We start from the raw sequence: 60948 nt of genomic DNA on the forward strand, positions 1-60948 counted from the left end.
TCGAGGTTGACTTTGTTTTAAGTTTGTTGACCTTAGGGCTGCCGTGGCATGACTGCATGAGTGAGTTTGAACACGAGTCAGCTTGATGTCCTCTAGTCAGTCAACTTTTAGATGAACTGATACTTCCATCAGTTTTGTGTTGAAAGCATCGTGCTGGTGGCTTGACACAAATCATGGTCAGCTAACCCTTTTTGTCGATCCTTCAGGTTGGGATTTTCTCATCGGCTTGGAAACTCTTTCAGCTGGATCTTCTGCTGGAATCTTGTCTCAACTTGATATTCAATTGGGGTTAAGTAGCCTTCGACTTCTTCAATAAACTACAACAACTTAGAATACTTGATATTCTTTGGTCATCAACAGAGTTTTATTGTTGGGCTTTGGCATTAATCAAAACTCATAATTTTTTCAACAATTGTGCTGTTGTAACGTCTTTATTAATGTTAATTTTAATATGTCATTTATTATAATTTATAATTAAGAAAATATAAAATGAAGAATAATTGCAAATGAATGATTTGTGGGTGTTAATTGCAATAGTAGTAAATATTAAACTCATGAAAAAAAATCATTGTTAATATATATATATATATATATATATATATATAGGGGAGGGCTAGAGTGAAAACACTCCTTAGTGTATAAAATAGGAACAATATATGACCATTGATCTTGATGAATTAATGGCCCAGATCTGTTTTTATTGTGCATTCGGAATTCATAAATATTTTGCTTGCAATTCGGACATTTCCACTAGTAAAGGATAAAATAGACATTTAAATTGTAACTTCCCCCACCAAACGGTTCCGAAATTGGAGCCAATTAAATATGGAAAATAAGATTTTTCATATCTAATGAATGATTACATATCTATGCAATTACTTTGATTTTTCATTCACTTTCGTCCCCCACCAAAAACTCTCTCTCTCTCTCTCTCCTCGCCATTTTGAACGAAGCCCTAGCTGTGTCTGCTCTTCTCGTTTGTGAGATTTACGGTTGCCATCAACATCGATTCAATACTTCCATTCAAGACCAAGTGTGTGTAGGGCTTGTAGACCGTCTGAACATAAAGATGTGGGGTTTAATTTGGTTGATTACTCAAGCGAGATAAAACCCCCTAAATCGATAACTCTGTCGTCGATATTCGGCATGCGATTCAGAGCGACTATAAATTCCAAACTTGGGAACTTTGGGTATGGCTCGGACATCTAATCCGTTGGGTGAGTTGAAAATGAACGAGTGTTTTTTTAAATTTATGTGCGGTGTGCAGTTTACAATACCATGAACTTTGGATACAATTTCCAGTTCGTGTTGTTCTGAAGGAAAATCCAGACCTTTGATACAATTAATGTGTACAGCAGGCATGAATCACATAGTTCATTGCATGAATTAATTTATATAAAACTGAATCGGGTTACTAATAATTTTTGATTCGTACTGTACCAACGGGTGGTTCATGCAATTTAATTTCCAGTCCGCGTTGTTCTGAAGGAAAATTCAGACCTTGGATACAATTAATGTGTACAACAGGCATGGATCACATAGTTCATTGCATGAATTAATTTATATAAAACTGAATCAGGTTACTAATAATTTTCGATTCGTGATGTACTAGATTCATGCAGTTTAATTTTCAATTTGTTATGTATCAACACGTAATTCATACAATTTGTCTAGGACTAATAATTTCAAAAAATAATGTCGTAAAAAATAGTGTTTTTGTTCAGGAAAATTATTATATATACATATCCCATATTACATATTACTAATTGAAGGTTCTTTCTCCACAAGTAAGAAAATGTTCAACTAATTGTTTAAACGAATTCCAACAATTATTATTGAAGCAAGAATTTGTATTCAAGTAATAAGTATGTGTTGTTTGGCATACATCTGGAAAATAAATAGGTAGACATGGATAATTACTAGGTATTTTACGTGCATGTAATGATTTAATGTGTAAAAACATGTTTTAATTTTTATGAGAATGTAAAGATATGTTTTGATATGGGAAGAATTTAATGAATATATGGTAACCAAATTTGATGAATTTAAATGACAAAAAAATCCTCTAAGCTTATGGGCGTTTATTTTGAGGCTCATCTTTAGGATAAAATCAAGCCATAGGATCTAGAAAAATAAAGGGGTGAGATCCGTTCCTATTTTATACAAAAAAATCTATTTTTATTTTAGCCCACCCCTATCTCTCTCTCTCTCTCTCTCTCTCTCTCTATATATATATATATATATATATATATATATATATATATATATAGGGGAGGGCTAGAATAAAAACACTCTTAAGTGTATAAAATATAAATGATTTTCAGCCCTTAGATCATCAAGATCTACGGTTGATTCGTAACCCTGTTGGATGAATTTGTGGTCCTGAGTTCGAATCTCAAAGGTAACAAAAATTTATTTTTCGCAATTCGTAACCATGTTGAATGAATTCGTAACCCTGTTGGATAAAATTCGTACATTAAAAAACGTTTATATTTTATACACTTAAGAGTGTTTTTATTCTAGCCCACCCCTCCCCTATATATATATAATACGAATTGGATAAAATGCATGAATTCTATGTAGAATGCGTGTGAATTCGTTGTGTACATGTATGAATTGCGAAAAATAAATTTTTCGCTACCTATGAGATTCGAACTTAGGACTATAAATTCAACAAGCAAAGTGATGAATCAACCATAGATCTTGATGATATAATGGCTGAAAATGGTTCCTATTTTATATTTTAAAATATGTTTTTATTTTAGCCCCTTCCTATATAGGATTTGATCAAATAAAAGTATCTTTCTTAACGTAAAACTACAAAGTCATTGTTCTTATCCTATAAAATATTTGCACTTTCGTGATTGTGAGTTCAAATCTAAGGGGGCATAATTATGGGGCAATTTATTACCATAAAAGTGTAATTCATTTGTACATTAAGTGTAGTTAGTCTACACATTAGATACAAAATTCTTAATTTCTACGTTAAATGAATTTGTATTGAATCTCAACTATATATATGTGTGTTTGTGTGTTTATTGTGATGCTAATAAACTCAATAAAATCAAAAAGATTTTATTGAGTTCGGAAAGAGCGGTAGAGAAATAAGAAATATTTGGTGAGGAGCTTAGAACTGATAAGTGGGAAACATGAGAAATGAATTGTGTGCACAGTCTTCATCAACTTGCCAAGATGGCATCCCCTCGATTGAATTCCAAATTCAAGTTTGAAGGGAATTTCTTGTTATATTGACATCAAACGTGAAATGTTCAAGATAAATTATATAATAGGAAAATAGATTAATTATATGTGGTATTATTAAATTTTAGTCTTTTTATTTATCTTAATTTTCAGAAAATTATTATAGTTATCCATTCTTATCTATCTAAATAATGACATTCCACATTATTTTTTTATGAGATTTAACCAAATGAAGGAGTATTGAGAAAAAATCAAAGGGGAAATTTTAGATTGAGAGAATATTTTCCTATTATATATAATAGGTTATTAGGTTGAATTCACAGTCAAATAAAAATATAGTGAAGATATGCGCGTGTGTTGGCCTAGCGGTAAAGGTCTTAATACTTACAACCAAAACTCTTGAGTTAGAGTCCACTTATAATAAATATTTAAGTTTTGAGTAAATATCTTGAACTATAAGAATATTTTCTAAAAGCTCAAACTATATAGGTTGTATTAAATATGTTTCTTGTCCATTTTTCGGTCCTCAAAATCATGATGTGGTTCATCGGATGCCACCGTATAATTTATAGTTTATTTTTTCAAAGGGCAAAGTAGTAATCCCCTCCCCCCCAACATTCACAACCCTAAGGAAACGTTTAGCCATGTTCGCACCTTTGATCACTATTTTATTAGCAACTAAAATACCGCAACTAACACGGTGTAATCGTAGTATAAACAGCAATCGGATATCGTATCCACAGGGACTGTAAGACGAAATCACTCTATCTATCTCCTACACAGACTCTCACAATATGCAAGTAAAACGATTATGAAGGTGAATATTGAACTAAGATTAACTAAATAAAACTAAAGAGCATAAAAACTATGATAATTAACTCAAATATAAAGAAAGCTCTGACCCTAGGGATGTATTTTCACCAATCAACTACATGCATTCAACCTATTGATTCAATTACCAATTTTAATCCAACCCTGATGAAAGATCACTATATTATCCACAAGCGTCTCTAACGACCACCTATGAACGTAGATTAATTAATCCCTTTTCACATTCAAGACTCCAAGGAATAAATTAACTCCCAATAGCACATAAAGAATAGCTTCCTATAGCTTCACCTATCGCATTCAAGACTCAAGGCTAACACTATATCATGCATTCCTGAATCGGCTGAACAATTATCGCATTCAAGACTCAAACTGAACAGCTAAATATGTAAATCATTGATCAGATAATTCACAAGAGATTAAGCACCAGGAATCATGAATCATAAGTTGGAGGGCAAATTGATATCAATAAATCAAAAACACATAATCAATCAGCTATATACAAACCCTAGGTTCAGATTAAAAGACTAGCCAGACATAATAAAATCAAACATAAACATAATTAAATTGAACGCAATTGTAAAAACAAATTGTATAAAAACCGAATTAAAACGATTGTAGCGGCTTGAATCTTCAATCTTGATCCAAGCCTTGAAAACTGGAAAGCTAAAAAGTTCTAAAGCTATAAAACTGAAATATGAATGTCGGTAACTGAAAAACTAAAGCTGGGAACCCAAAATAGGTCAAAAGAAGACCTATTTAAAGTACCAGGGTAAAATACAGAGTTTGAGCTCGAAAAGGACTTGAAAAATGCCTAAAAAACGCAAAAATACGGAGGTGGCGCCGAAAACTCGGCGGGCTGCCCGGCGGTCGCCGGCCGGTCGCCGGCTCCTTCCCAAAAATCCTTCTTCGGGCGGCGGTCGCCGCCCGGTCGCCGCGGGGTCGCCGCCGTTTCGCTGCTGCGCGCGACTTTCTTGTTTTGGTCATAACTTTCTCGTCCGAACTCCGATTTATGATCCGTTTGCGCTCACGAACTCGTATCGAGACGATCTACAACTTCTATATCAGGTAAGTTTTCCAAATTCGAACTCAATAAACCTGAAATTTCCTTCAAAGATCGAGTAAGAAACATGTTTCAAAAGATAAAGCAAATTAAGCATAAAACAATCATCCAACACTTAGTTTCCTATAAAATTGACATCATATGAACACTAAAACCATGGAAACATGAGTGTTATCAACTCCCCCAAACTTAAGCCATTGTTCGTCCTCGAATAATGGGAAGAATAAAATCAATAACACGAATGGGTAAGAAATCTAGTTCATCGATGCCTCCGAATAATAAAGAATAATAGAATTCTCAAATCCTCAATAATTAAGCACAAAATTCACCAATAAACACAACCTATAGCAAAATCAACCTTGACATTCCAAACAATTGAATCTCACAAGGTATGTGTATCACTCAACTCTCAATTTGATGGAATAAGACGTGTATACTCTCATCGAAATTCAATACAATGCAGATCTCTTACCATAGGCTTGCCAATCGTCTACAATCTCCATCGCTAATAGTGTGCCAGGACTAAGATCAAAAATGTCTTTTTATTTGGGTTATAATGTAGGGACATTGGTTAAGGTATGGAAATATAGGCTAAGTGACTCAAATAGATCAAGAACACCAACTTTATAGCTTCACTAATCAAGCATGGAATAAATTCCATCTTCCACCCAACTATATCACCATAATCAACACAACTCAAGGGATTTAATCATCACAAAACAGAACTAAACACTCTTTTATGCTCTCCATTTATTTCCAACACACAAAGTCGATTTTCAAACAAATATCTCAATATACACTCGACTTTATACTTTTTTTCTCTTTCTTTTCTTTTCTTTTTTTCTTTTTTTCTTCTTTTTTTTTTTCTTTTCTTTCCACAACTTTTCTAGAGCTTATAAGAGTAAATAGTATCAAAATATCATCCCTTCTTTTTCACAACCTACTATGAATATTCACCACACGAAGATCCCCATATACTTCATCACCCCCTATCATCCGGCTAAAGAATAAAAGCTAAATAGGCTCAAAGTGGATAACAAAGGAATTTTTTTTTCAAGGATAGTGTTTGGGAAAAATTGTGGCTAACAAAAGATGGCCTAAAATCATCTCATAATCCTGGGCACAACAGCAACCTCGACACAGAAACCATGGCAAGTTCTAGAAGATCACTACATATGCATGACAAAACTCACAACAAAGAATAAACTGTGTATGATAAACAGTTATAGCTCAAATCCTCACAGGTTTATTCAACGTCCAAAAGTCAAGGTCAAAATCACTCTAGAATTATGCAAATTAGTTCCAATTATGCTTAAATCATCAAAGAAAATCAAATTCAATTTTTTTTTTCACAGAAAACATCATTGGCATCTCACCAGAAATCTAATGGAGCAATAATCATCTAAAAAACAATCACACACCACCAACCAAGCAGGATAAAACAATAAAGCTAACAAAAAGATAAAAGTGATACACATATCTACTCTCACCCCCCTCCCCCAAACTTATTACAGAACATAAGTTCGAAAATAAGTTTGGAGGGATGATGATATGTGTGTCACTACTCACAGAAAAAACATGCTCCATGGTGGTGGTATGAACCAAGCGCGAGTTCCCGCATCTTCCAAGCTCAACGCTGCACTAAAAACCCCAAAACAAAGAAAACAAAGAAAACAAAGAAACAAAAAGAAACTAAACGAAAGGAAAACAAAACAAAGAAAACGGTTGGGTTACCTCCCAACAAGTGCTTAATTTAACGTCTAGAGCTCGACGATACCTCAAAAACTCATGGAGGTCGGAAACAGCACTCTAACCATTGGAAAGCTTTTCTACTCTTGGGTGCTCTCTCCACCAAAACACTTCTCTTGGCTCGAACATCCTCCACAAGCATTGCCCCCTTCTCATTCTTGTTCCGAAAAATCCAGAATTTCACTTTCTTCTTCTTGGGGGTATGGGTTTTCAAAGACCCCCCATCATGCTCCAAAAACAAACACATCTCAAAAGTCAGAACTTCTTTTGGCTTTGGAGTTTTTTTCTTGGCTTCATACTTGGGCAGCTCATTCTTCTCAACCTCTTCATCCTCCAAATTTGCTAGAAAACTGTCAGCCAAATTAATCACTTCATTCTGGGGAACTTCCTTTGGTGGAGGTTTCTTGAAAATCACAGTTTCCCCATAGGCTCCCAATGTCATCGTCCCCCTTTGCATATCTAGCTTTGCTCCACATGTGGCAAGGAAAGGTCTTCCTAACAGCAAAGGCATCTTTGGATCCTCCGGAATATCCAACACTACAAAGTCGACTGGGAAGAAAAAATCACTCACTTTCACAAGCACATCTTCCGCTACTCCTAGAGGTTTAGAGCAAGACTTATCAATAAGCTGAATTGTCTTGTTAGTTGGCTTCAAATCCCCCAGTTGCAACTTCCTATACACTTTGAGAGGCATGACATTTATGCTTGCTCCGGTGTCACACATCACTTTCTCAAACAGTGACTTTCCAATCTTCACAAGAATATTGAAGCTGCCTGGATCTTCTCTCTTTGGAGCCAACTGATACTCCTTCACTGCGAGCACCTCCTCAAATTCATTGAATGCTCTCTTCTTTTCCATCACAGCCTTCACAATTTGCACCTCATTTGGCTTGTTTCTCAAGATCTCCACGGAAGGAATATTCACAGCCAACTTCTTAAATGTCTCCAAAAACTTCTCATCCATCTTCGGCTTTGCCAGGCTATTCGGGAAGGGTGCTACAAGCTTGTACTCTGGCCTGGGAAACGTAGGAGTAGGAATAGGCTTCTTAACAGCAGAGGTATTCGACGATACCTTAGAAGTAGGCGGCGAATCGCACACAATCGTCTCCAGGTCATCCTCCTCCATAATCTCTACATTTTTTTCCTTTCCATTCTTGCTGTCCCGCTGCTCTGTATGATCCCGCTGCTCTTCATCCTCAACTGAATTATCAACCACCCGTATGGAATGACATTGCTGATTTTGCTGAGGCTGTTGATGTTGGCTCTTCGGATTGAACTGAGTGTTGCTAGGAAACTTTCCTGGTGTGTGCTGCGCAGCTGCTTGGTTGGCCATCTGACCAACTTGAGTCTCCAACATCTGCACTTGTTTAGACAGTGATGAAACATGATTTCCTATTTGACTCACTTGGGTCTCCATGTTGGTCTTCCACGCACCTACATTCGTTTCCAAACCACCTATCTTTCCCAACACCTGCTTCATCATGTCTTCCATCGAATCTTTCTTTGGCTCATTGATAACTCCTCCGCTAGACACAGAAAATCCAGGTGGAGGCTGCAAAGCATTGCTCGGATTGCCGTAAGAAAGGTTAGGATGCGGGCGTGCTCCTGGCTGGAACTGCTGCTGACCCTGTTGAAATTGTTGATTTCTGCCATACATTCCTGGTTGTCCTTGCTGGAAATTCCCATAATTTCTGCCATTCACAAAATTGACATCTTCCATGCTTGACGGGTCTATCACAGCTTGCTCATGACGTCCAACATTCAACTCACCAAGTTTTGTAGTCAACTCTGCCAGCTGTGTAGCCATTGCTGTCTGCTGTGTAGCCATTGCTGCTTGTTGAGTAACCATTGCTGCAATAGGATCAGAACTGGAAGCAGCTGCAACCTTCTTCAATTGTATTCGCTCAGATGGCCATTGGTAGCTTGTAGAAGCCATACTATCAATAATGTTCCATGCGTCAGAACTACTTTTCTGGAGTAGAGAGCCACCTGCAGCTGTATCCATGTGCATCCTTGTACGCTCCCCGCAGGCATTGTAGAACATTATCACAAGCGTGCCCTCATCGAATCCATGGCCTGGGCACTTTCTGAGCTTCTCCTGGTATCGCTCCCAAGTCTCCGCTAGCTTTTCTCCATCGTACTGTTGAAACTGCACGATGTCCATCTTCAACTTCAATGTAAGGCCAGGCGGATGGAACTTGCGTAGGAATGCATGAGCCAAATCCTCCCACACGATATTATTTCCCAGCTGCAGCGTATGATACCACGACTTCGCCTTATCCCGCAGTGAAAAGGGAAAAAGACGAAGACGGATAATGTCATCAGGGACACCATTCATCTTCACCGTGCTACACAGCTCCAGGAAATGCGCCAGGTGCGCATTAGGGTCTTCGATCGCCTGTCCACCATATTGGCTCTGTTGGACCATCGTGATCAGACCCGTTTTCAGCTCAAAGTTGTTGACGTTCACTCTTGGGGGCTCCTGGTACACATATTGTGGTATGAACGCTTCATTGATGGCTGGTTGTTTCTGAGCCTCTCTCGTCTCCTGGGCATCAAGCAGCTTCTTCAACTGCTCTTGCAGCTCTCGAATTTGGATTTGTTCTGGAGTAGCCATCGTTTCTGTCTCAACTTGATCGTTCTGCTTCTTTAGATTGCGCAAGGTCTTGTTGATTTCAGGGTCAAACTCAAAGAGAGGATTCCCGTGAGATCTTGTGTGCATATGCAACCTACAGAAACACAACTTATAAAAGTCAGAAAACAAAAATAAAAACAAAGAAAACTTGCAGTACTATAAAGTCCTATTGGAAATATTAAAGCAAAATATAAACAGTCCCCGGCAACGGCGCCAAAAAGTTTAATAAGTTGAACAATTTCCCCCTCGCGTCAGACGATGAGTTAACAATGTTAACTAATTTATTTATTTATTTATTGTCTTGCTCAACGACTCCAACAAAGAGATCTGCTCCGACTCGGCCATCTTCTTCAACCACCCCTACCTGCCGATCAAGCTTATCTTCGTCCCCGACAAGGAGTGTCAACGCCCCGATTTGCTCGCCATCTTCGTTCTATAAAATTACCTGCCACATTACATTAATTTCATTGAGCAAACCTGTAAAGCCTCGAGGTGTGCTGAGAGGAGCTTGGGCGATGATTTGAGGATAATATCCAATTGCACATTGGAGAAGCCAGTGTGTTTGAGGAATTGGAGGATTGAATTGACACTTAGTTGGGATCTAAGGTGGGTGTGGGAGGCGATCTCCACATCCACGACTGGGGAGAAGCGGTGGTCTTCGATTAGGAATTGGGTGACTGTGTGGTGGTCTCTAATGGCGGTTTTGTGCTCTCAGTTGAGAAATAGAGAGAGACGGAGAAGTGGTATTTGGGGCGAAGTGAGGAATTGGTGGAGGATAATAAGGAGATTAAAGTGCGGTGTAGAATTGGAGCCGCCATGGATGGTTGAAGTTTTAGCTATGAATTTGTCTCCAAAATCCCCAAAGATTTAGGGTTTATGAGCTACAGCTATGCTCCAGAGTTTACTTGGAACACTCCAGATGATTATATCTTCGTTGCTTGTTGGGGACAAAGATGAGTTTGGTCGGCGGGTAGGGGTGGTTGAAAAAGATGGCCAAGTCGGAGCAGATCTCTTCGATGGAGTCATCGAGCTGGACGAAACAAATAAAAAATATAAAAAATTAAAAAATTAACGGTGTTAACTCATCATCTGAAGCAAGGGGAAAATGCTTAAGTTATTGGACGTTAAGGTGCGAACAGGACTAAACGTTTCCTTAAGGTTGTCAGCGCGATAAGGGGTGAACATTGGGGAGAGGGGAGGAAATTGCTACTTTGCCTTTTTTTTAAAAAAAAAATGACATGGCACAAAACGACTTCGTTTTGTGTCATGTCGTTTTTTAAAAAAAAGTCCATGCAACACCTCCATCTCCTTCCCTCTGCCCTGCACACCGACGAGATTCAACAGTTATCTGCAACTTTCTCCTCTTCGTCTGCAACTGCACAAAACTTGAAATTTTATTTTACACATTCATGACCAAAGCTTCAAGTGCCAATCGCAGTGCAGGAGCAACAAACTGAACCGTCACCGTCAGATTCACGCCTAGCGCAGTTGAAAATGCACTGGAATCCGCAACATACAACCCATCAACCTCTCATGTCTCCCTCGTGGGCCCATTACCAATTCACTCGGATTTGTCCCTATCCTACAGCTCTCTATCTGATGCGCTGAGCATATGGGGCTCGTCATCTTCTTCAACGACCTCGCGCTCTCCTCTTTCACAAACCTCTCCATCTCTTCCACACCTTCAACACTCAGTGCCAATTTGTCTTCAATTTTAGCGTTGGTGCCAATTATTCTTAATTACTCTTTAATTTTCAACGATCCAGGGTTTTTGAAGTAGGAGACAGTCTCGGTGTTGGTGGCCTCAATAAGTGAGTCGTGGACATGGCCGACGACAACAAGGAGGTTCTGCTCGGTTGAAGCGATTCCAGTATTTCCTTAAGTGTGGAAGAGGTTCTACTATTGCGACGGCTGCTGCTTCTGGTTATGTTCGCAGAAGGGGGATGGAGGTGCAATGACTTTATTTTTTAAAATGACATAGCACAAAACGACGTCGTTTTTTTACCATGTCATTTAAAAATAAAATATAAATTACATTGTGGCATCCGGTGAATCACGTCACAATTTCGAAGACCGATGGACGCGAAGATATTTTTGATACAAACCTATTAATTTGGGCGTTTAGAAAACATTTCTTATAATTTGGGACATTTTATTATAAAAACAAGAATAAATTGAGATTTAATATGATATTTATCCTTAAATTTTTAATTGTTGTACGAGATTATTACAAAATTATATATAATACTCCCACCGTCCCATTAATCTTGTTGTCCCATTGATCTTGTCATGTTTCTATATTTGATAATGATTTTACACTACAAACAATATGGCATCACACCTTTATATACTTTTACTACACTAATTATACTCTCCTTAATAATCGTCCCCAAAAGAAATGAGGCAAGCCTAATGGGACGGAGGGAGTAATATAAAATATATTAAATTAAATTTGGAAAGAATTAGTTATGATTACTTAAAATACTTTAACTCTGATCTTGCCTCGGTGAACGTACTTGTTAAAGTTTACAACAAAATTCTGATTAAAAAATGTGTAAATTTGGTCTATAATACATAATAATTTTTTGGGTTAATAGCCGAAAAATACACGAACTATCACCGGATTTGCATATTGCAAATCACCTTAAAAAATAGCTCCAAAATACATCACCTTTTAATTTAGTTGTAATTTGCACACGATGAGATTTCCGATTACTCTTAAGTTTGACCGACGATGACGTGGATAGTATTTAACATTACATGGCATTACTCGTGACAATTTTTACACGTTGGCAAGCCACGTGGGAAAAATAACGTAGTTTTGCCCAAAAATTAAATTGTCTTCCTAAAAAAAAAATTTGAAGAACCGAGCAATTCCCTCGCTCCAGCACCGAAAAACCGCACTTGCGGCTGCCCTTCTCCCCTCTCCGACCTCGCCCCCTACGTCACCGTCCGCCACCTCATCCAGTCATGGTGCTCCCTCCATGCCTCTCACGGCGTCGAGAGCCTCCCCACCCCAATGCCCCCGTCACCAAACCCCAGCTTCTCTCCCTCATCGCCGTCGTCTGTGCCACCCCCAAACATAGATCAAATGCCTCCACCGCCTTCGGTCCATCGCATCCACCAACCAAACCAACCGGATTTGCAAGGATAAATCCGGCATGCTAGTCGTCGGAGCATCGTTTGAACATTCTCCACTTTTTACCCCAGGCGAATCCGAGGAAGCAGATCTGGGCTCGTGTGCAAATCTGGGGATTCCCCCCTTTTCACCCCAAGTGACGAAGGCGACGCCGCCCCTATCAGTGGCAGAGCCATCGCCACCTCTGACCTTCTTCGACCCACACACGCCACGCAACAACAAACCCCAGTTTGCGCCGGTCCATCGCCTCCACCAACCAAACCAACCGGATTTGCAAGGATAAACTCGGCGCTGCCGATTTCCTTGCCGCACTAGTCGTCGGAGCGTCGTTTGAGCATTCTCCACTTTTTACCCTAGGCGAATCCGAGGAAGAAGGTGCGGCGTTCTCCAAGCGGCGGTGAAGTTTTGAAAGGTGGTGGTCAACGCGTGTGCAAATTACAACTAAAATAAAAGGTGATGTATTCTGGAGCTATTTTTGAAGGTCATGTGCAATATGTGATATGAACAAGAGATCTGTAGATCTCTAGACCTTGAAACGAGAACTGAAATAAAGATATAAGTGTGGAATATCCCAAAACCCCTGATCTAATCTACGCCGTTTCTAGAGAGCGGATCCCTAACCCCAACGTACGATTGATGCAGCAACTCAGAGACGATGAATGACACACAGCGAGGGATGATGAACTCGTCGATTCGTCGATAGGTTGAATTTGCCTGGGCAAAATTCAGGAAGACTCGAAGTCCTCAAGAGAGAATAATCTCACAAATTTGATTGATAAAAGATATAAGTTCTTCTTTCATTCCATACAGCCGCCATATATATAGGCAAACTAAAAACCCTAATCTAATGAAGGAAATAACGAAAACAAAGGAAACCCTAATGTAAAGAAGGAAATAACGAAAACAAATGAAACAAATAAACTTGCTCAGCAAGTTTTCACAACTCGGGCGAGAACGCCAGCCTGGAAGACGCCCCTCTGGAAACGCCAGCTCTGTAAACGCCCGCTCTGCTTTGTTCTGAAAGTTCGCTCTGTTGGAATGATTCCTCTGCTCGGGACGATTCCTCTGGTGGGAGGATCCCTCTGGCGGGAAGATTCCTCTGTCGGAACGATTCCTCTGGCGGGAGGACTCCTCTGCTCGGGCGAGACGACTTCGCTGCTCTGGAAGACTCGGCTTCTCTGCTCTGGATTCCTCTGGCACTCGACTTCGCTGCGCTGTCCTTCGACTCCGCTGCGCTGGCCTTTTGATTTCTCTGGCGAGTGCATGACTTCGCTGCTCTGGCGGAACGACTTCAGCTTTGGCATCCTTGGCTCTGGTCTGGCGCGGGATTCAGCTCTGCTCTGGCGCGAGCTTGGCTCTATTCGGGCTGCATCAATATGCAAATCCAGTGATAGTTGGTGTATTTTCCGGCTATTAACCCTAATTTTTTTTAGAATTTTCCCTAATGTGAGGTGGCATATTTAACAGGGTAAATTTAGTCTAAAATTATAGTAATAAATTCGAACATTTTAGTTTTTCCCATAATTTTTCTTTTCTAGTATTTTATAATAGACAATAAATCATATTTTTTTAGAATTTCTCACAACGACGAATTCTCGCCAAAAATGTAAATGACGTGGCAATTAATTGTGATTACATAAATACTTATATGACATGATAATTAAATCATAATATTAAGAGCCCAAAATAAATACTCCATATCTATCACAACGCCAGAATAATTTGTGTTTAATCCCAACCAGGGGCGGAGCCAGACTTTCGATTCAGGGGGGCAATTTTTTTAAAAGAAAATTAATAATTAAATTAAAAAATAAAAAATTAAATTAAATTAAAAATAAATGATAATCAATAACACAATTATAATATTATTTAAATTACAAAAAACACATCTTAACATATTTTCAAGCTCATATTCATGTTACGATGTATTTTGTAATAAAATTACTAAATATTGAATATTATAGTATTTCTTAAGATGACGAGTTAGAAAGGTAGGGTGATTTAGCAGCGGCAGGCCTCAGAGAACATGTGGTGAGCTTATCTGGTTGAATTTTGATATATCCGGCAAGCCACCCTTTTTCTGGCTCAACTTCTATCTATATTCGGGGAGGGATTGGACTTTCCTCTTCGGGTATGGGGCTTAGCTACACATACTGAGTTCATTACGAGACCACTCACGTTCATATTGAGATAGCTCTCTTTCGCTCATATCGAATGACCTATGCAAATACATGATACAGTCTCTAATTTGGAGAAATTTTTAATTGAAATGGTACAAAACGATGTCGTTTAAGCCTCACAAAAACTTCATCGTTTTTACTAATCACTTAAGCTCCAATTCAACACTCTAGCGATGGAAAAAAACAGGGGGACAAAATTGCAAAACTTGAAAAAAATAGTGATTTAATTCGTCACACTCAAAAGACGTTAAAATTGCAAATTCAAAATAGTTCGTTATTTTATTTTCCAAAATCCCATGAAACTTTGTAAGGCAAAATAACTTTCAATATCAAATTCAAAAAAAAATCTCTAGAATCCAATTCAAGCATGATATGCATAAATTAATTATGTTTTTACTTATTCTAAACGTCTTAACTCTGAAGTTTACATATCAATTACAATATAAAATAGTTCAACAAGATAATGATGTAGATAAAATTATATATTTTTTATTTTTAATATAAAATTATAAAAATATCCTAGTATTTTTTAAAATCCTAGGGGAGCCCAGTGACCCTCCTGCCCCACCCCTAGCTCCGCCCCTGATCCCAACACTCTTCAACCCAACCCAGACGACGTAGTTTCTCAGTCCGCCGTTTCATTCGTATTTCATAATACTCAATAAATGATTATTTTCTTGAATTTTCCCATGGTGATGGATTCTGCCCAAAAATATAAATAACATGGCAACTAATTGTGGTTAAATAATCAAAATGTTATCGTGAAAAGATCCCAATAAAAAAAAAATTATTGTATATTAGTATGAAACAAGAATGAAATATTTTGAGAAAAATCAAATATGCTCCGCAGCCATGTTATTATTATTATTATTATTATATTATTATTATTATGAAAAATTACAAGAAAATGTTTAAGAATGAAAAAAAAAATCAGAATGCCAGAATTTATTAATTTTAGACCAAATTAACACTTAAAAAATTTGAGGTAATTTGTCAATCAAGATACCAATTACGTGTACGAATGAGACACCTCATTTCGTTTCCTTCTCAATATAAGTCTCAACCCTACCGCAATCTTGATTTCATATGTTTTATCCCCCTACCTTGTTTGGAACGTCCCAAATTATATTCAGTCACCCTTCAAGCTTCAATTTACTGCGCTTTGTTTCGTCTTTAGTAAGTTTCCGACCACACGTCTGCTTGAATTTGTGTGTTTAGTTGCTCTCTCCACGCAAAAGTTTAACCCGTGACGTTTAAATATAGTTGTTGATTCTGTGTATTTGCTGGCCTTTCGGGTGTTGGTATTTGTGAAGTTAAGCAGTTTTTGTTCTATGTTTCTTGATGTTGTTTCGATGTCTGAAATTCGCAGTTGGAGATCAAACATCGAATCTTCTGATGGCGAAGAGTTCTTTCAAACTGGAGCACCCTTTGGGTATGCCTTTCTCCCTTGACCTATTTTGATCGATTTAGGTAACATGATCATTTGATGGTATTAATGTTTTGGTAGCCCGTGTTATTTGATTGGTATCTTTCCCAAAGGGAAAAGTGTTTTCTTTTTCTTTCTATTTTTCTTCTGACTTTGTGGTTTAATTATGTATTGCTTGAATACCAGTGCTATCTGATTGGTTTGTTTTTGGGTTGAATACATGTATTCGATTTCTTGCAGTATCATATGTGAATATAAAACCTTAGTTGAATACTCTTGTTCCATTTCTTTCAGCATTGTAAATGGAAAAAAAAAAAAAAAAATTGTCCTCCCTTCTTGTGGTATACTGATAATGAAACAGTAACAGTCAGATTGAAAGCTCCCCTAAATTGGCTGACATACTTCCAGGGATGTAATGGGGCATCACCACTTTCTGAATTAGAGTTCTTGAAGCTTGTACTTTGCTGATGTTTCTATATTTGATTGTAAGCAAGAGTTAACTGTGTGAGTTTCATAGTCGTGAACAGCTGACTTTCGTACTGTAGGAATTGGATAGGTGCGATCCGTGGTTATTTTATTAGGGCATCCTGGCTGGGACTAAAACTGTTGCAATTTATGTTTTACATTGTTCTTCATATATAGCGTTTTTGCTCGTCCAGCATTTCATTCTTAAAGATTGCTAGAAAGCTTTGGTCTTTTCATCTGAAAATCTCCTTATTCATTAGTCATCACTCATGTTTTGTTGTCCATTACTGCAGAGAAAAGACAGGCAGAATCCGCTCGCATCAGAGAGAAATATCCGGATAGAATTCCAGTGAGTTATTAACAATTTATTCCACATTCGCAGTGTTTGTAATTCTTATTTCCTTTTTGTTATTATACATTTAGGTCATCGTGGAGAAGGCAGAAAGAAGTGATGTTCCTGACATTGATAAAAAGAAGTGAGTGCTGCAACTTAACTAGTTAACTGTGGTGTAAAGAGCTCGTTAATCTAATTTTCTTTCTAATATTTTTATAGGCTTTGATGTAATTATTATGTGTAGTAACCAGTTACAACTAAATAAGAACTATAATTTGTAGATGCTTGTTGACTAAGAACTGTCCCCCCACCCCACACACCCACCTTCACGGTACAGAAGTGTTGGACCTCCCCTGTGTAAAAGTAAAAGAGATCAATCCCCCGACTCCCAGAAAAAACAGAAGGACTACTGTAATAAGTAGGATTTTCTCTTTAATGCTGGGATAAGGCTTAGTTACCTATCTTAGTTCATCTTTGCCTTACTTTTCAGTTTATGTAATCAGCAATGTAAATTATAATATGTGCTAGTTGATTATATTAATTAATTCTGAGCTGTAAGGTCCTTGTTGGAATGATTACTCATTTGGTGAATAATCTTTAGTGCTAAATATGCTGAGCAGTGGTCTTTCATTTAATTATTGATATTGAATGTTGATTCAGTCATTTTTGGCTGAGTTACTCTTTTATGTGCATGAGTTAATGTACACAGAAGAATCCTTACAATCCTTTGGCACTTTCGCTTGCACACGTGTTTTTCCCATTTAGTAATCGATAGTGCTTAAATGCATGTCTTTTTTTTTTTTTTTTTTTTTCTGTATCTTCCTAGGGCTTTATTTGTGACTGATAGATATGCGACTAATGGACGCCTAGAGTGCCCAATCACCCTTTCTTCCTATGACTTGCAGATATCTCGTTCCTGCTGACCTGACCGTGGGGCAGTTTGTTTATGTGGTTCGGAAGAGGATCAAACTGAGTGCTGAGAAAGCTATCTTTATCTTTGTCAAGGACGTGCTACCTCCGACTGGTGAGTGGGCTCCTTATGATTGAATGCCTATTCATATTTGTAGTTCACTTACAATGTGCTTTGGTTGTTATAGCTTCTTTGTTGTCTGCAATCTATGATGAATACAAGGATGAGGATGGATTTCTCTACATGACTTATAGTGGCGAGAACACGTTTGGCTTTTATGAAGGGCAGTGACAATCTATTTCTTTAGATAGCATTTCAATTGTAAATTTCTCTTCCGTTCATTTACTATGTTTGCTACGTTCATCTGGCTTTTAGTTTCTTGTTGAACCTTCCACAAGAAACTTACCTGCACAATACCTTGTCGAATGAATATCTGTTTATATTATGTGAACTTAAACGAGCCATTTCATCTCAGATAACCCCATCCCCATGCATGAATAGAGAGAGCATCTTGATTGATCATAATGAAGATGAAATTGTATGGATAACTTGACTTAAAAAATGGTAGGATGGGTACGGATTTTATGCTGTCTACCTGGATATTCGAATAGCTTCAAAGTCTAACGTTGCATTACATGTTTTGGGAAATCAAATGTCATTTCTGTAGCTTGGAACATACATATAGCTATGTGACCACTGATAAACCTTTGTGTTCATGTGCTAGAGGTTTTCTTTTGGCATTTATTTTTTACCCACTTTATGCTCATCGATGTGCTGTTCTTGACCTTTTGTGCACCCGCCACCGCTGCTGCTTTGGCCTTCCCAAACCCGCCGGAGGCGGACGCCTTCTTGTCAGCTCCAGTGTCTTTGTTGCCTTTGGTGTCATCATCTGCCATAGCACCAAACCCTCCTTCACCCCATTGATCTGCCCAGCTTGGCCCATCGGTGGCCATCGCTGTTTGCCTGCATATAGACATGCATGGATTGAATAGGAAATATTGCTTTCATAATAGATCTGATTGGTGCTGATCTACATAGATTAGAAGAATTTAGGTGCAGAGAGAGAGATTACTTACCTGGTGTGGAAGATAGCAAGGAGAGGTTAGATTTTAGATGAGTTGAAATTGAATGAAGAATGAGGTGATTCTCAAGGGTAGATATACATATATGGGATGTATAAACAAGGATGCATGTGGATGGGCTGTCATTTTAACTGACTTTCCTTTTCTTTAAGAAGAATTGCCAACTCACAGGTTACTGTCTTTCTAAGCAACGTTTTGGTTCGCACATTATTGTTTCTTATCTATTTTTTAATACCAACTCCATTCTATTTGGCCTAATCCCATTTCAGATTTTATTTACAAATAAATTTAACCTTTGAGCATCTTGGCCAGGGCTGTCACCTTATTGGTTACAAAATCTTTTAGGTTTTTTTTCTTTTGTCGTTTGAAATTTTACTTTTATACTATGCTAATTTGGACTGACAAGAGGAACTTGAGGGTGAAGTTTCCACGGCTTGAGATTGAGATATTATTATTATTACGATTGTGGATTTGTGGTGCTTCCTTTTCACACACAGATTTGTCGTTGAATTACTACTTTCTACCACACCTTGATTTGCGTGTCAAACTCTTTGTTTTATTGACCACCAGATCTTCCTTCCTCTTCAGTATTTCCACTTTTTCTCTTTTTTTTCTTCACCTTTCAACATTTTTTGTTTTGAATGGAAAAACCCATGGTCTGTTGTTTTGGCAAGTTAGGTATTTTAATTGATTCCTTCCTATCTTGCAGCCCATCTGAGATGATGCTTTTCTTGCAAATTGGAATTGATGCAGTTTGCACGTCTTAAAACATGTGTGCATTATTTATTTATTTCTCCTAAAATGCATATCTAAACCAGAACTCTATTGCATCTTTATTAGAAACAATAGTAGGAGTACATCACATTACGTATATGGCCAGATTTGGAACAAATTAAATAAAGTCGAAAGCTAGGGGGAAAATGCTTATGCCTGTGTTTGTGCACAAGTATAATACAAATAAAAATATTTTCCTAACATCTAAATTAGCATCTACTAACAATAAAGCCATAAACATAATAAGGGTAAATGATATACTATATTCATTTAGTTCTTCTGGTGGACTTGGACTTGCTCAATTTCCTATTCTTTTCATCAAAACTACTCCAGCTGTAGCCGCTGGGAATCGCAAAAGGATCTTGCGGGAGGCCGCTGCCACCGCTTGTTTGGTGGCGGCCGCCCCTCAGCCACGATGACGACAAGGAGAAGTAGCCGCTGCTGGTCTCTTCAGCGCTGCTTCTTCCATTAGCAAATTGCCTTGGGCTCGAGAGCGGAGTGAAGAAATTGTCGGCTGGCTGCAGCTCCACAAATTTGGTGAACGTTATCACCACTCTCACTGTAGGAACCACAGGGATCGCAACCTGATTCAATAATAAAAAGAAATTAAATTTCCAAGTAAAAGGATGATCGCGGGCCCCACGGAAGGGCGTTGGTTTTACTTATATGCATGAAAAGAATGAATTAAAGCAAAAGCAAATCACAATCCTGCACTGAATCAGAAAACCGGGGCCCGGGCCCACCCAAAAGTAGTGAATTGTCGATTTTGACCCTCACCTTTACGGGAAATGTCCCAGTCGGAAACGTCGTCGTCAGAATCTCCCGCATGCGCCTGACGGCCTTAACTTTATTCACCAGGATATCGAGTAACGGCAGTAACTCCTCCGTCTTCAGCGGAAACTGCTCCGTCAGCCATACCATCGGCCGCAAACTCTTCGCGTACTCCTTCTCCTTCGTTGCCGGCGCCGCCGCCAATCTGTCTCCGGCGCATGGCGCCTTCGTTCTCCGTGAGTCGATTGGAATTATATCCACACTCTTCCTCGACACTGTCACAAATTCCCGATCCTCTCTCACGAAACTGCTGTGCCGCCGCTGTCTGTCGCTGAATCTCGGGTTCTCTGCTACGATGAAACCCTCATCCGACTCCTCGTCCATCTCCAGCGGCAGCACGCACGTCGGCGAGAACGGATCGTCTCTGTGCTCAGCGGCGTTCACTTTGCGTGAACGGAAAGTGAACATGACGTTGTGCATTTCGTAAACCCTAGCTTTCCATTCCCCAACAGTTTCCGTTTTCTCCTGGCGTCTCCAATTTGTGCGGCCGATCAATTCCGCTTTGGTTACATCCATTCCCGGTCGATAAACGCTGGTTTGGTTGCAGAAATTGGAAACGTCGGCGTCCGATAATGGATTCCCCGCATTCTCGAACGCGTCGTAGATTTTTTTCTCGTCGTGGTTGAGGATGAGGAGGGAGCCTTCTGGAATGTCGATGCTGCTGCTGTTACTGAAGTCGTTTAGAAAGAGAAAGCTCTGATTGGCACGCTGTATTTTGAGGCCGTCGTAGCCGGCGAGTGAGGTGTCGGCCCGTAGGTTTCCGTCGCGCTTCCAGATTTTGTAAGTATCGGAGGGGGCGATTTTCCCGACGAATGGTACGATGGAGCTCTCGAAGTGAAATGAGATCTCCATATAGAAATCCCGCATTCGCCGGAGGGCGGCGACGAGACGGGGGAGGCGTCGCCGCCACTTGGACCAGGCGGCGAGGTGGTGGTGCTGGACGAGGGGGGCGACGATTTCCGGGCAGCGGCGGAGGAGCGCTTCCTGCAGGGGATTCCAGCCGGCGGCGTTCTGAAGGGATATGTTGGCACCGGCGGCAGCGAGTGCGCGAGCGACGGCGGCATCGTTGAGTCGCACGGCGATATGCAGTGGGGTTTCCCTGAGTCTGTTGTCGCGGCCGTCGAGGGCGGCGGAGATTTGTTCAGCGATGCGTTCGTGAGCGAGGGATTCGGATTCGGTGTGGATTAGGGTGGGATCGGGCATTTTGGGTAGGCTAGATAGGAGTTTGTTGAGAGCCAAGTGGTCGCCTGTGGCGACGGCGTAGTGGATGGGGCTGTCGACGAAATCATGGGGGCGGATGACGGCGGCCGTCGACGTCGTTGAAGACTTGGACATTGGGTTGTCTGCGGTGGCCCCTCTTTGATTTAATTGTGACTATTTTAACTCTTTATTTGGAACTTCAATTTGTCGTTGCCTTCTCTGCTCTGTCAAAATGAATTCAAGAGGTTAGATTTAGGCCGGTGGGGGGTCAAACTTGCTACTACCCTGCGTTTTATATCCTTTTTTCCGTTTCTTTTCTTTCTTTTGAATCTTTATTTCCGCGCTTTATTTCTCTTTTTTTTTTTCCAATTCCTTAAAGGCGCACCTTGTGCCTCTTCCTCTCCTGGCTTAACTTGTTCTATTTTCATGTTTCCTTGATTTAATTGTACATTAATTTGAGAATTTATTGCTAATCTTGGTTATAAGTAGGGAATGGTGAGGGGGCATATTAGTCTTAAGGGGTGAAGCTGTGCTGAGTAGCTCCAAATCGGGCACGACTTTTGGTGGTGTTTAATAATTAAAAAAAAAAAAAAGTGGAATGCAGGGGCATGGGGATCATTAGGTTTCCATTTCCTAGTTCCGCAGCTTACAATTTCTCTTCTCTTTTGTCCTTTTCATGTTCTATAAATACTGCTCCCTCCGTCCACCAATTAAAACTCCATTTGAGGATGGGCACCCCTCCGTCCACCAATTAAAGCCTCATTTGAGGATGGGCACGGAGACTAAGAAAACTAAAAAAGGTGTTGTGGGTGAAATACAAGGGTAGTGGTTAAGAGATTGAATTACTTCTACTAATCTTTGATTAGAAAATTCTTTTATTTTATGAATTTAGTTTTATTAAAATTATTTTTTTGTTATTTTTCTTCTTTAAATTAAAATTCTGTTTTTTTTTTTCATTTTTTTTCTTGTTATTTATTTTTATTAATCTTTCCTTCTTAATTTTTCGTTCATTTTTTTCTGTCAATTTCTTTTCCTTGTATGTTTCAAGTAACAGTATGAATGAAAGAGTGGAGGCAAAAGAAATTTGTCATTCATTTAAGGAGATTCTCATATCCAGCCAGTCGCATCGCCGCCTCTCAACCCGGCACTTCCGATTCCGGCAGGAACCTGTCTGATTTAGAGAGATGGAAGCCCGGCGCTTCAGATTCCGTCAGGAACAGGTCCAATTCAGAGAGATCGAAGCCTGTTGCTTCGGATTCCTCCAAGAACGACGCCGATTCAGAGAGATCGAAGCCCGCTGCTTCGAATTCCGGCATCGTCGACTCCGACTCAGAGAGATTGAAGGTCGGGAATTCGGTTTCCGACACAATTGTGTCCGAATCGCTGAATCGAGACATTTTGTGTGCAGAGAGATTCATAGATTAATGAAGTCGAGAGAGAGAGAGAGAGAGTTTCATGGATCCTCAAAATGAAGAACAACGAAAATCTAGAACATAAAATGGCCGGACACTATTTCAAGGAAAATTGGCCCAAATCTGTGGTTGCTTTGAAAGTGGCGAAAAATCATGTTAGATTAATTAGGGGAATGATTAGTTAGTTAATTAAATGGGGTAAAAAATGAGGTGGGATAATTAATGGCAAAGGGTAGTAATTTAATTTAAAGTAAAGAGAGAGGGTAAAAGGGTACAAAAAGCACAATGGGGTTTTAATTGGTGGACAAATATTTAAATGCAAGTAGGGTTTTAATTGGTGGACGGAGGGAGTATCACAGTAAAATTAATGTTATTTAACTTGTAGGTGTAATATACTAAGCCCATTTTTAATTGGGTGTTTTTAGATGTTGGAAATGAATTCAATTAATTGAATTCATTACTTGTTGTTTGATTTGATAATGAGTTAACCATTACCCTTACTTGAGGGTAATTCAATCACCCAATTTGTTACCCCTAAAAATAGTGGGGGAAAAAAAATCCTTACTAATGGTCCATTTCCATTGTTTAACTAAACACTCAATAAAAGTAATGGTTATTATTACAATTTCACTCCTTTATTTGATTACATTCATTTTTATTCCTCTACTTGAACCAAACCAGTATTAATACTACTCCCTCCGTCCACCAAAGATATGCCACTTTACTTTCGACACGGGTTTTAATAAAATGTGAGTGAAGTTGGTAGTGGAGTAAAGGTCCCACTTTAAATGTGAGTGGTATGATGTGGACCCTACTACTAAAAATGGATGTGGCATATTTTTTGTGGACGGACGAAAAGGAAAATTGTGGCATATCTTTGGTGGACGGAGGGAGTATAATGTATGTATATCATAGGATCCGTGATATGTACTCTTTCATTTGGATAACAATACAACATGGACAACAAAAGGACTAACGTGGATTATCATCACATGTGATGTGCACTGGCGCTTCCAAATTGTAGTTATTGTCCAGCAGAGTTTACTTAAAAAGATTACAAAGCTATGTTGTCATTTCAATATTGACTAAATATTTGTATGATTTTTTTTTGGACAATTAACCCTTTTGTTTTATTTTAGTTTACAGATCATGGTGCCAAATTCTATAGATATATAATGAAGAATTAAGACTATACCCGAACTCGTCAGTTTATTTATTCGTGAGGGGGAAACTCGTCGATTTATTTGACAAACCTTCATAGGAGTTATTTTTCTGAATTAAAAATTAAATTCGTGTATTATTGTAAAAGAATATCTATTAATAAGAAATTGCTTATATAACTATCATATTCTTTATAAACTTTGTTAGTAATCCTTGACATTATCTAATGATACGCAGCGGAAATACAATCAAGGATAAGATCTAGATTTATAATTATATTCATGTGTAGAGATAAAACACACAACAGTTGGAATAACTTACTTGTTGTGCGGTAGAACGATCGTGACGTTTCCTGCAATTGAATCCACTACTAGAGGTATCCACGTGTATGCAGATCCGATGCAGGAACAATTCCAAGTGCAAGTTTCAATCACGGAAAGCTAGGAAATCCTGATTGAATACTATACTGCTCTGTGTGTTTTTCTCTCTTGTGTTCTCACGTGTCAGACAAAAGAAATACATTCTTATTCTTATATTAATGATGGCCGCCTATTAACCCTAGATTAATAGGGCCGGGCCTTTTCTTTTGTCTACAATTAATTAGTCCAATAGTCCAACTAATAACTAATTAATTAGGTTATTAGAATATATCATATATATCCTAATCTAGTCCATTAAGATATCTTTCAATCTCCCACTTGGACTAGTATTAGATTAAACACCAAGCACTATCTTTGCACCATTGAGCGAATCAACAATACACATAAAGTGTGACCCAATAGGCCTCCATTATCGTCGATAATCAAATTAAAGTCTACACAAAACTCCTAGACTGTGTTGTGTAGCGAACCCGATATATGAAGAACGTTTACGTGGATTATGTAAACAAACCTTTATATGAAGTTTATGTAATATCCTTTCATTCACGAACCACTCGATTGAGCCTATGATCTGCCATGTGTCTATCAAAATAGCTCAATCAATTTATCTCATCTTTATTATATGACCCATTCGATCATATTCAATTACTTCTAATTGAATATATCTTTGCATTGGCCAATGACTAACGGTCAAATAATATAGAGAATTTGAAGTGTTCTCTCGAAATTCAAATCGAGGAATGAATCCTATTCTTGGCTCAACTACCATTTTCATTTGCCTCATGATGTACCCAACACAAGCCGTATCTACCCCTTAGATGGAGTGCAAGCATTGTACTTAGTCAAAGCACACCACTCAACAAACAAAATGAGTATTGACCTCAAGTCAAAGGACTATTACATACTCCACACACTATTAAATCATAGACACTAGAACAAATGATTTAATAGTTGGGTATACCGATACTCTCCAAAGTATCCATGTGTCCATCACGAGAATCAAATATCTCGTAGTTGTGAGATCAACTACATTCTCTAAGAATATGATGCAAACCACATGCCAACCTATTACGTGTCATCAATATCCCATTCTTGATAACCATTGCACTACTACAAAAACGCTCATACATAACGGATTTTATCCGTTATGTATGACCCCAAAAAACCGATAAGTATAGTGGTGATATCTATGATATGGTCATACATAACGGTTTTATAACCGTTATGTATAGTAGTATAGATAACGGTATGATGCGCTCATACATAACTGTACATAACCGTTATCTTTAACAATTATACATAACGGTTCCTACCGTTATGTATTAATGATATAACCGTTATGTATTAGAATTTTTAAATTATTTTTTTTATCATAGTTAACGATTTTTTGCACTTTTTATAACGGTTTTTACCGTTATCTTTGATAGAAATACATAACGGTTTTTTTTGCACTTTTTATAACAGTTTTTTGCATTTTTTCTAATTGTAATATATTTTTTTCATTTTTCCTGTTATTTATCTAAAAAATTAAAGAAATAATTATAAAACAACAAAAAGACATTGCCATCGATAACATATAGTATTATATAACATCCAAAATATTCATACATTGTCATCCAAATATTCATAAATATCACATACATTTATGTCTAACAATTCTCCCACCATATAAGCACTAGGTTCTTCATATCGCCCAATTTTATACTAACTACACCACCAGGGACAAGAATAGCACCATCTTCTCCATGGAATTAATATAGTTTGCTTCTTCTTATTGAAGTAGTCCCAGAGGCATACCTGTATAAATTTCAGAAGAAAAAATCATGATTTTTTACCAACTATACATCCACACATAATGAAACACTTTATTAGGCATTATGGCAGAATCAAGTTGAGCCCGCCTTTGTCAACACAATCTAGAAAGCCAGACTTCCTAATGGACTGTCGAGATAACCACCAGATAAGGAATTTTTGTAACTAAAAGGTACTAGGGGTCAAAAAATATATAAATATGCATTGTCAAGGCTGCACTCTACAGTTTGATAATAACAAAAAGCTCACCTGAGCAAATGAATAGAGCCTCCACACATAGTAAGTATGTTCCTTTGAACCAAGCTCAAACAAAAAATTGAATAGAGGATTCCCCACGTATTAGTCAACATCATTTAGAGTGAACAAAGAAAATTAAAGCTCCCATTTTTTGAGATGCAGAATGCAGATGGCCTTGCTTTTTATAACATCCAGCAGATTTCAAATATCTAAGGAATTACATATTACATTTGCATAGTTCGTGCATACCTGATACAAATGTAAACATAAAAGCTTATTTCAAAGTTGATGCCACATTTTACATAGTGATAGATTTATATATAGCAGGTATAAACTGCCACCAATATGTGTTTGCAAGGAACTGTCAATTCCTCCCATATTTGTGTTGAACAGAAAACCAAAATGCAAACTCTAGATGAGATTACCTACCAATTCTGAGTTTTGGCTTGGAACAGCAGTTACTGGGGGACCAGAAGGACCGGATAAAATGACAGTTGCCCCCTGGGAACAAGACAAGAACGGATTATCATAAGATTGTAAGCTAGATAAAAAGTATACCATTACGTCTGAAGAACCACAAGCAAACCTTGCATTTCATCCTTTGCAGCTTGAGCATCAGCTCTATTCATGAAAGCCACAAATCCACAATTCCTTTGCCGTCTCCGTTCTTCTTCTGTCCTCGGCCACATGATGTTTACACTGGCAATAGGACCGAATCTTCCAAATGTCCGCAAAAGGAAATTCTCATCAACCTAAATGGGAAGAAAATAACAATAAAAGACATATTAGATAAGATGTTCCCTGTCGTCCCGGAGATCTACACAGGGAAAACGTGTAACCAATGTGAGCCTATTATATCACATATGTCTCCTTTTATACATTCAACCAACTTACAATCTTATCTAACTTTGTTCCAACTAGCACGATTGGAACATTGGGAGCGAAACGACGAAGCTCGGGCATCCACTGAAGAAACAACAATCAAAATTGGATTAAAGAACTGAGCACAACAAGACTTCACATTCTGCAAAAGGCCTAGTTCTAGATATATGCAGATTACTTAAATAGTGAAGGCATAGAATTATGCATTTGCTATTTACCGCAGCAGATGATTAAAGAGAGAGGGAGACTAACGGTAGGGAATTTGTTGCTGGTATAACAAATGAGCATGCAGGTTTTGCATTTATTTAGGTCTTAGAGCACAGGAATACAAGACATGATTTCATTGTGAGCATCCGCCATGCCTAATCTTCAATTAAGCAATGCTTACCACCTAAGAAATCTGTCATAACAATTCGGACCCGGAGCAATCAAGAATTCACAATCCCCCCTGCGAATTCAATACCTACAGTGCAAGAAACAATTGAATTAAGGCAGACTACAAGAATCAATCAACTGCAACACCCGGTTCTCCGAAGAAAAGAACTAGAACTTACTAAGTATGCATAAACTACAAAATTGCTCGAGAATTTAAAAATTGGAACCCAGAGTAGAGAAGTGCAGAGTTCAGGACTTACTGAAGTTGGAGAGTGGAGAGAGATAGGGAGAGAACTGTCGTTACCGGTGCGATTTAGAACCCTAGAAAGATAAAGTTGTGCCCAATTTGTGCATATTATCTACGAGAGAGAGGGCCGCCGCCATCAAAATCGGAGTATTTCAGTGCAAGGGAGGTGACTACCGGTGGAGGCGGTGGCGGTGGCGACAAACGACCTAGGGTTCTGGATTTGGGGGAAAAATAGAGGAGTGCGAGATAGGTCGTGAGGGGAAAGTTGGCTTTCCTAAGAAGCTTCGATGGCAGGCCGCCTGCGACAACCTAGGGTTTAGGATTTGGGGGTGGGGAAGACCGAGAAGGACGATGGGAGAGATGCGCGACATTGACTGCTACATTCGTCGGCCGAGGCCAAGGACAAAGCACCGGAGGCAGCAGACTTCGGTGGCGGTGCGACGGTGGGTGAGACGATGGCGTTGCGAAGGTGGCGGTGAGACGGTGGTTGTAGAGATTTGGACTTAGGAATGAAAGTTGAGCGGGAGTACTTAGCGTGAAAGAAGTCAATCTTCTTCTTCTTCTTCTTTTTTCATTTATTTCACTTTTACTGATAATTAATTTTTGGTATTAAGTTATTAATAATATTTTCAGATTTTATATAACTGTTACTTAATGAAAAAAAAAATTATGAGTTTTTAATTTTCAAAGTCTATATTTACAAATTGATTTAGATTTTATAATAATCAATTTCTTTTTTATTTTTAAATATAATATAATATAATATAAATTAAAAAAAATTAAAAAAAAATATTTATACATTACAGTTTTCAAAACCGTTATAAATGACATTCATATATAACGTTTTTCTTAACGTTGGAATAACCGTTATAAAAAGATGCTCATACATAACGGTCGGCTTAACGGTTTTGTAGTACCGTTATGTATGAAACTAATAGATAACGCATAAACATAACGGATTAACTTAAACCGTTATCTATTTCCATGGACAACAGTACATAGATAACGGTTTTTTGTCAAAACCGTTATCTTTTCAAAAAATGCGCTCATACATAACGGTTTTTTAAAAAAACCGTTATGTATGAAGCGTTATGTATGTGCATTTTTGTAGTAGTGTTGGTTAGGGCACTTTTAGAATTACACTTATATCATTAATGTCTCACATCATTAATAACAGTGATAATTCAAGGGAACAGATAAAAGAATAATGTCAAACAATAAAACAAATTATTCCAATAAATGCACAAGCCCATGAAATCAAATAACATATATATAAATGTGATCAAGTAAGGATGTCTCATTACAAATTGTTTCTAAGACATTCAAACAAAACTCCCACTAAATTAAAGCCAACTTCCAACATGTCTAACACCCAAGCTCTCAAAGTGTTTGTTGTGTTTTGCTATACACAACGGCTTGGTGAAAGGATCAGCTAAGTTATCATCAGTGGGTACTCTTTCTAATTTCACATCGCCTCTCTCTATTATTTCTCTGATCAGATGATATCTCCGGGGAATGTGCTTGTTTCTATTCGTGGGTCTTGGTTCCTTTGCTTGCGCAACCGCACCAGTGTTGTCACAATACAATGGTATTGCACTATTGGTACTTGGAACGACACCCAGTTCTTTCACGAACTCTAACAGAGCAACAGCCTCCTTGGCAGCTTCAGATGCAGCAATATACTCGGCTTCGGTGGTGGAATCGGCAGTAGTGCTTTGTTTGGAACTATTCCAACTAACTGCTCCACCATTGAGGATGAAGACATAGCCAGACTGTGACTTATAGTCATCATGGTCTGTTTGGAAGCTAGCATCAGTATACCCAGTAACTGATAACTCTGGCTGTCCACCATAGACTAAGAAGTATTCTTTAGTCCTTCTAAGGTACTTTAGAATAGTCTTGACAGTTCTCCAATGTTCCTCACCGGGATTTTGCTGAAATCTGCCTGTCATGCTAAGCGCGTAAGCCACATCTGGCCTGGTAGATGTCATGGCATACATTATAGATCCTATAGCAGATGCATATGGGATCCTTTTCATGTATTCAATCTCTTGGTCACTAGAAGGGCAACCATTCTTAGTAGGGCTGGGAATCGGGTCAGGTTCGGGTACCCTACCCGAAAAAATCGGGTACCCGAACCCGAAAATACCCTAAAACCACTACCCGAACCCGACCCCGATTTTGAAATCGGGTACCCTAATACCCGATATTTTTTAAGCCATTTCCCTACAAATCAAGAAAATCAGCAGCAGCAAATTCCAATTCATACAGATCAAGAAAATCATACAAATCAATTCCAATTCAATGAGACAATGACCAAATTCAAAGCAGCAAATTCAACATTAACATAGAAAATCTTTATTTAAAAAAAAAAAAAGAAGAAGAAGAAGATCTGGAACGAGGGAGAAGTGGGAGGGATTCTCGACATTAACCCGACCCCGACGGGGTCGCCGGTAGAAGTGGGAGGCGCGTAGGGATTCTCGAACTGGAAATCTGGAAGTCCAGGAGTAGGAGGCGCGGCGCGGTGGGGGCGATTCGTCGGAGCTCGGAGGCGGAGCGACTGGGCGAGTCGCGGTGGGACTGGGAACGAGCTTCACGGGCTGCTGCGGCGGCGAACGGCTGCTGCCACAGGCGAGGCGAGGGTCGCGGACTGGGGAGGCCGGAGGCGGAACGGCTGCTGCACTGGCGAGGGGCGAGGGGCGACGGCGAGTGGCGGCCGGCCGGGGCTGGACGTGAGAGCCGAGAGTTCACAGTTCTAGGGCTGGGAATTGCGATTTGGGACTTGGGAGGGAAGGGATGAATTGAAAACTCAAAACAGGGGGGGCGCGGGATTAGGGCTGGGAGTTTTTTTTTACTTTTTAGTTTTAGATTTCATTTTCATATGTAATTTAATTAAATAATTTAAATAGTTTAAAAATTATTAATTAAAAAAATCGGGTATTTTCGGGTATACCCGATACCCGATCGGGTATACCCGATACCCGATTTTTTGAACCCCTAACTACCCGAACCCGTACCCGATCCCGAAAAAATCGGGTATCGGGTACCCTATACCCGATTTTTTCGGGTCGGGTATCGGGTACCCGATTACCCGAACCCGAAATTCCCAGCCCTACTTCTTAGACAAGATAATACCATGTCCCATAGGAAGAAATCCTTTCTTGGAATTTTCCATTGAGAAGCGCCTTAGCAATTTGTCTATGTAAGTGGACTGTGATAATCCCAACAATCTATTAGGTCTATTGTAATACCCGGGCTTTTGATTACGTGATTAATTGCTTGAGTTTGAGTAATTAAGGTTAGATCCCTTGTTTGATTTACTTTGTAAAGAGATGAGGAGTTATATGAAGTTCCCTTGTTATTTTTAAGACGTTGAGATGTTCTTTTGATGATGTGTGGATGATGTGGGATTTTAAATCCGTAGTTGAGTTTGAGTATTTGAATAATTCGAGATAATTATTTGAATGAGAACGATGAACTCGGAAGTGAAATCTGAGTCCGTTAAGACGTTTTTGAAATTTTTGACTTTTTGACGATGAATAGTAAAATATGGCTATTTCGTCTTTTTGTCGACTTTCAAAATTTTACGTGCACGTCGTCGAGAAATATTCTTAGTTTTTCGATACGAGTCCAATAATGAAAGTTTTTATTTTTGGACGACGAGTGAATAGTAAACCGGGATTTCTCGATAAACGAACCGAGCTTGTTTATCAGAATTTCGAGAACGAGCTTGCGTTTTCTATATTTATATAGAATTACGAGTGTAATGAAAGTGAGTAGGAGTTAAGAGGACGAGTAACGAAGAATATGGGTAGTTAGTCGTTAAAACGAGACGAAACGAGATATTTAACGACTAAGTGGGATAATATACTATCTAACCTACCCTACCCTAACCACTCCACCAACCACCCAACCCCACTCACTCACACATATTATACGGCTGTATCACCCAAACACTCCACTCACACTTTAATCTCACACATACAACACCTAAAACACACACTAGTTCACGCCATTTTCATTTTAGCTTGAGCTCAAGCTTTTGACCTCCGATTTGAGCACCGAGACGAGCGCCGATCATCTTTTCGATCACGTATCTAAGTAGGTAAGATCTCTACCTACGTTTTGATGGTTTTCTTTTCGATTTTCGTCGACGTCGAAAAACGTCGATTCTCGACTTTATTTTGAAACGACGTCGGATCGTCGTGAAATTTTAGTATGTTGTTCTTGGGTAGATGTTGAGCATGTTTAATGAAGGGAGTAAGAACGGAACGAACCGTAGCTATGAAACCCATGAGGGCAGCCCCGTTTTTCACATATTAGCTTGTCTTTCGATTTTTGTTTGATCGTTTTGACTTGATATTTGTGCTTAGGGGTATGCTAGAATCGATATATATTAAATTCGTATTTTTCCAAGCACGAAAATTGTATAAATTTTTAGAGTATGATTATTTAAATTCGTGAAGTTTGAGACGTTGCATAATGAATATTATTGCGTATATGTGTTCTACGATATCACATGAGCATGCTAATTGATTTACAATTTATGGATGATAATTGTTGAACGAAATTAAAACTGGAATTCTGTCAAAATTTTACAGCAGTTTCAAGCTTATGTTTCGATGAGTTTTCATTGCTTGATGGCTCTGAAATTTTAGTATGTTTATCTATGATATGTGTATTTCGTTGCTGCAAAATTTCATGTCTTTTGGATGATGTTTGCTATTTTAAAGATATTTTGAAAAATCCTTGACAGAATCTGTCAACTATTGGTAGACTTCACAAAAACGTTTATATCTATTAATCCATGAAGGATTTTGCATCACCGTTTTTTTTAAACGAAACTAGACTTCAATACTTTTCTAAAAACATAAGATTTCGATTTTTATGACCTCTGAAACAGAGCAGTTTATTATTTCAAAAATGCCCTGTTCTGCTGTCATATTTGTCCAACAGTAAAAGTGTATGAGTTTCATTGTTTATTTGGCAGATCATATGAACGTTTTCTCTTGTGAAATTTTAACCAAATCTTCAAGGATACCTTTAGTTTTGGATGATTAAATTTGATGGAATTTTATTAAGGTTTGCCTTGGTTTCTAATGGCCTAAACAAAATTGGCAGAAACTGTCAATCTTTGACAGCCTGCACTAAAAGAGCAATATCTTCAAAAAAACCTTTAACCTTTTTGGTTAACTACCATTTTTAGAGTGAACTACACTTCATGAAGTTTTTGAGATCAGTTGGTATGAGAGTTTATGATGATTGAGTTGGTTGTTATGAATTTTTAAAGATGACACAAAAACAGCAAAACTTTCTAGATAACAACTTGATTATATTTGTTTTGATGGATGATACGATATGACTAAATGGTGTAAGTTGTGAGAGTTTTGATTTACGCACATACGTGTTGGTATCTGACACTCGAACAATTGGTTTCGAGTATAAATGATAGTTTACTGATAAAGAGTTTTGATGATTTTGAATTGTTTGGTTTGCGTTGAAAAGATGTCAAGATGTTAAGTTTTGAGTCGAGAGACGAGTTCACGTAGTGAGATTCACGCGTTGAAATCTCGTGACTGACATTATATATGAATAGGTCATGCCGAAATTTTTAATGAATACTTTGATATATCATCAAATAATCATTATAATTTCTAAGTGAAATTAGGATTTGAGCATAGTCAATTCTTGTTGACCCGTGATTCAAATACATGCCTAATGGAAAGATTAACTTTCTAATTGGTTTATTAGATGAGATGTGAGCGAATTGATCTGCTAAGAAAGTGGACTTTTCGATGAGTTAAATATTTCTTTTAATTGAAGCACTACTAATTATAACATAAGGATGTTATAATTAATGAGTAATGACGAGAGATAATAATTGTTATATTGATTAACAACCAAGAGAGATGAACATTAGAGATACTAATGTTTCATAAAAGAGATTAGATTATTAATCGAGTTTTCTTTAATAACTTCTCACTGATTCTTCATAACGATGAAGGTCTTTTTGGGAAGTAACGACTTGAGGGAGAGAGTGACGTTACTCATTGATACAGAGACACAACGAGGTGGGCATTACTTTCATATATATCAAATGAGTTTAAATGTTACGTTCAAGCAAGTTATTTCATGATAAAATCTTTGAGTTAAAGTTATTTCAAGTATTGTCTTGCCATAAAATGTTTAAATTTTAGTATGATATCTATCTGCTTTGGCTTTGCCAATGATGCAATCGAATTCGGGTCCTGAGCAGTTGATAGCTATCCTGCCAGGGCTAGTGTACACCAGTGACCGTGAGTCATCTAGCGGGTTGGCCGGTCAAGTGACCGTGAGAGGTGGCCACCTCTCCGGCACACAGTTCCAGATATGATAGATTACAAGAGAACTTAGACTGATCAGTCGAACTTTAAGAATCACAAATGAATTTAGTAAGCTTGGGCCTTTTAGCTAAAACTCCCTTGCTGTACTGTTTATGATGGCATGACAATTTACAGTTTTGAAGCATGTATTTTTATACTTAGGCATACGTGCCCACTGAGTACTTTTGTACTCAGCCCTGCATATGTTTTCTAAATGTGCAGGTTGAGCTGATGTGATGATGGTGCTGCAATGAGCGGAGTCTCCAGGGTTGTTAATAAATAGTTAACTTGTCTAGAATATGTCTTCATACATATGTCTAGCTACTTTCCGCTGCAAGATGTTGTTGATGTTATAGTATGTTATGTCATACTTTGAGTCTTAAGAGAATGGTTTCATATGATGTATAACTTGATTAATGATATTAATTAAGTTTTATGCTGTCTTTCATAGACTGTTTTCAATTGAGTATTAATGAATAAAAATGACGAGTTTTATTAAGATGAGTAAGTTTTACGGCTATAAATGACGCCCCTTTTCTTCCCCTTCTTCTTTAACCCCATCCCTAGTCGTGGATCACTCGGCCTAACTATCCCTAGTTAGGGCGGGCTGTGACATCTATCCCGATAGATCTTTATCCCAAGGATATAGGAAGCATCACCCAAGTCCTTCATCATGAAGGAACTAGACATCCAATCTTTCACGGATTGCATCATGGAACGATCACTACCCATAATCAAAATGTCATCAACATATATGATAAGGTAGACAATGTTTCCATTCTCGCGTTTACTATAAACACATGGATCCTCTTTGCTTCTGACAAAATCAAACGATTTGATAGCTCTGTCAAAGCAAATGTTCCAACTCCTAGAAGCTTGCTTAAGTCCATAAATGGACTTCTTTAGCCTGCATACCGCATTCGGCCTTTCTTTGGATACAAAACCTTCAGGTTGAGTCATATAGACTTCCTCTTCAAGTTCTCCATTGAGAAACGTGGTTTTGACATCCATTTGCCAAATGTCAAAGTTATAGTATGCAGCTATAGCAAGTAAAATCCTAATGGACTTGATCTTTGCGACTGGTGAAAAGGTTTCGTCATAATCAATGCCCTCGCGTTGACTATAACCCTTTGCCACCAACCTAGCCTTGTAGGTTCGTACTATGCCATCTGCATCTCTTTTCTTTTTGAAGATCCATTTGCAGCCTATGGGATATTTCCCATCTGGCAAATCAACTAGTTCCCAGACTAGATTGAAGTACATCGAGTCCATTTCAGAAATTAAGGCTTCAAGCCACTTCTCCGAGTCGGTGCCCGACACCGCTTCGGTATAGGTCTTAGGTTCATCATCATCCAGATCGACTTCATCATCTTGGTTCTCAACCAATAGATTGAGTCTTTCAGGTGCTCGACGATTCCTACGAGGCCTATGGAGTTGTTCTTGCGTTTGCTCAGGTTGTACATTCTGATCGTGAGGAGGTTCCTCTGTGTTGAACGTTTCAACAGTTTCGGAATTTTCAGGGATTTCCTCAAGATTTTCTTGAGGTTGTGGTAATACAACTATTGTATCATCATATCTTTGATGCATCTCATTGTTTTGAGGCGTCTCTCTAGGAGATATTCCCCTTCCCAATAGATCATCAATGACTCCCACTGAATTCTTGTCCACACCATTAGATAAGTTTTCATCCTCTATGTTATTTTGTGGTTCTTGAATTTCTTCAAGTTCTATCGTATTGTGACCTTGTTCTTTAGAGACATAGATGTCTTCTAGGAACGTCACATTCCGGGAAACTATCACCTTGTGATCACCGGGAACGTAGAAATAATATCCAATTGTTTCCTTAGGATATCCCACAAAATAGCATTTCTCACTTTTAGTTCCAACTTATCAGTCATCATTTTCTTAACAAAAGCAGGACAGCCCCAGGTCCGCATATGGTTAAGACTTGCCTTTTTACCACACCATAGTTCATATGGTGTTTTCTCAACTGATTTAGAAGGAACTCTATTCAGAATATAAATAGCGGTCTGTAAGGCTTGGCCCCAAAGGAATAAAAGGAGACTTGCAAAACTCATCATGGATCGAACCATATCTAATAAAGTCCGATTCCTCCTTTCGGATACCCCATTCATTTGAGGTGTTCCCGGAGGTGTCCAGTCTGACCGAATTCCATGTGATTTTAAGTAATCAAGAAACTCATGGCTTAAGTATTCTCCTCCTCGATCCGATCGAAGAGCCTTGATACTTTTCCCAAGTTGCTTCTCGACTTCTAACTTAAACTCCTTAAATTTCTCAAAGGCCTCAGATTTGTGTTTCATGAGATACACGTATCCATACCTCGAAAAATCATCAGTAAAAGTTATGAAGTACGAATATCCACCTCTTGCTTGTGTAGGGAACGGTCCACACACATCTGTGTGAATCAGTTCTAGCAAGTCTTTGGCTCGTAACCCCTTCCCAGAAAAAGATTTCTTAGTCATCTTTCCTTTGAGACAAGATTCACAAGTACCATATGACTCGAGGTCAAATGATTTGAGATAGTCTAACTTTCTCAATCTTGCTATCCTGTTCTCATTGATATGACCAAGTCTACAATGCCAAAGATAAGTAGTATTATTCGTATTACTTAGCCTAGGTCGTTTGTTTTGTACATTGAGAACACTTCTTTCACATTCAAGAAAATATAAACCATTCAAAAGAGAGGCACTTCCATAAAACAATCCATTAAGTGAAAACGAGCATCTACTGTTTCCAAAATGGAAGGAGATTTAAGGATAATACTCCGTCCGTCCCATAAAAACATGCACAATTTTCCTTTATCGTCTGTCCCATAAAAATATACATATCTCATTTATAGTAATAATTCTCCTAATAAACATCACAATTAATGAGGGTTCCATTCTCCTCTCACACTACACTTTACATGATTTCGTAAAACTCATACCGTCTCATATTATGCATGTTTTTATGGGATGAAGGGAGTATTATTATATATTATATGTATTCGTGTATTATTGTAATTTAATGAAGTATATTAATAAGAAATTGATAGAATAATTTTATACACCGATTTAGATGATTTTATGTATTCTATTTTTGCCCAAGCTAACAATTAAAATAACTTTGAATTTGGTACTTTTGGCACTATTAGTGCAAATAGTGCCATGCACGAATGGTACTAGTGACTATAAGAGAGAGTATATGAGGTTAATGGCACTAATATGTCCATAAGTACCATTCGTACAACACTACATAAGAGAGAGCATACAGTACTAATATGGCCATAAGTACCATTCGTGCAGCACCTTAAATGGAGAATCTAAACCATACAGGGAAGTGTTCAAAAATGTCATATAATTGTATTCATCTATATAAGACAAGATAGTGTATCAGCACAAGTATATGACATTATTGACACTAATATGGTCACTACTATCATTCATGCATGTCACTATTGACGCTAATAGTGTCAAGTGTACCAATTTACTTGATTTTTTTTTTTTGGTACTTTTGGCACTAATCGTGCCATGTGTGTCAAACCCGCACGCAAACTCAAATCCGATCCTCCCTAATTAAGGGCAAAACAATCATAAAACATAAAAAATTGCCAGATTTTGTATTTTTTCAATTAGTGGCCAAATATTGTATTTCCCTCTTCAAAATGGTCACGCAAGTATATTGTTTCATTTTCTAAAGTATATATAACATGATTTCGGGAAAAATAAATTATGTAAAAGAGGAAGAAAAAAAGTAGTTTATTTAAAATAAGAGTAGTTCTTTTCATATTACAACTAAAAATTTAGATGCAATTTTAACTAAATTAATTTAATTTAATCTTTATATACATATAATAAGTCATTATTTTTAAAGACATTATAAAATTATCGCTTAAATCAATTTGTAATTAATTTCAAATTAAAAGTTAATCTATTTAATATGCTATAGATAGATGGTGATCATCATTGACTTAAAAATTCTTTTAGTATTATTTGACTCTTTGGAGTCATCAGATCTCATATGAATCCTTATTCAAAATAAAGATAGATCAGTCAGTCATTCATTATCCCGTTATTATTATTCACTCTTGCATGTTCTCCATTATCTATAAATTTTATTTAATTTTCAACTTCCTATTATGAAATATGTTACGTTCCGTTACTCAACATCTATGGAAACAAAAGGTAATGTATTAATTCAATCAATAAGGCCATGCATGTGTTTCTCTCGAAAGGAAATTTAAAATGGACCGTTCATCGCCTGCTTGTTTGATATGGATCGTTGTTCAAGTTGCCCATGTACTCAAAATATATTGGCGAGAATCATCTTATAATAGTCACTCAAACAATACTCACTTTGTCTCTCAATTTCATACCTGTGGCATGAATTTTAATAAAATAATTATGTGTGTTATAAGTGAAATAAAAATTCTACTTTTATGAGAGTGTTAAAATGATTAAAATAGGGTAAATGACCTACTTTTTATAGGATTGTGTGAAATAATTTTATTAAAAATAGAAATGAGCATTATTGGGGAACAAACTAAAATAATAAATTTGACAGAAGAACATGATCAACGCAGATCATAATCAAAAACATAAAGTCAATCATGAGCAAGTTGAAGAAACATTCACTGTTGGAGGCAATTAAGGCTGGAGAACCTTGATTATGATAAATGAAATAGTCAACAAGAAAAAAGGAATGAGGTAAACCTTTACCAAGATTGGGTGATGTCATGCATATAAAAGGACAAAGGAAGTCATTGGCATAAAGATCTCCAAGATGTGGACTTAGCTGGTATAACCGCTCAGTGCTGTACACATGAACCAAGAATAAACGGGTCTTCCCTTGAAGACAATGTATGATAGACCTAAAAATACGATTTTACTATTGGCCCTGAACGAGCACGTAGATGTACAAACTTTTTGCTGCTTATGAGTTACTGACGTAGAACTGATCAGCTTACTAAAGAAGTTAGCTTTTAGGTTACTAGATGATCAACATATTTGGAAGTGAGCTAACTTTGCCCAATTAAGAGTTCTACAGAGTATGATCAGCTAGCAAACTTATTGACAACTTGAAAGCTTATCAGTTGGACTAATAACTAATGCTGGTGTGAAAAGTGGTGGTGTTAAGCTACTCGTTTTTGTAAGAAAATCATAAGTTGCTTTATCATCTTGAGATTAGTTAGTACTCCCTTCGTCCGCCAAGATTATGGCATTTTGGTTGGGCACATGATTTAATAAAATTGTTGGTGATTTTTATGTAGTGGAGAAAGGGTCCCACCATTTTTGAAATGAGTGGTTGAAATTGAATAAGAGGTTTGGTAAATAAGGGGTATTAGTAAAGATGAATGATAAGGAAAAGATGTGGGACCATGTCCTAAAAAGGAAAGTGACATAATCTTTGCAGACGTCCAAAATGGCAATTGTGCCATAATCTTGGCGGACGGAGGGAGTATTATGCAAATCAACTAATGAAATCAAATGATGAAGATATACTGATGATTTTCTTGTGATCAGATGACGAGTTGCGTGCTGATTGATGACAACTCAATAACACATAATTTTAAGTACATAAATTGAAACATCACAAGAAGTTTTACGTGGTTTGAAGAAACCAGCCTATGTCCACGACTTCATAAATAAGTGAATCCATTTAACCTTAGGATTTCTTATTTTAGAGCTGCAAGTCAACTGATCAGTCTAGTAACATTAGATTAATCCACGGGTTAACTGGTCGTGATCGGGTTGTGATCGGGTTCTAACCTCACTTTCATACTGCGAACACTTTGCAGCTTACTTGCTTTCTACTTCTTACAACAAAAGACACAGCGGGGTTGGGTGAGAAAGGTTGGTTCCAACTATGAGTTGTCTATTACAATAATAGTGTCTGAAACTCAAACTACTCAAATTCTAGGTTTAGCGTTTTACAATTGAGAACACCTAGAATTTATGGGAAATTACTATATGATTCAAGAGATAACTTGTATCAAAGCTTCAATGACTTAAGCGTTAGATTTCCCTTCTGGCTACTTGCGTTGCTTTAATAGACAACCAGAGTTTTGAGCTTGAATGTTTGAGAAATAATAATCACAATATTTCTGGTAGTATTTCAGGTTGAGCCTTCAGGTATTTTTAGCTGCGATTCTTGAATAGTTCCATTTGAGAGAGGTCTTAAAAAATCAGGACTTCAAACCATTTGAATTAATCATCCCATTTTGCTCAAATTACATCCATTTCGGGATTCTGCAACATTGTACACTGGCATTCTGAAAAGGTTGTACTTGTGTTGTGGTGCCAGAAGATATTACGAGATTTGCTTTAATTATCCCCACTTTAAATTTAAGCAGGTCTTAGGTTAACTCTGTTTTTACTCAGTAGATGTCGGGTTGACTCCGCCTTTTGTGAGTAAACTTATTAGCTAATGCGGTAGAAACATTAATGACTACTTGAAGACAACCAGATTGTTGATGTTCTATCATATGGTGTTGTGCTGTGATTATATGCTCATCGAAGAATGGGATAGTATATTTTAAGCATGTGCCATGATGATACTACTTTTTAAATTTTGTATGCAAAATTATAATTTTATGAAAGTTCAGTAATTATCACGCTATCTTTTAAAGTTTTTAGGTTACTTTTTAAAGTTTGTATGGAAAATCAGGATTTGATGAAAATTCAATAATTATCACACTACCTTTTAAGGTTTGTATGCAAAACTAGAATTTGGTGAAAGTTCAGTATTGTACAAGTAATTAACCCTTTTATTTTTAGGTCGGAGTATTATATAATAATCCCTCCACCCTCCAATTTAATGTCATTCGTCTAAGCATCACTGACTTTGTAATTCAACCCTGAACTTTTAAAGAAATATCCTTGCAATATATATTCATTTATAAAATAATTTGTAATATTCACATTTTTATCCCTTGATCTTGGCCTATTGGCCAAATCTAAAAGGAATGACATAATACCATCCTATATATCAAGATAAGTAGATCATTCTTCCTCAATCTCACTCAAGTGAATTTATTTCGAGAGCATTCCGTCAATTTTTAACAACTTTCACCTGATTCACCGCCTACGTGCACTTTACGCCCAAGCATTCTGAATAACATATTTCCTTTCCCCATCTAACCGCAACTGCTATGGAGTTAATCGGGGTTTCTTTCTCGAGGTTGTCATGATCGCGCACTCGATCAACTAGCTTTCAGGGCTTTCATGTGATTATAAGTACTTTTTTCTTGATCATATATGGTATTCACCGATATCTTGGTCATCTAAGATGCAATTTAAATGAAAATCTTATACACGTCCGAACTTTGGAACATTTTTAAAAAAAAATAATGTCTTTCTTTCGCTTATCATTTAAAAATATCAAATACTGCATGAAAATTTGGAGTTGGAAAATTGAATTAATTCGTCGAGTTCTTGCACGAAATATACAACAAGTAAATGAAGTTACATTGATTTAAACAAAAAAGTGAAATTACAATGATAATTTATTACTTAATCCTAAAAATATATAAATGAGTTATCTTAAATATCTGACGATTAAAATGTGGTTATGGACAAACACAGTTTAAGAGGGGGGGCTAGGGCTTAAGCCCCCCACCCCCACCCCCACCAAGCCCTTCTTTTATATTTTAATACTCTCAAATTAGTTGAAATTATCAAAAGTTATCTTTAGCCTTTACTAAACGACTTTATTGAAGACCGAATTGCCAGAGGTTGGTGGATAAGGAATTAAGGATGAGTTGAAATTGCAAAGAGAGATTAAGAAAATAGTTTCCGTAAGATGCATTTAAGAGAGAAAACAGAAACAAACAAACAAACAAACAAACAATGGACATGCTTTTTATGTTTAAAGTATTTATGTATTTTTACTACGTACACTCATACATTATAATTGTACTCCTCTCATCCACAAAAAAATGTTGTCTTTTGTCGTTTTCATTTGTTCATAATAAGTGTGGTGTTTGTATTTGGATACACATTTCATTGTATTTTCAATGTCATTCGTACTCAGTAGTTACAAACAACTCATCATCTAACAAATTAATTTTAGTGAGTCACGTTTTACCCGTTATACACATCTTCCAACATCTATTATGCTCTGTGCTCCCAACCACACCATATTTAAATGTGTATGGAGGGAATAATATTAACTGCTAATATATAATTCTACCCATTTTACTTATTACACCTACACTCCATATCCATTCTAAAAAATATCCATATTTCATATACACATTTTCCTTTTTACATCTATAATGTTGTCCATTTATGCTAAAAAAAATTGATAGTTGCACCCTAAAAATGTTGTGAGCATTATTTTTTTCATTTTATCTTGCTTGTCTAACTGGAGATTTTGCACCATAAAAATGGTATCAGAGCGAGTTTTTACATCTATAATTCTACCCATTTTTCTTATTACACCTACACTCCATATCCATTCTAAAAAACATCTACATTCCATATACACATTTTCCTTTTTACATCTATAATTTTGTTCATTTATGCTAAAAAAAATTGATAGTTGCATAATTGTTCGAGATGCAATGCATACAGGTTATATCTCCAAAATTTGGACAAGAAATGAGAAAGGCATCAGGAAACCCTAAGGCTTTGTGAAAATAATTTCGATCGCATGGTTAGAAACGTTGAGGAACTCGAAGAACGTCTCCATAGATTTCACAATAATATGATAAGATATCAAAATCATGTCACGGTGAATGCCCAACTTAAAGAAGCGACAAGCATCATTTAAATAAGTCACCATCAGGATCATACATGATAGATCAAACAAAGTAGGAGTTGTCTTTCCGATATACCATTCCAGATTATCAAACCAAACTCTTTCACTAATACAAAGTTACGAGAAATCTAAATAACGATATAATATTATGACAATAAACTATGTGATCTACCCCAAGAGGTAAACAAGATATCTAGGATACAAGAGGAAAATAATTTGAGACTCGCCCTCACAATCAAGTTAGCTAGCTATGAAGAAAATAATTTGAGGTCAATAATTCAAGAAGTATAGATGGATTTAGACCTTTATATAGCCCACAAAACCGAAGCAAAAGATCATCCAAAATCCTCTTAGCTTTCTTAAAAATAAAAAAGACTTGTAACTTTTCAAAGCTTTCAGTCTCATTTTCCTTTATATAGTAGATGCATTGATTTTAATGGTTCTTATGTTCTCACGATAAGTGTGGTTCTCACTATAACCGCACTCTACTATTTGATAATTAAAGATATTATAGATTTAGAAACGATTATTTACTTAATAATTGAGGCGAATCGATGGTTAAGTTTATGTTTAGAGAAGAGTTGTGGGTGGTGTGTCTTCCTCAGGCGAGTTGAAGATCCCATCTTCTTCACCCTCTATTAGCACATGCAGAGGAAAACACACACACACACACACCAACAGAAGAAAACGTAAAACCGACATTTTTCCCAACTACCTCTCCTTTTCTCCCCTCTCTCTTTTCTACTATTGGTCTCCCACATTGCTGTTGCACTGCCCATTTTCTAATTTAGTCATAACGACAACTGAACCAGTCAGAAGCTTCATTCACGCACGTTCTCTCTCTCCCTCTCTTGTTTCTCTCTCTCTCTCTCTCTCTCTCTCTCTCTCTCTCATGAGTCTCGCTTCCTGTGAGTGTGTCATTCCGCATTGGGATTGGTGCAGCAAAAAATCATGGCCTTTTAAAGCCGCGCCTTTCTTGGGTTTGGGCGTTGATAGCAAGAAAACTGCCCCGAATTTTCAATTAGGATTTTCAGATTGGCGGCCTGCTTGCTTGAATTTCAAGATTCGGAGGGAATGGGAATGTTCGGCGCTGAGGCTGAGGGCAGTCACTCCTGTCGATGATGAGATCCCTTCAACTCCAGATGTTGCTCAAGAGCCCACTCAGATTGCTCCTTCAACTCAGTTTCACAAGGATTTGAACTCCCTCCCAAGTGAGTCGATTCCCTTTTATTTTTATTTTTTTGGGCAATAATCATCTCCTGATTGCGTGGTGCTCTGAATTTCGTTACTGGATTTGTTTGTATCGGAGTGAAAGATGCCAATTAGGGAAATGTTGAGCCCATTTATTTTTTTTACAGTTGTTAATTAGGGGGCAGTCGATGTATATTGAATGTTAATTTGATTAAATTTTAAACTTGTGCTTGGCAATGACAACGACGGATATAATATCTAAATTTGTAAAGCATATGACGATAAAGATGGAATCTTGCTCTCCTTGATTGGTGCCATTACGCCATGTGGTGTTTCTAGTTAATAATTAAGTATTAGTCGAGTTTCTTTGAGGTAAAGTGTTAGTGATCAGCAGATGTTGTGAATGTTTCCTTTACGCCATGTTCACTCATACCGTTGTGATTCTAAATGGATTTCTTTCATGAGCATGCTTTTGAATAGAACCGGTCAAAACGATCATGAGTCCTATATCTAAATCAATTATGCTATATATTTGGGATAAATTCTATTAGACACGAATGGCCTAATTAAGTTATCTTGTGTCCCGCTGTATGCAACTTCATTGATAGTGTTTTGACTGTAGAACCATTGTCTGCAAGCAGTCCTTCTAGTGATGGTACAAAGTCTCGTGTTGCTTATCAGGTGCGTAACATGTAATTCTGCTAACATTATTGGTATTTTTGGCATGTTTTGCTAAGAGCAAGTTGCTTGAATCATCCAGGGGATTCCAGGAGCGTATAGCGAGGCTGCTGCACTTAAAGCATTCCCAGAGAGTGAGACTGTCCCATGTGATGAATTTGAGGCCGTCTTCAAGGTTACGATGTTTCTCAAAATACTTCTTCTCAGATATCATATACATTTGCTTAAACCTTCATATAGCTGACTTCCCTTTTCAGGCAGTCGAATTGTGGTTGGTGGACAAAGCAGTACTTCCAATTGAGAATTCTGTTGGAGGAAGCATCCATCGTAATTATGACTTGCTGCTTCGTCATAGGCTTAACATAGTCGGGGAAGTTCAGTTGATTGTCAATCACTGTCTTCTAGGATTGCCTGGGGTTAGGAAGGAGGAGTTAAAGCACGTCTTGAGCCATCCACAGGTCATCTATGCCCTTCTTCATGTCTCTGACACGCATGCACTCCAAGTGATTTTTGTATTGAGAATAAGTAATTCTATAATCCTCGATTTAAAGTCTTCAGATCCTAATCGTATAACATCACGAGAGTATTAAATTTTCACTACTTATGGTAATGGTGTAACCAGTTTTATAATTTATCTATGTCCAAGATAAGATATTTATGGCATTATACCAATTGTCTTGTTTCCTTGAGCATATTAACGAATAAAGTTTGGTGATTTTAGGCACTTGAGCAGTGTGAAATGATTCTGAACAAGTTGGGTGTTACCAGGATCAATGCAGTTGATACTGCTGTTGCCGCTCAGGTAACTTTTCCATAATTTTGTCCTCTTTTGCAACTTAAGTGTAGTCACATAAGCATCAACAGATGGTAGACTCTGAAGGTCTGAGAGAGACGGGAGCAATTGCAAGTGCTCGAGCTGCAGCTATCTATGGACTTGATGTTCTTGATGAAGGAATACAGGTGAGGCTTCTGAGTGATCTTTGTATAAATGTAGTATGGTTCTTCTTTCATTCTCTTTTTTTTAATGCTTCGGCTCATGTCCCTGCTTTTTAACTTTGTGGTTGTTGCCGTAATCTGTGCCTTACTGTCTTGTTTCCCAATCATTTTATACTTGCATTTTTGGTGAAAGGATTGTGACGTAAGGCAAATTAGTTATAGGGTTGGAACCTGTGTTTTGTGTTTGCATAATAGTGAAATTCTTTAGAGCATCAACAACGGCGGGTGCAATGGCGGGATCGAACCCGGCCTATCGCACCCGCCACCGTTGTTGCACCCGGGTGCAATGGAGGTGGGGCGACTGAACGCACCTGCTGCAAAGGTGGAGCGAAGGAAATGGGTGTAGTGCACGCGTCCATTTCCGTAATTAAAAAAAAAATTAAACGGATAAAAAAAAAAAATTTAAACGGTCAAATGACCGTTGGCTTCTCAACGGTCGAATTCGGCCATTTTTTTTTTTTCTTTCTTTTTCACCTATATATAATCACATATCCCCTTCCTCAATCACAAACACTACATCAAACTACTCATTTTATCTTCAATTCTGAAAGAAAATGTCTTCATCCACCAATTCTTCCAACAATAATTCTTCCTCAAATTCTTCATCCGACGAAGAAGTTCATGTTGATCCCGCACAACTTCCTCCTCTTCCCGATCCTACTCAAGCCCCCGATTTATTTTTTATGAGATGTGCTGTGAATTTTATGACAGTGGCAAGTTCATATCGTTTCGATCATGTTTGCATGCATCATATTGCACAACATGATCATTGAGGAAATTGAAGTTGTTTAATTTAATTTTTAGTTGAATGAATTTTATGTTGTTAAAATTGAAGTTGTTTAATTTAAATTGAAAAAAGAATAAAAGTAAAGAGAAAATGAAATTAAAATCTATTGAACCCGGGCGGGTGCAATACCATTGCTGGAGTGGGTGCAAGGGTTGTTGATGCTCTTACGAGTAAGCAATAGGACATTGTTTGAACCTTTACTGAAAATTCTGAGACATCATTCTGATTACTCTGTGAAATCTGCAAAAGCAGGCAATATATAATTGAAATGAATTAGAGAAGAGATCTCATTGACTGTTGCTTAGTATTTGGAATAATATAACTGAAAGTCATGATAGATGCACTGGTGTTTACTATAAATGCAGTAAGCTTGTGCACAGTTATATGGATGTCACTGCATACATAATCTATGTAATCAGTGCAAATTATCTTTAGAGCTTTCATTTGTAACATGCACGTGAAAATTCTAATGAAAAAGCCTCAATAGTTAATGTTAACTTGGTCGTACCTTAAATGAATGTGCTGAATTTGGGCTCTTTAGAAGAAGTAAAATCCCTTTTATCTTCTTCCTGCCTTCTTAGAAGATGAAGAGGATAATGTTTTTTTTGTTTTTTGTTTTTTTTTTTTTGTATGCATTTTGAAATAATAAAGAAATGAGCATTAAGTTGCATATGTGAGTGCACTGAATTGAACTCTAAAGTGTTTTGTGGATAAAATAATTGAGTGGTCCAATCTTTTCTGATATTTTGCACCTCTGCATCATGCTCTGTTGAAACTCTTAGGTAAACCCTGGTGACTTGTAGTTTAAACTTTAAAGGACTTTTAAGTTGGTGGCACCTTCCTACTTTATTCTTATTTTAGGGAAAATATCGGAATTATCCCAAATTTTTTAGGATAAAATTTCATGTATTCATAACAGACTCATGGCAAACGAAGAAAATGTCCCAACGTATAAAACGTGACATTTGGTACCTAACGTTTGGACAATGTTGCAAAAATGTCCGGAAGCACATTTTCCAGTCTTTGAAAATTGACGTATCATGATTCATCCTTTCCCCACCATGCCGTAAAACCTGTCTACCTCTGCTACCAGTTGTTATAGGCGTGGCATGTCGATTTCAAAGACCGCTTTAGGATATTTTATGACAGTGTCTAAACATTACAATTTAAATGTTGGGACAATATTTAATGTTTTCCCATTTTTGTGATCAATTCTCCAACTAAAGATAATATATTTAATTTATTTCCCTAATGTTTCCTATTTTGTTTTACTTTCACACAACTGACGTGTGAAGTTTTTTGAAGAAATTTGTTCATTTCATTAGACAAAAGAAGAAACATGATTATTATGTGACAGTTTTTTAATTAATTCAGTTCATTGATCCAACAAACAGGATGATTCTGACAACGTTACCCGATTTCTGATACTTGCAAGGGAACCTATAATCCCGGGAACAGAGGGTTCTTATAAGGTATTTTTTCTATTATTAAGCGCATGCCCTGCTACTTGTTATGAAGAGTTAGTTTTTCGTTCTAGACTAGCATTGTCTTCACTCTGGAAGAAGGGCCTGGAGTTCTATTCAAGGCTTTGGCGGTGTTTGCTATGAGGGACATTAATTTATCAAAGGTAATTGTAGAACCGATCTTAGCAGGTGTGCGTGCTCCTTTTGGGTATACATTAATGTCTACAGATAGTATCTAATTGTTATTACAGATAGAGAGCCGCCCACAGAAAAGGCGGCCATTGAGGGTTGTTGATGACTCAAACAAACAAGGTGCCACGTAAGTGTGTGTTTGTATTATCCAAGCTTGTTGTATCCCTATGCAAAACATATGAATTTAGTTGAGGGCCATTGCAACATTAGCAGAAGATGACAATGTGATTTCTGGATTGTCATAAGATGCTTCTAATTTGGTGATTTTGCTATTATGAGCCTTACATGCATTCCATATTCAAATATTGTTATATAGTCCATTTAGAGTGTCGTTGATCCCAAGATTAAATGAGGCCCCCTAAATTCCCTGTGGCTCTGTTTGGTAAACTTTAAATGAAGACACAAGTTTCTGTCTGCTGAATGTACTTGGATTGTTTTACTTCTTTAGGCCTCCGGGACATGCCATGCTTTTTATACTAAATATTTATGCATAGAAATGACATAATCCACTTGCAGATACTTCGACTACCTCTTTTACATAGATTTTGAAGCTTCTATGGCAGAGCCTCGTGCCCAATTTGCACTGGCGCATCTTCAGGTCTGTATTCAACTTCTTCTTCATTGTTATTTTATTTGAAGGTATATTTATATCGCATAATGTAGAAGAGAAGGACAAGTTTGTGAGTATAATCTGCATGTTTTAAACCACTCTTTCTGCCTCTTGGTTCTGCAGGAGTTTGCAACGTTTATTCGGGTACTCGGTTGTTATCCAAAGGATACAATTCCGTGAACGAACTTGACCAGTCCTATGTTGTGTTAGATTGCGTTTAAGTTTGTACATAACCAGTTGAAGGCAAAATTTCATGGATGCACCCATACCTTCTTTCCTATTATTTTCATCTTCCATTCTCAGAGATGAAGGCCCTTTAATATGCAGCTGCTCAGTTCAACTCCCAGCTCACTATAAGTCTATGTTTTAATTATTGTTCAATCTCATATTCATTTAGAATCTTTTCACTTTGTTACTTGTAAATCAACCACAATTCTAGCAACAGGTCCAAACCCCAGCTCAGTTTAGACATGTTTTAAAATGTTGAGATATTATTATACTCCTTCTGTCACACTTCACTTTTAGTTCTTTTGCACAAGTTTATTTAAAAAATTATACTGTAATATAAAAGTATATGGGCTCATACTTAATGTAATGTAAATTAATTACCTAAAAAGCAAATATGTCAAGTCAAAAGGGATAACCTACAAATGGATACAGAAGTTAAATGGAACAGGAGCATTTCATTACTGCTAATCCAACTATATCCAAGTTCTGTAAATTGATATCAAGAAAATCATTCAAGACAATTATGTAATATGTGGAGTAAAAATGGACGAGACTTTTAGGTAACAAAGCAATTCACAATCTTTTGCGAGTATTCCAAATTTGATTTTTTAGGCGAATTTTAGTTCCAAGATAGCAGAAGAAAGCACATAAATTTCAATATCTAAGCTAAAATGCAAAGTTGAACAGCCCTGTAATAAAGTCCGAGCTGCATAGATCTGTCTGGCATATAGTTGAGGAAATTATACAGAAGAGTGTGAAGTTCGAAACAGCCCATAGGACTAATACGGCCAATCCCATATCATGGGTGACTGACTACATTATTTAACCAGAGGACATAAACAACAACATTCGGTTACATAATTCTAGGCCTCTTTATTCGCCTCAAGTTCTTTCAGAAAATCTTCGTTGTCAACCAACACCTACATAGAATACAAATCGTTCATAAAATCAGCTCAGCTTAACCATGTTCAAGGAAGGCAAGATTACGGCGCATGTTGTTGACCTCTTATTAAACCATGACCTAGCAACATTGTCTGAACACAGCTATTTATGGAGATTTGGAAGTTATTGATAATCATGAATCTCAATCTCTGGTAAATCTAGGAAAAATGAGGTAAACATTTTACATGTCATGTGCTACCTTAGGCATCATTTACTTTTTACAGATCCTGCACAAGTAAAAGCCCATCTCTCGATAATCTCAATTCTCAACTAATACTTTGATGGGATATGGGATGCTACTTTTTGAATTTATATCGTTAATCTGAAGTGTTATATGGCCAGTGAACTTACAGTTTTCCAGCCATCTGGATCAAGGAAAGAAGTGATCTTAGTGTTTAGTCCAGGAATTGGTCCTGGTTGTCGAGTTATCTGTCCTCCAAGCTCCTGGATCACAACGTTCACAACCTCGGCACTCTTGTATACATCATCAGTACTAATTGCAATCTGAAACACAGATAACATCCATAATGAGAAAATGTAATTGATTACGCAAAGTAGAATGTGGATAAAGCGATGTAGCATCAAACTAACCTGTGCATATGCATTTCCTTTGGTATATTCAGATACACCGTAGTTGTATGTAAGTTCCAAAGCAATTGTCTCATATTCATCAGCATATCCCATCATTGCTATGGTGTACTGCAAATTATAGAAGACACCACTTCTAAACCAGGGTAAAAACTTAGGAAGCTTAGATAAATCTGGATTATAATTAAACACAATACCTTCTGTTCTGGTCTGTCAGTTTTCTTCAAGAGTCTCATACCTAATGCCTGCATGAAATTATATCATAATGTCAGTTTATATGTCATTTATAGGGCGTGCAAACATGTAAACTATTTCTCACTACATGACTTTATGTACATTTCAAGGTTGCACTTAGGAGTTGTCAAATACATGAAAAATTATGATTTAGTTACTTGCTGTGCATAAAGCGAAGCAAGAAAGAAATAACAAAGTAGAACTATATAATAGCACACTTAAAATCTATAAACAACGTAAATAGCAGAAATGGACAAATTGGTCAGGCTTCAATATATCTGATTTCCTGAACAAGGAGACAGATAGGTCAGTCCGTGACACATCAAGAAAAGAGAGAAGAGTTCACCTTCTCATAGAATTTGATAGAACGGTCGAGATCACCCACACGGAGCATCACTTGACAGAGTGGTTCAGGAGTGGGACCGCGTTGAATTAGTTCAAAAAGGTAGCCATCTGGGTCCTTGGCAAAAGCAATAACAGTTGATCCACCTTTTACAGGGCCTGGCTCTCGAGTGATAGTTCCACCTTTGGCCTTTATGTGCTCAACCAATTTGTAAACCTTAATGATGGAGATTAGAAAAAAGGAGAAAACATTATGATCTGCATATCACAACTAACAAAAAATCATCATGTCAACTGTTAAAGAAGAAGATAGATGCAGATAAGAACTTACATCTTGAGTTGCAATGGCAAAATGCCCAAAGCCTGTTCCAATGTCATACTTGTCGACTCCATAGTCTGTTCAATGTATGAAGAATGTCAAGTAGCCAATATTGGTGGAAAATTAGCAGAGGATAAATATTTCAAACAAGGGTTCACTCAATACATATATTTGAAAGATGCAGACATGATGTACTAAATGGTCATAGATCAGGCATTTAAAAGGGAAGAACTGAAAGAGACCGAGCGGAAGAAATCGCTAATGTTTAGGAATAGAAACTCAACGTTCACAGTTATGCCTCTATCTCATCCTTTACTTATGGAGTACCTTATTTTTCCTTTATTGTAGAGTTGATGGAAAATAAATAGATTGAGAAGGGCACAGTGTGGGGGAGGGAGCTTCCAGTTTACTCATGCCTACACCCCTCCTCTTAAACGGCAAAACAATTTTGAAATTGAAAACCAATATTTGGGATTAATGTCCATTTCAGTGATTTGAAGAGTGCCAACACATATATAAACCATGAAAAGTGCATAATGACGAGAGGTAATTATTAAAGCTGATAGCTTAACTTACTGTAAGTCAATTCAACCACAAACTGAGAGTCTTCAGGTCCAAACCCAAGAAAAGCATTGGCATATTTCTCTTCTGGGATATCCCTTTTCCGCAACAGCTTCATCCCAAAACATTCTGTGTAGAACCTACATGAAAACAAGAATAATGAACTAGGAGAAACAAAAGAAAGAAGCTGCACAGTAATCCATCTAATGTGAAAAAGTACATACTTGATGGTACGGTCGAGGTCTCCCACTCGATAAACCGCGTGTAGGAATCGGCGCTTATCTTTCTTTGGCCATTCCAATAGTTCAGTACTCGGTACAACAGGGGTTGCTCCCTCAGCCATTGATCTGCAGCTAGAAAGCGGAAATCTTCATTAATTTGACAGGACTGAAAAATCTTATCCAACCTTTTTCGTCCAAAACCTAAACCGACATGACAAATGAACCTTTTTTGTTTTTTGCAGCGACTGAGTGGCTAAACAAACAGCAACAATCCAGAACAAAAACAAAACAAACTGAATAACCTCTGCATTTCATCAAAAGATAAATGAAGAAATGGATCGATTAAAGAGCTGCATTTAGTTCAGAGATTTACAAAATGTCGGTGATTAGTCAAATTGAAATCAACAGTCTGAAGGAAACCTTTAAGCCAATCAATTGTTGACGAGCTTTTTTCCAACTGACCGCATAATTTTGACTTGATTAGTGAGTAAACAGCACAAATTAGAGAAAACCACTTGCTTTCACCGATTGAAAAGCGAAAAATCGGACAGAGCAAAAACGCAGAAATTGGAGATGGAAGGAAAAGCGAACCTGAGTAGATGATCTGCGAACAATCTGGATAGATGTCTAGATACACTCTAGCTGATTCTACTACTCAGTGATTTAAGTCACTCATATATACAGTGTGTTTAACGATTTGGAGTTGGAGATATAATGGGTCGGATCTAGGTCTTGGATTGGTCCTTGGTCCAACATAATACTTATATATTTATGTTCAATTATATGTATAATTTTAAGTACAATCGTGGGGAGAAAAAAAAAATTCAATAAGATCTAATACTATAATTTAGTATTAAATATTTAGAGTAGTGCTACTATGGACAAATTTTATCAAAAAAAAAAAGGGGGTTAAATTTTTCAAAAAATTAATTTATTTAAAAAATCTTATCCAATGTTAAAAAGGATTTGATTAGTTTTATTATTTTCTCTGGAGTAGTTTTTTTTTTGTAATTCTTTAACATTTTTTATTTTTTATTATTTTTTGTAATTTTTGTACTTTAAAAATATTCCCTCCATCCACGAATTAAAGCCTTATTTGCCCTTAAATTTTTGTCTACCAATTAAAGTCTTATTGTATTTTTTATACCCTTTTACCCTCTCTCTTTATTTGAAATTACTACCATTTATCATTAATTATCCCACCTCATTTTTTAACCCACTTAATTAAAGAATTAATTATTTCCCTAATAAATTCACTAACTAATTAAAAATATGTGGCTGTCGAAATTCACTAACTAATTCAAAATATTGGCTATCGGTGGTGAGAATTAATGGGATTACTAATTCTCTTGTTCTAGAGAATTCCATTCCTCTATCTTCGTGTTCTTCTCTATGGAATTAACCCTAGGTCTATCCTTTATCTCTTCGTCTTCCTTTCGCTGGAATTAACCCTAGATCTATGTTTATCTTCACATTCCATGAATCTCTCTGCACCATAATACCCTCTATCTTCATCGATGGAGGGTATTGTGCTAGACTATGTGACTCGATTTATATATCCATCAGACACGATTGTGCCGGAAGAATTCCCAGGCTTCGATCTATTTGAATCGGAGTTGATTGTGTTGGAAACTGACTTCACGGCATTCGATTTTTTTGCATCGGAGTTGATGAAGCCAAAATCTGAAGCGGGGGCTTCCACCTCTCTGAATCGTCGTGGTTGCTGCCGGAATCTGAAGCGGTGGGGTTCCATCTCTTTGGATCGGAGCCTATGCTGCCAGAATCAGAGATCCATGATTTCTCGTTGTAAGAGAGCGACAAGCCAAATATGGTGGCATCACTGAATGCATTCTCCCTGACGTCGGCTACGACACGTGGTTAGCAACCGGGGTGATGTCGAAGGCCGCTCCACCGCCAACATCTCTGAGACGAGAGAGGTCAAAGGCCGAGCGAATCTCGTACTTGAAAATCCTAGGGATCTTCTACCCTAATGTGTTATCTTTCATCTAATCAGGTGATGCCGTTTTCATTTCTTTGATGGGATGGCTGGTGATGCCATATGTGATTTTTATGTTCTGTTCATGATGGGGGGATGGCTGGTGATGTCTTATGTGATTTTTATTTTTCTGTGCATGGTGGGGGATAGTTGGTGGTGCCTTATCTATTTTTTTGATGCATTTGGTGTATTTGTGCTGCCAATTGTGTATCTGTGATGCCATAAGTGTATGTGTGTTGCATTGTGAGGATTTTCTTAATGTATTAGGGTTAGAACAGTTTGTACTACACTTGATGTTAAAGAAAAGATGACACATGCCCTATGACGGCATTTTACATTTGCATTTGTTTTTTGAATTTCTTTGCGCTGCTTCCTTTGTTGTGAAAGAAAAGATGCCAAACTTTTCATCAAATTTGGTTGTGCCATTACTATCTATTATAGGCTTTGCTACAGCACACATAAACATAATTTTTGGAATGTATCTATTTGATTTGCAGGTCCTATATGGTTCTACTTCGTCTAGCATGAGATAATACTTATCCTTAGTTTTGGTAAGGTAAAACTAGGGGTGGGAATCGGATCGGGTTCGGGTACCCTACCCGAACAAATCAGGTGCCCGAACCTGAAAATCAGTGAAAAATAGTACCCGATCCCGAACCCGATTACTAAATCGGGTACCCTAATACTCGACTTGGGTATCCGACTCGGGTATTCGGGTACCCTAAATTACCCGAGCTGATTTGAATTGGAATTCAGCTGCTAGATTAATCGGGTATTCAAGCAAATAGCTTTCCCGAATTACCCGAAAATGCTTGTCCAATATAGATGCCCAAAAATCAAAATGTTTGTCCAGAAATATCGGTGGTCGGAGGCTCGGAGCTCGGAGGCGGCGCGGCGCTGTTGCTGTGGGAGAAGAGGCAGAGGACGAAAAGAACATGCCGGAGGGGGCGGCGGCACGACAACCTCTCGACGGCGTCGCGGTGGAAGGGAGGGCAGCGGAACACTGGGGGTTGATTCTGGTGGTGGCCGTCGATGGGTGCAGAGGGGCGAATCGAACATGACTCCTGCTGTCGGAGCTAGGAGGCGGCGTCGGCGACTGGAGACTGCTGCTGCTGCTGCGCAGAAGCGACTCGAGACTGCTGCTGCGCGGCTGCGCAGTGGTCAGTGGTCAGGTGGGGGAGACCGGCGACGGGGTCGCCGCTCAGGTACGGAGGCGTGCGTGGCCGCGTGGAGGCTGGAGCAGTGCGACCGCGGCGGGAGGGAATGAATGAGCGACTGCGGGAGTGAGAGAATGAGAGTGACGAGTGAGTAGGGCTGAAAAGCCTGAAATGAACCAGTGAACTGGGGCCCCTAAAAAATTAAAATTAAAATTTCAAATCCCCCCTTATTTTTATTCGGGTATACCCGATACCCGATTTTTTAGTGCCTAAAATACCCGACACCGAATTTTTCGGGTATAGGGTACCCGATACCCGATTTTTTCGGGTCGGGTAATCGGGTACCCTATACCCAAACCCTATCTTCCCAGCCCTAGGTAAAACCAATTCTCATCTATATGAATGGTGTTGTACATACTTTGAAACTTTATAAAATCACCCTCACTTACTGAACTGAGTTGTTTCAGGCTCTAACTAAGTCTAGACAACCTGTTTTGTGTGGTAAGAAATGGTTTTATGGCATTTGTATGTGGTTTCAGTTTTTTCTTCTTCACACCCACTTATGAATCAAAGATTTAGACACACCTAGGTTTGTAGACATGATGATCTTTCTAGTACAGAAAGTTTCTTCACTTTTTCAACATCAATGTTCTTTTTGTCTTTGTGTATGCAACATTTTATAGCATTTGTATGTGGTTTCAACACCAATGGTCTTCAATGTTCTTTTTATAGCATTTGTATGTAGCATTTTATAACATCAATGTTCTTTTTGTCTTTGTGTATGCAACATCAATGGTTTTATGGCATTTGTATGTGGTTTCAGTTTTTTCTTCTTCACACCCACTTATGAATCAAAGATTTAGACACACCTAGGTTTGTAGACATGATGATCTTTCTAGTACAGAAAGTTTCTTCACTTTTTCAACATCAATGTTCATTTTCTAATGAATTTTACCAGGACAGGTACACCACATGCTCTTTGATTTGATACTTAGCTCCAAATGGTCTTCAAATTCACTTTGAAATGAAGGGCATCCTCCTTTTTGGCACCATAATGAAGCTTACCTCCAGTGCTATGTTCAGGAAGCCACTGTGCTAATTTATTTCTGTCATCATCTTTGAGTTTAGGCATTTCTAAGGCTATTTTTCAGTTTTTTTTTTTTAGTTGGTAAGAATTGAATGCAAGCTGAATTTATGGTTGTATTTATAGAGGGTTTAAATGGTAGTTAGAGTTTGATTTTCCCTCCAAACTTTTGGGGGACCCTTTGTACTTTTTCAAATATTTTTCAATGAAAATTTTATTTTGCCTTCAAATTTGATCCTTCATTTATTCCTGTGTATTTGTCCTTCGAATTTTAGAAGAAAAAGAAAAAAACAGACAAATTATTAAAGAAATAAAAACTGATAGAGATTAATAAAGAAAAAAAAAAATGAAAATTAAATAGAATAGTCAAAGATTAATAAATTGAAAAAATAAAGAAAATAAAGATAATCAATTACAAATATCAATAAAAGAAAATAAAGATAATCAATTACAAATGTAAATTAAAAAAAATTTAAAAAGTAAAAACAATCTCTAATCAAAGATTAGTAAAAGTAATTTAATATTTTAACCATTACCCTGATATTTCACCCACAACACCTTTTTCAGGTTTTTTAGTTTCTGCACCGACACTGAAATGGAGTTTTAATTGATGGATGGGGGAATAATAAATTAACAAAGTTATTAAAAAAAGGTACAATATGAAGAAAACAATAAAACTAGCTAATTTTTTTTTTTTTTGAGCCAAAACTTTTAAATAAATTTATTTTACAAAGTATTTAATCATGCTTTGTCCAAATAACATTATTGTACAATATTTATCCCTAACAAAAGTTTAGGAAACGCGTAAACAATTTTTTGCCCAGTAAAAAGTCACTCAACCACGGCTCTCGCTCGGCCACATGACGAATGTGCTGACTCCCAACCTCAATAACAATCAGCTTCTACCCAAAAACACGTCCACATTCAATGAACCTGCCTTCCTTCCCATGTCCCCATCCTTATAAAAACCACCATTTACACCGCATTCCAAACAAAGATTTTCGCACTTATTCTCCGAAAACCCAGAACCCAAATTAGACAAATTAGATTTTCGCACTTATACGACCATGGCATCTGCTGTCACATCTTCTTCAGCTCTTTACAGTTCTTCTTTATCTTCTTCAATTGACGAAGCCAAAGGTAACGTTTTTAAGTTTGTTCTTTTCGGTCCCATTTCACTATGATTTGTTGGTAACACTTGGATCATTTTTCACAGCCGCGCATTTAGGTGCATTTCAGCCGTTGGATAGGCTCCATTCCAGAACAACGGCCGTGAGTTTCGCAAGGAGGCGTGGCTCCGTGAAACCGTTGAATGCCGAACTGAAGAGGAATTACTCAATTATCCCTGCAGCGGCAACCGCGTCCGCTCCTGGTACGTGGAGATTTTTCCTGCAGCATGCGAAATGCTTTTAGAGTTTTGATTTGACGAATTCGCATTTTGAATAGGTCTATTGAACACAGAAGAGGTTACCGGAGGCGGAAATGTGGAGGTAGAGGACTATGAAAAATTGGCACGGGAGCTCGAAAATGCTTCGCCGCTCGAGATTATGGATAAGGCCCTTGAGAAATTCGGGAACGATATTGCAATTGCCTTTAGGTAACCTATTCACAAGATTAAAATTCTCTATCGTTTCTGCATACACTAGTCGATCCATATAGTGGTATATCATTATATATTCTTGAGTGGTTAATTTGGTGGATTTGATTCTAGTTTTCGGTAACTATTCAACTATAAACTGTTTTTTGCCTGGCCCTTGCAATTTTCTTGGAAATGTTAAAAGGCTGTATCAGATTTTACTTCAAACTGTAGTTAATATTGAATTATATACCCTGAACTGCCAGCTGTTCTTGATTTAAGTTTTTTGTGATAAATGCAAAATATTGCTGACTTCATCGTGGAAATCCAAATGTGACTCTGAGATAATACTTTTCTTTCGCTCTATCTCAGTCGGCACTTTCCTTTTCTTAAGAATTCGTGATCATTTAGATTAAGGAATTGGAGACTAGTCAACTAAAAATACAAGGAGGAATGGGGGTCTTCATTGTTTATTTCTAAACCAGAGGAAAAAGTTTAGGCAAAATCTTAGTTGATTGACTTCAAGCCTTTCATCGAACAAATTATTCTTTAGATGCATCATGCATTTTGTGTTGTAAACTTAAGGTGCTCATGAGATGTTAGCAATTGTGTAGAATGCATTTTTTTGCACTATATCGTGTTTGGTATATCTTCATATGACATCTGTGGCAGAGCCTGATAGAGATAAAATGGTTGAAATTTGCAGCGGCGCAGAAGACGTAGCTTTGATCGAATATGCGCGTTTAACTGGACGACCATTCAGGGTGTTCAGCCTGGATACTGGGAGGTTGAATCCTGAAACGTACAAATTCTTTGATGAAGTTGAGAAGCACTACGGCATCCGCATTGAGTACATGTTTCCTGATGCTGCTGAAGTTCAAGATTTGGTTAGGCGCAAGGGTCTATTCTCGTTCTACGAAGACGGGCACCAGGAATGCTGCCGCGTGAGGAAGGTTAGGCCCCTGAGGAGGGCCCTCAAGGGGCTGCGCGCGTGGATAACTGGGCAGCGCAAGGATCAGTCCCCAGGAACCCGGTCCGAAATCCCGGTAGTCCAGGTTGATCCTGTTTTCGAGGGGTTGGATGGTGGGGTTGGCAGCTTGGTGAAGTGGAATCCTGTGGCGAACGCCAAGGGTGACAACGTATGGAGTTTCCTCCGCACCATGAATGTGCCTGTGAACTCCTTGCATGCCAAAGGCTACATCTCGATTGGATGTGAACCGTGCACGAGGGCCGTGCTGCCCGGGCAGCACGAGCGAGAAGGGCGGTGGTGGTGGGAGGATGCCAAGGCCAAGGAGTGTGGGCTGCACAAGGGCAACATCAAGGAGGAGAACGTGAACGGGGGTGTCCATCCTAACGGAACCACAACGCATGCTGATCTTTTCGAGAGCAAGAGTGTGGTGAAGCTGAGCAGGCGTGGGATAGAGAATCTGGTGAGATTGGAGAAGCGGAGTGAGACGTGGGTGGTGGTGGTGTATGCGCCTTGGTGCAGATTCTGCCAGGCGATGGAGGAGTCGTACGTGGAGTTGGCGGAGAAGCTTGCAGGTAGGGGAGTGAAGGTAGCCAAGTTTAGGGGTGATGGGGAAGACAAAGCATTCGCGCAAGAGGCATTGCAACTGGGGAGTTTCCCTACTGTGCTGTTATTCCCTAAGCATGCTTCGCGCCCAGTAAAATATCCATCTGAGAAGAGAGATGTGGACTCATTGCTGGCTTTTATCAATGCCCTTGAGTAATCCTTTGCTCCTTTACTTATTACTCTCTGCCCCTGCTAGTATAGTTAGTAAATAGTAGTATTGATTTTGACTTTTGAGGGCTCATTTTTGTATGTTGTGATTAAGTGAGCCCATCATTCATTTCAAATAAACAAGTGTGACTACGTAATATATTTGCACGCTTATCAAATATTCGGGTGGCGCAGTCCTATACCGAGCCGGCGGGTCTATTTTCACACCTATAATTATAGAATGGGAAATATAATCTTGTCATTTCTTTTTTTTTCGTCTTCTTTTTTTTTTTTTTTTTTTATATTAAGTCACGACGAGCAATATCCGAAAGCCAAGTTGGGAAACTCAACTTCCAGATCATTACACCAGAAGAAGACATGGCAAAATTCGCCAAACAATGTGCCGTCCTATTAGCTTCCCTACGGGCATGGCAAAAACGAAGAACAACATGCTTTTTAGCATGCATAAAAACCTCAAAAAGCTCATCACTAAGAGAATCCATCCCTCTTGAATCCTCATGAACGACATGAACTGCCAACAGGGAATCAGTATACACTACCAGAGGGCCAATATCATTATCCAAACAGAAGCCGATCCCGAGCACCATAGCTGACAGC

At 37.9% G+C, this 60948-nt stretch overlaps 7 protein-coding genes and 1 long non-coding RNA gene across 18 annotated transcripts; 4 read left to right on the forward strand and 4 right to left on the reverse strand.

The window, feature by feature from the left end:
* The first annotated feature begins 15576 nt into the window (after positions 1-15576).
* On the forward strand, positions 15577-18381 carry LOC130985796 (autophagy-related protein 8C-like). Of its 3 annotated transcripts, none has more exons than XM_057908916.1 (6): positions 15577-15971; positions 16165-16227; positions 16980-17035; positions 17110-17162; positions 17926-18044; positions 18118-18381. In XM_057908916.1, the coding sequence occupies exons 2-6, from the start codon at positions 16191-16193 to the stop codon at positions 18219-18221; spliced, it is 369 nt and encodes a 122-aa protein (XP_057764899.1). In that variant the 5' UTR covers positions 15577-15971; positions 16165-16190; the 3' UTR covers positions 18222-18381. The 3 variants fall into 3 exon arrangements, with proteins under 3 accessions (XP_057764899.1, XP_057764900.1, XP_057764898.1); XM_057908917.1 differs by having other exon boundaries at positions 15878-16032; XM_057908915.1 differs by lacking the exon at positions 15577-15971 and having other exon boundaries at positions 16122-16227.
* A 64-nt stretch (positions 18382-18445) lies between these two features.
* LOC130985795 (uncharacterized) lies at positions 18446-23575 on the reverse strand. The gene is made up of 3 exons (XM_057908914.1): positions 20564-23575; positions 19007-20370; positions 18446-18893 (listed from the first exon to the last, which is right to left on the reverse strand). The coding sequence occupies exons 1-2, from the start codon at positions 21950-21952 to the stop codon at positions 20053-20055; spliced, it is 1707 nt and encodes a 568-aa protein (XP_057764897.1). The 5' UTR covers positions 21953-23575; the 3' UTR covers positions 18446-18893; positions 19007-20052.
* Positions 23576-26357: 2782 nt separating this feature from the next.
* Positions 26358-28792, reverse strand: LOC130985797 (protein RRC1-like). Of its 3 annotated transcripts, none has more exons than XM_057908920.1 (6): positions 28337-28792; positions 28090-28164; positions 27714-27785; positions 27406-27571; positions 27249-27320; positions 26358-26567 (listed from the first exon to the last, which is right to left on the reverse strand). In XM_057908920.1, exons 3-6 carry the CDS (start codon positions 27780-27782, stop codon positions 26542-26544), a joined length of 333 nt encoding a protein of 110 aa, XP_057764903.1. In that variant the 5' UTR covers positions 27783-27785; positions 28090-28164; positions 28337-28792; the 3' UTR covers positions 26358-26541. The 3 variants fall into 3 exon arrangements, with proteins under 3 accessions (XP_057764903.1, XP_057764901.1, XP_057764902.1); XM_057908918.1 differs by having other exon boundaries at positions 27954-28164; XM_057908919.1 differs by having other exon boundaries at positions 27920-28164.
* Positions 28793-29470: 678 nt separating this feature from the next.
* On the reverse strand, positions 29471-30362 carry LOC130985798 (secreted RxLR effector protein 161-like). Its single transcript, XM_057908921.1, has one exon. The coding sequence runs from the start codon at positions 30360-30362 to the stop codon at positions 29667-29669; it is 696 nt and encodes a 231-aa protein (XP_057764904.1). The 3' UTR covers positions 29471-29666.
* A 1560-nt stretch (positions 30363-31922) lies between these two features.
* On the forward strand, positions 31923-35133 carry LOC130985799 (uncharacterized). Its single transcript, XR_009089091.1, has 3 exons — positions 31923-32428; positions 34328-34394; positions 34908-35133. It is a non-coding gene; the product is annotated as an uncharacterized LOC130985799 (long non-coding RNA).
* Positions 35134-43787: 8654 nt separating this feature from the next.
* On the forward strand, positions 43788-49880 carry LOC130985800 (arogenate dehydratase/prephenate dehydratase 1, chloroplastic). 2 transcript variants are annotated; one of them, XR_009089092.1, is made up of 11 exons: positions 43788-44656; positions 45259-45317; positions 45397-45489; positions 45572-45772; positions 46036-46116; positions 46179-46274; positions 48492-48569; positions 48635-48724; positions 48812-48872; positions 49269-49350; positions 49486-49553. XR_009089092.1 is itself a non-coding variant. In XM_057908922.1 (11 exons), exons 1-11 carry the CDS (start codon positions 44338-44340, stop codon positions 49540-49542), a joined length of 1224 nt encoding a protein of 407 aa, XP_057764905.1. In that variant the 5' UTR covers positions 43788-44337; the 3' UTR covers positions 49543-49880. The 2 variants fall into 2 exon arrangements, 1 of the variants encoding a protein (XP_057764905.1); XM_057908922.1 differs by having other exon boundaries at positions 48812-48879; positions 49486-49880.
* Positions 49881-50282: 402 nt separating this feature from the next.
* Positions 50283-53559, reverse strand: LOC130985802 (lactoylglutathione lyase GLX1). Of its 6 annotated transcripts, XM_057908926.1 has the most exons (10): positions 53218-53436; positions 53022-53101; positions 52801-52923; positions 52592-52716; positions 52028-52092; positions 51701-51913; positions 51318-51365; positions 51124-51231; positions 50884-51036; positions 50283-50510 (listed from the first exon to the last, which is right to left on the reverse strand). In XM_057908926.1, exons 3-10 carry the CDS (start codon positions 52917-52919, stop codon positions 50454-50456), a joined length of 888 nt encoding a protein of 295 aa, XP_057764909.1. In that variant the 5' UTR covers positions 52920-52923; positions 53022-53101; positions 53218-53436; the 3' UTR covers positions 50283-50453. The 6 variants fall into 6 exon arrangements, with proteins under 6 accessions (XP_057764909.1, XP_057764907.1, XP_057764908.1 ...); XM_057908924.1 differs by lacking the exon at positions 53022-53101 and having other exon boundaries at positions 53389-53559; XM_057908925.1 differs by lacking the exon at positions 53022-53101 and having other exon boundaries at positions 52801-52929; positions 53389-53548.
* A 4344-nt stretch (positions 53560-57903) lies between these two features.
* On the forward strand, positions 57904-60509 carry LOC130985803 (5'-adenylylsulfate reductase 3, chloroplastic-like). The gene is made up of 4 exons (XM_057908930.1): positions 57904-58174; positions 58251-58406; positions 58481-58631; positions 59317-60509. Exons 1-4 carry the CDS (start codon positions 58102-58104, stop codon positions 60338-60340), a joined length of 1404 nt encoding a protein of 467 aa, XP_057764913.1. The 5' UTR covers positions 57904-58101; the 3' UTR covers positions 60341-60509.
* Positions 60510-60948: the final 439 nt, after the last annotated feature.

Source organism: Salvia miltiorrhiza, chromosome 5, assembly GCF_028751815.1.
Source record: "Salvia miltiorrhiza cultivar Shanhuang (shh) chromosome 5, IMPLAD_Smil_shh, whole genome shotgun sequence".
Classification (NCBI taxonomy): Eukaryota; Viridiplantae; Streptophyta; class Magnoliopsida; order Lamiales; family Lamiaceae; genus Salvia; species Salvia miltiorrhiza.

Coding starts and splice junctions, on each gene's coding strand:
- LOC130985796 (XM_057908915.1), top strand. CDS start 16,137: ATGTTGTTTCGATGTCTGAAATTCGCAGTTGGAGATCAAACATCGAAT. Junction 16,228..16,979: donor CAAACTGGAGCACCCTTTGG/GTATGCCTTTCT, acceptor CCATTACTGCAG/AGAAAAGACAGGCAGAATCC. Junction 18,045..18,117: donor GGACGTGCTACCTCCGACTG/GTGAGTGGGCTC, acceptor TGGTTGTTATAG/CTTCTTTGTTGTCTGCAATC.
- LOC130985795 (XM_057908914.1), bottom strand. CDS start 21,952: ATGTCCAAGTCTTCAACGACGTCGACGGCCGCCGTCATCCGCCCCCAT. Junction 20,371..20,563: donor CTGGGACATTTCCCGTAAAG/GTGAGGGTCAAA, acceptor TTATTGAATCAG/GTTGCGATCCCTGTGGTTCC.
- LOC130985797 (XM_057908918.1), bottom strand. CDS start 27,989: ATGCTCATTTGTTATACCAGCAACAAATTCCCTACC. Junction 27,572..27,713: donor GAACAAAGTTAGATAAGATT/GTAAGTTGGTTG, acceptor CTTCCCATTTAG/GTTGATGAGAATTTCCTTTT. Junction 26,568..27,248: donor CAAGCCAAAACTCAGAATTG/GTAGGTAATCTC, acceptor AAATTTATACAG/GTATGCCTCTGGGACTACTT.
- LOC130985798 (XM_057908921.1), bottom strand. CDS start 30,362: ATGAAAAGGATCCCATATGCATCTGCTATAGGATCTATAATGTATGCC.
- LOC130985800 (XM_057908922.1), top strand. CDS start 44,338: ATGAGTCTCGCTTCCTGTGAGTGTGTCATTCCGCATTGGGATTGGTGC. Junction 44,657..45,258: donor GGATTTGAACTCCCTCCCAA/GTGAGTCGATTC, acceptor TTTTGACTGTAG/AACCATTGTCTGCAAGCAGT. Junction 46,275..48,491: donor TTCTTGATGAAGGAATACAG/GTGAGGCTTCTG, acceptor TCCAACAAACAG/GATGATTCTGACAACGTTAC.
- LOC130985802 (XM_057908923.1), bottom strand. CDS start 52,919: ATGGCTGAGGGAGCAACCCCTGTTGTACCGAGTACTGAACTATTGGAA. Junction 52,093..52,591: donor TGTGGTTGAATTGACTTACA/GTAAGTTAAGCT, acceptor TACATTGAACAG/ACTATGGAGTCGACAAGTAT. Junction 51,914..52,027: donor TTGCCATTGCAACTCAAGAT/GTAAGTTCTTAT, acceptor TCCATCATTAAG/GTTTACAAATTGGTTGAGCA.
- LOC130985803 (XM_057908930.1), top strand. CDS start 58,102: ATGGCATCTGCTGTCACATCTTCTTCAGCTCTTTACAGTTCTTCTTTA. Junction 58,407..58,480: donor GGCAACCGCGTCCGCTCCTG/GTACGTGGAGAT, acceptor CATTTTGAATAG/GTCTATTGAACACAGAAGAG. Junction 58,632..59,316: donor GATATTGCAATTGCCTTTAG/GTAACCTATTCA, acceptor TGAAATTTGCAG/CGGCGCAGAAGACGTAGCTT.